The sequence below is a fragment of the Centruroides sculpturatus genome, unplaced genomic scaffold, assembly GCF_000671375.1.
Source record: "Centruroides sculpturatus isolate CEXI.00-Female unplaced genomic scaffold, Cexi_2.0 scaffold529, whole genome shotgun sequence".
Lineage (NCBI taxonomy): Eukaryota > Metazoa > Arthropoda > Arachnida > Scorpiones > Buthidae > Centruroides > Centruroides sculpturatus.
This window is the reverse complement of record NW_019384820.1, coordinates 123,167-195,255: the sequence shown is the minus strand read 5'-3', so window position 1 is coordinate 195,255 and position 72,089 is coordinate 123,167. Positions and strand designations below refer to the sequence as shown.

At 31.3% G+C, this 72,089-nt stretch overlaps 2 protein-coding genes across 5 annotated transcripts; one reads left to right on the top strand and one right to left on the bottom strand.

The window, feature by feature from the left end:
- The first annotated feature begins 2,169 nt into the window (after positions 1-2,169).
- Positions 2,170-7,717, top strand: LOC111629917. 4 transcript variants are annotated; one of them, XM_023373867.1, is made up of 5 exons: positions 2,170-2,569; positions 2,667-4,295; positions 4,801-4,859; positions 4,935-5,268; positions 5,341-7,717. In XM_023373867.1, exons 2-5 carry the CDS (start codon positions 4,280-4,282, stop codon positions 7,572-7,574), a joined length of 2,643 nt encoding a protein of 880 aa, XP_023229635.1. In that variant the 5' UTR covers positions 2,170-2,569; positions 2,667-4,279; the 3' UTR covers positions 7,575-7,717. The 4 variants fall into 4 exon arrangements, with proteins under 4 accessions (XP_023229635.1, XP_023229634.1, XP_023229633.1 ...); XM_023373866.1 differs by having other exon boundaries at positions 2,170-4,295; XM_023373865.1 differs by lacking the exons at positions 2,170-2,569; positions 2,667-4,295 and having other exon boundaries at positions 4,327-4,859; positions 5,344-7,717.
- A 9,014-nt stretch (positions 7,718-16,731) lies between these two features.
- On the bottom strand, positions 16,732-71,566 carry LOC111629923 (histone demethylase UTY-like). The gene is made up of 23 exons (XM_023373875.1): positions 71,512-71,566; positions 65,838-65,872; positions 65,371-65,464; positions 63,859-64,084; positions 60,367-60,539; positions 60,217-60,298; positions 51,006-51,099; positions 50,252-50,338; positions 48,288-48,404; positions 48,119-48,220; positions 46,225-46,302; positions 41,025-41,477; positions 38,926-39,621; positions 32,900-32,999; positions 30,052-30,122; positions 27,479-27,642; positions 24,042-24,180; positions 21,937-22,151; positions 21,555-21,699; positions 20,080-20,264; positions 19,848-19,974; positions 18,003-18,170; positions 16,732-17,920 (listed from the first exon to the last, which is right to left on the bottom strand). The coding sequence occupies exons 4-23, from the start codon at positions 64,077-64,079 to the stop codon at positions 17,888-17,890; spliced, it is 3,450 nt and encodes a 1,149-aa protein (XP_023229643.1). The 5' UTR covers positions 64,080-64,084; positions 65,371-65,464; positions 65,838-65,872; positions 71,512-71,566; the 3' UTR covers positions 16,732-17,887.
- Between the last annotated feature and the right edge of the window lie 523 nt (positions 71,567-72,089).

The following is a 72,089-nucleotide window of genomic DNA, read 5'->3' as shown; positions in this document are numbered from 1 at the left end:
AATGCGCGAGGGGGCTGCACTCGGTTCCGGGATCAACCGAACGCTGACTCAACCCGCAGGGATGCAACTCTCTACCCCCCTCTAGCCTCTAACAGGAATCCCTTCGCATTTCGCATTAGTCCTCCGCTCGTCCTTCCAACTTCTTTCCCGGGTGGCCATTGGCTCGCGCCGGCAGTGACATCTAATAGCCATTGCCGTCCTCGACGTCACGGCGGATCTGGTCTTTTTCTCTTGCGTCACGGCGTCGATCCGAGAAACTCGGCTTTCGCCTATTCGAGTGGCGACCGCTCTTAGCTTCTGGGCTCCCGGGGGGAGAAGAGGCACGCGGCTATTGTTCTTCGGCTTTCTTTCCAATTTTAAAAATTCTTTTAATGACGCCGCCGCGAAAAACGGCCCGTCGACGAAACGCGCGCCATATTTTATAACCGTTTGCAGGGAAAAAACTGCGTGTTNGACGATTTAACAGTTAACCTATTAGTTTGTTTGGTCTTAATGTTAATTTGCGAAAATATTTTCTCGACACTGGCTGAGGAATGTGGAAGAACTGTGAGCTGCGTCAAAAATTGAGATGATAGGGCATATTTACAGTTACCAAAACCATCCTGTATATTGCGTAACAAGAACCAATATTCTGGTATACTATTATATTGTATGACCAAATCTTTTGCTAAACGAAATGATCGCCATTCGTCATCTAACTGGTTAAGTTCGTTTTCCGCAATTAATGTTGGGAAACGGAAGCCGACATATCCCTCACCACTCGGCCGCCCCCATTGTGGGCCTGGCCGAACCCATAATTGCCACAGATAATTTATATACAGTATTAGACTCAATAAGTTCATTTCTTAAAATTTACAACACTAACATTGTGTTGTAGGTAAGTTACACTTATTAAATACTGTATATAATTATTCACATTTAAGAATTAATAGAATAAATGCAACATGTTTAGCTGCCGTCATTTTAATTCTCCTAAAACTTTTGTTCTAAAATTTACACCACTTCATATACAAACTTACAATGTACTGTACTGTATATTTTCAAAATATACAACATATATATATCATGCCCATATTTAAGAATAAAAAATATTACTACTTTCTCCATTTTTAAACCACAGTGTTGCAAACATTATTGCATAAAGCGATATATTTTAATTTAAAAATACACGTAAGCCATCCTGATTTTTAATTAAGTAGCTGGAGTTAAGATGATGTTGCTTGTGTCATGATAGCAAATCATTGCGGGGTATGATTTCATAGCTTGATCAGGTGCTTAAGTGTATCTGAGTGTTTTTAACTCCACGTGATTCAGGATTCAGCAAATAAAGTACAGTACAGTACCATGCTTTTCGTTTTTGTTTCTAAAATCTAATTTTTTTATTATTTAAGTCATTTTATTTTAAGTCATATTTTAAAAACTCATATTTTACGAAAATTAGAAAAAAAAACAACCACGAAACCAAGAGAAGGTCGAAAAATCCAGATCTGAGGACCTATTTTGAGCTCTTCCGATAACTCAACGAGAGCGATACACGGGACATTCGATAAGTCCCCTTAACGTAATTAAGATGTCTCAGACATCTTTTATTTTATTTTATTTTACGAAAATTAGAAAAAAACAACCTCGAAACCAAGAGAAGGTCGAAAAATCCAGATCTGGGGACCTATTCTGAGTAGTATCGTTAAGCTAACGAATACGATAAAAACCAGTTTCTATCGGAACCACGTGATTTGCGTTTAATCAACTGTGAAAATGCTATTCCGAGCCATACGTTTCGTTTTCGGTCCCGATAGCCACGTGCGATAACTAAGCTTTTGTTATCGATCATCCTCGAGCTGAATTAGGAACGTAACGAAAGTGTAAACAACACGGCGGTCTTTTGGTGTAAGAATGATTTTACTTCACGAGCAAATGGAGAGAGTTAATAAACTATGTTGTTGTATTGCTTAAAAATAATTACCTTAACTATTTATGAATATTGTATGAATAATGTAATTGCTTTCTTGTTANTTCTTATTTGTTTGCTCCAAATTATAAGCTTCGTCTCGACAAATTATTTCGCTTTTCCGCGAATTTCATGGTGGTCCAAACCAAAAAATTTGTTTTTCGTTCGTCGTAAAGACGAACAAAAACAAATATTTAAATATTCGACTTTTTAAAGTACTTTGTTCGACAATTAAAACATTTTTAAAATTCCGATAATAGAAAAATTCGCTATAAAAAATATTTTTTACGCAAATATTCGATATAATTTTTTTCGAATAACAATTATAATTAGCCAAACGAACTCTAGCGACAAGTTCATTCGATTATTAATTTTCGTAATTAGCATAAAAATAGTCCAAAAATCTGGCAGTTCGAGTTATCTTCTGGCAAGAACGCGACCTTTAATCCTTGGTAATCAAAGTTTAAACGGAAATAATATAGAATAAAATTCAATTTCGGCATTATTATTGTAATTCCGAAATGTAAATTATTCATTAAACGACGCATAAATCCAGCACGAGACGAAGAACGCGGAACTGAACATCGAACGAAAGATGGTGACTCGGTCGAAAAACGAAAAGTGAAAGGATAACGAATATGCAAAGTTTGCGGAAAAAGCAGGAAGAGGCTGAAATCCGGACAGCGAATGTTACTTAATTGAAGATAATTCTTTTCAGGAAGACGAGTGGATCTGGCCGAAAACAATCCGGAAACGCAAGAAAATGTCGAAATCCGGGTTCGATGCACTAACCGCATCCGAACGCTTTCGAATGGAAATATCGAAGGAGGACGAACGATCGAGTCGAAGCCGATAAACGTCTTTTAGACATTTTCGGCACGGGGAAAGACGAGAAATTCCCCAGGCGCGCCGACTGTCCCCGGACGTCCATTAATAATCGGCGTGTCATCCGTCTGATAGTCGAACGTGTGAATGCGCGAGGGGGCTGCACTCGGTTCCGGGATCAACCGAACGCTGACTCAACCCGCAGGGATGCAACTCTCTACCCCCCTCTAGCCTCTAACAGGAATCCCTTCGCATTTCGCATTAGTCCTCCGCTCGTCCTTCCAACTTCTTTCCCGGGTGGCCATTGGCTCGCGCCGGCAGTGACATCTAATAGCCATTGCCGTCCTCGACGTCACGGCGGATCTGGTCTTTTTCTCTTGCGTCACGGCGTCGATCCGAGAAACTCGGCTTTCGCCTATTCGAGTGGCGACCGCTCTTAGCTTCTGGGCTCCCGGGGGGAGAAGAGGCACGCGGCTATTGTTCTTCGGCTTTCTTTCCAATTTTAAAAATTCTTTTAATGACGCCGCCGCGAAAAACGGCCCGTCGACGAAACGCGCGCCATATTTTATAACCGTTTGCAGGGAAAAAACTGCGTGTTCAGCGGAAAAGATTTTGTTTATCTTTGCAAAATTTAACAGGTTTCGATTAGTGGTAGAAGGATAGAAATCGCGTTTTGGCGACGCGTACGCGTTCTGCCGAAAAGCGTGCCGGAAGGCGTAGAATCGTCCTCGATCTGGGAACTTACGTAATGGTTACGGAGGCGAAAGAAAATGCACGATTCTGGGCTCGAGGACTTTTCGAGAAACGGTAAAATAATTTGGATGTCCACGCGCGGTGTGTTTTGTGATCGTGCAGCAGAAGAAAAAGAACAAAGGCGTCGCGGGGTCTGATAGTTTCGTGCCCCGATGGTGCCCTCCCACACAACCTTACCCGACCGGAGAAAGAGGGGGAAGAAAGGTCGCGACCCCAGATCCACACGCTCCCGGAAATGTTGTCACGAGTGAACGTGATACCGTGAGGAGAAAACTTTCACTTACCCGGATATTCTTGTCACATGACGTCACTCCGGGCGACATTTCGCGTGGTAAACACGTTAGGTCGTCGTCGGCAGCAAATTTCTCGCTACCAGAAATTCGATCGACGCTCGATTCCAGTTCGATTTTAAAATCGAACGTTAGAATTTTTTTTTCTTTTTTTTGAAAATTCGCATAATTATTTCTCGGTGGTTAGAAAATGCGCTTCTTTTATTATAGCTGGTGCCTTTGGCGTATCCGGTCTTCTTCCATATACGATTAAGAGAGAAAAGATAAAGAGAGTCGATTCCCATTTTTGGAATTCGACCATCTTCAAAAAATTTCTTTTGATTGGTGCGCCGAGTAGAAGCTAGCTTATGGCGCCAATCTGCGCAGTCCGAAAAGAAGCTCATCTGTACCACGTGACCCAGGTGTGGGACGTGGTTGCGCCGCTGCAGAATAGAAGCGGCATTCTATTCGCAACATTCTCGACATGGGTTCTATTGTCGGTAAGTCGACTTTTCTTCTCCCGGCAAAATTCGAAAAATTGCCTACGCGCCAAACTCGCGCTTTTTTTTCCATTTTTAAATTCGAACGCGTTAAATTTGGGATGGCCTTTGAAAAAAAGGTGTCGGGAAATGCCCTTCGGCCATAAATCTTGGCGAAAATTTCTTTCCTTTCTTCTGTTTTCGGGCGGCATCCGTTCGGAGAACGCACGTGACGTCTAACGAAGGTGAGAAGACATTTGGCTTTCGTCCAAGGCAACTAACCCGGAACGAGACGATGTCATCACATCGTTTGTCTGAAAGGAGAGACAATCCACTTTCTACAGATTTTACCCACGTTCTCTATTTTTCGTAACGAAATTATCCCGTTTCGATTTCGACACGAGCCAAACTTTCCCGTTTATTTAACAAAAGCGGCATGATTTACGAAAGTAACTCCGAAAGAAGCTGTCTGGCTCGGCAGTCATGTATAAAGGAGAAGTATCTAAATTACTTTTATGTCTTTCAGTTTTGGCCACGATAACCATCGTTAAAGGAAATGTCGTGTCCCGCGATTTGACTTCCGAGGTAAGTCCTTCGTCCATTTTTTCCGCGGCCACGTCGCGTGCGACAACCGACATTTTTTTTTCCTTTTTTTTTCAGAATTTCGACGTGTATTCTCCCGCCGCCACTTTGAATTTGGCCATAACCTCGCCCCCCTTCTTGGCTTTCGACTGCGGAAAACGCCCGGACGGATCTTATCCCGATTATCGTTCGGGATGCAAGTATTTTTACGTGTGTAAAAACGGGAGGGTCTCTCGTTTCTGGTGCAACGACGGGGAAATCTACGATCCGGCTCTCTCCTACTGCGTTTCTGATCGAGTGGGAAAATGTAGCAATTCTACGGAGAGGAAAGAGAAGTCGAGGACCAGATGCCGTTTCCACGGAGTTTATCCCGATTACGAAAACGGTTGCCGATCTTTCTTCTTCTGTAAAGGTAGGTGGCGTTCGATCACTTGGATATTAAAGCGTGCGAAATTAAAGATTCTACCACGATTTCATTCCGCAGAAGGAGTCGAAACCCGTCTGAATTGTCCTCCCGAAACCAAGTTCGATTGGAGAAGAGGCGTTTGTGTCGACGGCCGACGAGTGTCCTGCGCGACTCTGAATTGTCAAGGTAAGACCGACGGAACGTACGAAGACGCGGAAGGAGGATGCCGAAGATATTACACTTGCGAAGGAGGAATTAAAAGTGAATTTCTCTGTCCTCCGGGACAGATCTACGACCGGAGATTTTCTTCTTGCTCGAGTATCGTCGAAGGTGCCAGATGCGCCGATCTGTCTTTCCATTGCGCCGGATTACCCGACGGATATTATCCGGATTACGGAGACGAGTGTCGCACCTTTTACCTGTGCATCGGAGGACGTTCCAAATCTTTTCACTGTCCTCCTGGATTGGCTTTCGACCGGGAGATGTTATCCTGCGACTTTTCCTACAGAGTCGTTTGCCGGCGGACGGATATTTGCAGGGAGCGCGAAGACGGAATCGCGCCCGATTTCGACCGGGACTGCAGGGAATTCGCCGTGTGCGAAAACGGAACGGCCGTCCGTTCGGGTGTCTGTCCTCAGGGGAAAGTTCTCGATCCCGGTGCTTTAGTATGTCGGCCGCGTTCCATGTCGTCGTGCCGACCGGTCGGAGACGCGCAGTGTCGAAATAAGGGAGACGGAGTGTACGGAGACGTCGATTCCGGATGTGGCGCTTATTATCTGTGCCTGAGAGGTAGAGTTTCTGTGACTTCCTTCTGTCCGGAGGGAACCGCGTTTCATCGCTCTGTAGGTAAATGCCTCTCTTCGTCTCTGGTGGCTTGCGGCGATTCTCGTCCTTCTGTCTCCCTCCCGAACGCGTGCGAAGGAAGGGTAGGACTCTTTCCGGATTTCCAGTCGGAATGCCGCAACTATCACGTCTGCGCGTTCGGCATGGCAGATACCTTGGCGTGCGGCGCGGGTCTGGTTTTCGACAATCGATCCGGGAAGTGCGTTCCCGTGGGCTCGGCCGATTGCACTCCTCCCACCGTCCTGGCCACCTTCGAATGCCCTCTGGAAGAAGAAGATCGCTATCCGGAATCCGGGGACGGATGCGCCCTCTACCACGAATGTTGGCGGGGAAAGGGCGCCACCTATCGGTGCCCTTCCGGACATATTGACCGGTCGACCAAGCGACGCTGCCACGTTTCGGACCGGGTGTGCCCCGGCGACCTCCCCAAGCGCCGATCTGCCACCGTCTCGCGCGTCATCCAGTGGCAGTTCGAATGCGGCGGCCGAGAAAACGGCGTCTTCGTCTCGGACCAGTGCGGGGTCTTCCACGTGTGCGCCGAAGGCAAAGTCTTCTCCTACGTCTGTCCCCCGGGCAGAATTTTCGACGTCGGATCGTCTCGGTGTCGACCGGGAACGTGCGGTCGATCGGACTCGGCTCCTTGGTTCGCCGAGGCGGGAAGCTTCGATTGCCAGGGGAGGAAAGACGGGATGTACCCTGATCCCTCCACTTACTGTCGCAGGTATTTCGTCTGCGAGGGGGGAAAGGCCTCGGCCGCCTACTGTCGCGAGGGAGAAGTCTTTGACGAGAGGATCGTCACTTGCGTCGACGCTTCCGACGCCAACTGCAGTGCCGTCGATTCTGCCAATCGGATCGAACCGTCCGAAAAGATTGCGGTTCGAGCGCAGAAGCCCGAAACTCCGTCCTCGTCTTTCCGCTGCCCAGCGGGAGCCACGGGATTTTTCCCGGATTACCAGAGCGGATGTCGCAAGTTCCACATCTGCTTCCGGCGCCTGAGGAAGAGCTACACCTGCCCCAGCGTTCTGCTCTTCAACCCCGCCACCAAAAGCTGCGATCTTCCGGAAAACGTCAGATGCGGCCCGGGAGAGCGCGTCCCCGACGTCCCCGACTGCGGCGGGAGAACGGGAGACTGCCGCGGATACACGGCCTGCGCCGGCGACGGTCCCGCGGCTTCCGACTGTCCCCCCGGTGGTTGCCGGAAGCGCGTCCCCTGCCGGAAAGAGACGGCGCGCGCCGGCAACGTACACGCGCACGGCATGCCCGACAGATACGCCTTCACCTGCGCCGACAAACCCGACGGTTTCTATCCGGACTACGCGCGGGACTGTCACGTCTTCTACCGATGCGTCAGAGGGAAGAAGTTCTCTCATTATTGTAAACAGGGCCTCCTGTTCGACCCGGCCACCGGCATCTGCCAGTTCGAACAGACTGTGGACTGCTCGCCGCCCCCTTCGGTGGAAGTCACCTAAAAGGGCCTCGACCTCCCGTTTCTTTATTTATTATTGGTCAGCCGCGGGCCGAGGAGCGGAGGACGGTCGAAGGACGCGCAATATTCCCGCGTCCGGGTGTTGCGCCGTTCCCGGATGCGGACGCGGCCGCGGAATACAAAATCGCCACCGCCGCCGCCGCTGTCCCGATTCCGCGCGCGTCGTCTCGGAAACCGAGAGAACGGGGAAAAAACGTCTTCGATCCCGAAAGAGAGGGAAATTTCCCCATATTAAAATTGCGCGATTTTTTGAATCTGTCTTCGAAATCGATTGAAATGGAGGCTTTTACGGATGCAATTTCCGTTGATTTCCAACGACTGAGGTCGCTGCTGCGCTTATATGGGTCTCTTGTGAGAATTGCATCAATGAATGTTTTCAACAGTTTATTTGAGACGCGAGTTCTGGTTGGACGATATTTCCACTCGCATCTGTAGACCCGTTTTAATTACAATAAAAACGTATTTCTGTAAATAAAGGTATGATGTTTCTCTTCTTTTGACGATAAAGGGAAACGAATGGAATGTTCCGGAGCTACGAAAGATTGATTCCGTTCGACTTTATCTTTACATCCGACATCCTCGTACCTCCGGCATTTACCGTTCTACTTTAAAATCGCCTAATAACTAGTATTATTTATGCTGGCATTTTACTTTCCATTTAAAACCGGTCCTGAATTAAATGTTTTTTTAATGCTCAGAAATTTAACGTAGATTTTCCAAAATGTTTAACCGAAACTGGAAATTACGAAAGTTACGTAACTGCGTTTGCATACGCCAACTCGGAGATGATATAATTTGAATATTTCCTCAACAGTTAATAGCTTTAAATGCGTGATAAATTAATTATAAATCTATCCGCTAAATTACCATACGAAAAAGGGTATTTTTAATGATAATTTCGTGGTAATTGATGGCATTTCGTAACGAATTTATGGACTTCTTTGAAGAAAAGTCTGGTTTAAAATGAAGAACGTAATTTATTTTGTTGCCGTCGCCATAATATACGTAAATTATTTCAGAAAACAACTGCGATGTTTATTTAACGGCGCGCAGATTTATACACGAAAAACTTTAACAATGTAATAACAATTGAATTCATTTTGATAATAAATGAAGACGTGTTTTGATTGCCTTAATACTGTTTTCGTCAATAGCGAATTTCTACGAAATTTTCAACTTTAACATTAGAAAATAAATATATCGTGTAATAAACTAAATTATTATTGTTATTTATTTATTTTAAATTAAATATATTTCAAACGACAACAATATAATAATTTGCATTAAAAGTCTCTTAATGTGTTTAGGCCTAAATAGAATACGTATGTTCAAATTCAAATCCTTGATGTCATTTTTTGGATTTTCAATAATTCTAACATCATTTAGTTTCTAGATTATTACTTCATATTAATTTATATTGATAAATAGGATCAATTTTATTTTATTAATATTTTTCAGAATTTTTTCTTGGAGTTTGTGAATAAATTATTCCGAGTTAAAATTTAATATTATCTCATATATTATTTATTCCTAAACTAGATTATTACAAAATATTTAAAGGCAAAACCTGTTCCAGCATCGATTTTTAAATCATTTAGATCAATTTCTAATACTGTATTATAATTTTTTTATATTGTAATGTCTGAATTACCCAAAGGTCAACAGTTTTTATGTACAAACTGGACACGAAAGGATTTTTTTATTATTATTTAGAATCAGATTTTCCTGAAATAGATCTCGACAAAAGAAATTTCGTCTGATATTGAGTTTGCCATAAAGTTCGGTCTACAACCTATAGATGCAGATTGCACGAAATGCGATGGTCGTCGTCGCAAAATAATTTACAGAATGGATCGAGAATCCATTTCATTTCGATGTCACAAATGTAAGGCAAGCAGTTCGGCGTTTGAAGGATAATTTTAAAGATAAATTCGGTAAAAAATCATAGGGAACTATTTTTTCATTCGTATGGCATCTAATTTGCATAGAGAAACGTAAGGGAGAAGAATTGAGTAAGATTACACAAGTGAATACTACGCATGTCGCAGAATCACGTTCAAGTTCGAAGAAAAGGAAAAGAAATAAATGAAAATTTGTCAATCGTGAGTACAAATAATTTTTTACTTCTTTACAATATGGTTTTGTTAGCATTTACAATTTTACACTGTTAGCATTACTGTTTGTGGACCTAGCGTTCATAAACACGATGGCGGCCGGAAGTGCCGTCATGACGGTGTATTGTACCTAGGTGAACATTTACCTAAACGTTTAATCCACAACTAACGTTTTCGGGCAGTTTTTAATGGCCTTCACCAGACTGTTCTGAGTCGAACACTTTAAACATAACGGAACCAATAGAACATAAAAGTCGTATCAACATTTCATTCCTGGAGAATAGCGATGATTGGTTGTAAATTGTGAACAAATATTATACAATTATAGAGTGGTGCCTCGTACTTTGAGTTTAATTCGTTTCAGGGAGCCGTCCGAAGTATTTTTCCCCATTAGAAATTTCTCTCCGCTAAGCCTATCAGGTGTTTAACATGCAGTCCGGCAAGTCGGCCATATATACCTTCAACAAAGGCAGATTTTGATCCACGAGCACACTGATCGTGTGCAGTTGGAGTTCAGTCCTTTTCTCACGCCCCCGCGCTCCTCGGGGCCTACGGCTACTACTACGCGCCTCTTTCGCGGTTTGTCCAACAAACCTAACCTATCCCCCCGGAGATAATAACTTTCTTATTTTAGGTCTCTGGTCCAAAAGTAGGGTACCGTTGAACTCGTCTCGGTCCCCTGAGTTCAAATATCTAAACATAAATATCTAACCTAACCGAAGCACGGCCATTGGGGTTACCTAGGTATACTTTGACCCAATCAATAAATTACGTAATGTTTAATTAATAAAACGAGCAATTATTTTGCGTTTTATAAAACTAATGTTATAAATTAATGTTTAATAAAACGAGCTGCAATTTTTAATCGTATTCTTAATTTATTTAATTTAAAATACTGTACATGTTCTTCGCCTGAAATTAGTAGTGTCTTGTCCTTTTACATCGTACTTTTCCTCTTTGCAATGGAGTCGTGCCGGTTATTAATCTAACTCCACTCAGGAGAAATTTTGAATTGAATTACCGTGACTTCCAGTGTGAGTTAGAAGTTAGTATACAGTTAATAGGGGCCTCCTGTCCCTAAGCTTTCCATATTTGGTCTCGACTTTCATGTATCTAATTTCATCTTCGAGATTAAAAAAGGACGAACAGTGGGAATTTACAGGTTTACAATTTTTCCGAATTGCAGCCCAATAAAAACTGCATTTATTATACCTTAGTGTGGAGTGATGTCCCGTATGTTAAGGTCACTATGCAGCCTGCTCGATTTTCTCACAAATCCTCTCCGAGATATCACCAAGCAATTGCTTTTAATTTATCAATACTAGGAGATTTTCCATCTCCTCAATAATATGAGTTCTTCTGGAAATCAAGGTCGTCACACCTTTAGCCGCATTTGCTGCTTTTATTGCTTTCTTGTTCTTAAGAATGGTTCATACCGTCGAATTTGGTATCTTAAACTTTGCCGCCAGAATGCATTTACCACTTTCATGCTTTGCGATGAGTTCCTGTTTCACTTCAATCGTGATACTACAAGCTTCCTGTTAGGTTCATTGTTATCAAACTCTTCTTGAATGTCATAGTTAATAGGTAGAGTTACATAAGCCTATATATCCAAATACACCAAAAATAAGGTGAAAAAAAGTACTGAAAACCCAGGAGTGTAATGCGAGAGATGCCTTCACAACGAAAACGATAGACGATTTGGGCGCATAACAGAGGGCGTTTACGTAACGAGCACATTCTTTCGCCATGCGAATTCTGGAACGTTTGAAGTAAGAGGTACCACTGTATTTGAAAAACTTCATCCGTATAGATTCACAATATTACGGATTATGTATGAATTAGTTAACCAAAATCTTACAAAAAAATAGACTACACGAATGCTACTTGATGTCCAATTTCAAAAGGATTCCGCGTCATAACCAGGGATGCCACTGGCGATATATGAAAAAACTTGGGTCTGGATGGAAAAAAACCCAGATTATTTACCCAGAAAAATTCGTGATTTAAAATGTAATTATAGATACTTTATAATACAAATTTAAAAAACCATTTATTATCTAATTTACACAGTAGTTAATGTTATTTCACAGTTACTCTGTTTCTTCTTCTTCCATTAACAGTTCTGCACAATCTTTATGCTGTTCTTCTCGCTTCTTATGCATTTGGTGGCAAATTTCTTGTACTGCATCTCTAATTAGTTTAGGTTCCGGTTCATACAGCGAACGGTTAAGATTTTCCCTATTGATTGCTTGTTTAGCAAGCAACCTGTTCTTTGACGATTCAACTGTTAACCTGTTACTTTGTTTGGTCTTAATGTTGTTAATTTGCGAAAATATTCTCTCGACACTGGCTGAGGAATGTGGAAGAACTGTGAGCTGCGTCATAAATTGAGATAGTAGAGCATATTTACAGTTACCAAAACCATGCTGTATATTGCGCAACAAGAACCAATATTCTGGTATACTATTATATTGTATGACCAAATCTTTTGCTAAACGAAATGATCGCCATTCGTCATCTAACTGGTTAAATTCGTTTTCCGCAATTAATGTTGGGAAACGGAAGCCGACATATCCCTCACTACCCGGTCGCCGCCATTGTGGGCCTGGCCGAACCCATAATTGCCACAGATAATTTATATACAGTATTAGACTCAATAAGTCCATTTCTTAAAATTTAGAACACTAACATTGTGTTGTAGGTAAGTTACACTTATTAAATACTGTATATAATTATTCACATTTAAGAATTAATAGAATAAATGCAATATGTTTAGCTGCCATCATTTTAATTCTCCTAAAACTTTTGTTTTAAAACTTACGCCACTTCATATACAAACTTACGATGTACTGTATATTTTGAAAATATACAACATATATATATATATCATGCCCATATTTAAGAATAAAAAATATTACTACTTTATACATTTTCAAACCACAATGTTACAAACATTATTGGATAAAGCGATACATTTTAATTTCAAAATACACGTAAGCCATCCGGATTTTTTATTAAATAGCTGGAATTAAGATGTTACCGCTTGTGTCATGATAGCAAATCATTGCGGGGCATGATTTCATAGCTTGAGCAGGTGCTTAAGTATATCTGAGTGTTTTTAACTCCACGTGATTCAGGATTCAGCAAATAAAGTACCATGCTTTTCGTTTTTGTTTCTAAAATCTAAATTTTTTTTATTATTTAAGTCATTTTTTATTTATTGAAATAAAGTAAAAGATGTCTCAGACATCTTTTATTTTATTTTATTTTACGAAAATTAGAAAAAAACAACCTCGAAACCAAGAGAAGGTCGAAAAATCCAGATCTGGGGACCTATTCTGAGTAGTATCGTTAAGCTAACGAATACGATAAAAACCAGTTTCTATCGGAACCACGTGATTTGCGTTTAATCAACTGTGAAAATGCTATTCCGAGCCATACGTTTCGTTTTCGGTCCCGATAGCCACGTGCGATAACTAAGCTTTTGTTATCGATCATCCTCGAGCTGAATTAGGAACGTAACGAAAGTGTAAACAACACGGCGGTCTTTTGGTGTAAGAATGATTTTACTTCACGAGCAAATGGAGAGAGTTAATAAACTATGTTGTTGTATTGCTTAAAAATAATTACCTTAACTATTTATGAATATTGTATGAATAATGTAATTGCTTTCTTGTTAAAATTTAAAGTAAGTACAGTAGAACCTCGATTATCCGCCCCCGATCAACCCACCCCTCGGTTAACCGACTGTCGTAGTCGGCAAATTTCAAATGTCCGCTAGTGATGTGGCGCTACAATATTTGGCTATGTCTTGGCTACTTTAATATTATTTTTACGTGTTTTAGCTGGCAACACTCATTCGACCATGAAAGGGAGCCAGTATTTAAACGAAGCTTAATTTTCTAATTTTTAACGATACAATAGCGACGATTATTATTTTAAAAAATTTTTGTTAGGCTTAACATCGATGAAAATTCAACGCAAAATAGGTTAATAGCGATATACTAATATACTAATTACATGGGATATAATAATATACTACACTAATAATGGATTTTTTCATACTTTTCGGTTATCCGACTTTTCAATTATCCGACCAACCCCAGTCCCCAATTGGGTCGGATAATCGAGACTCTACTGTAATGGATTTTTTCATACTTTTCGGTTATCCGACTTTTCAATTATCCGACCAACCCCAGTCCCCAATTAGGGCGGATAATCGAGGTTCTACTGTAGCTATAGCGTGAACATTATTTCAGAAATAGGTTTCATTCGCAAATGTATAAATTAAAATGATAGAATATAAATATACAAATATATGACTAAGCTCTCAGTTACTTTTCGCCATCTTTCTGGGTCTTTTTGTGAGCCGACTCCATCGGAATTCAGACGGTCGGCTATTTCTTTCTACAATGTTTGGCGATCTTTTACGGTAAAGAAAGCATCTAATTTAGGGTTGTCTTCCATAAAATTAACGAGCATCTCGAACTGGTGACTTTTAGTTCGCTGGCTTCGTTGCCCTTTCTTAGACATTTTAAAACAAAACTATTTCACTAGTGCTGGTACGCGACAATTCTAAAATCACGTGCTTCACTTAGAAAATAGCGGGTTGCTTCACTTGACAAAAGTACGATGTTAACTAAACTGTGATTGGTTAAAGTGTAACAGCTATCGATAACGTGGAACCCAGACGCATCTCGACCGACTACCCGTAGCGAAATCAGCTATTCTGTGTTCCACTTAACGTGGAGCACAGAATAGCGATTTGTCTAAGGTTCGTTAACTGCCTTTTGCTAAGGGACTTATCGAATCGCTCTCGTCGAGTTATCGGAAGAGCTCAGAATAGGTCCCTTGGGTTTTAAAACCAAGGAGTGGTAACCCACGCAACGAACAAATCTGCGCCAAATTACATCAAACTTCAACAGTGCTGTTGAACTCATCAGTTAACGCACACTGCATTCCTTGGGATTTGATAATAGTGATATCAGAGTGGGTTGGCAACTAAGACCCAGGCATCATTGGACGGCTGGATAGCTGAGCGGCCAAGGTAGCAGCTCTGAAGGACCCGGGATCGAATCCGGACGGGCGAAGAAATCCCCAGGAATTTTTCGGGGCGGTCCGTCCAGATAGTATGTCAGGCCCCGTCCCTCACTACCCGGCCGCTCTATTGTGGATCTGGCCGAACTCATAACGGGGTTGCTAAAATGAGGCCCTCTTAGTGCCCATAGGGCATAGGCGGAGTTAAAAAAACACCCAGGCATCATGCAATGGGCCTCACCTGGACCAAAGAACATCGAAATTGGACAGTGGACGACTGGCGCAGTGTTATATGGTCAGATAAATGTCGTTTCCGGCTCTTTCGAGCTGAGTCATGTTCGTGCGGCAAGCATACGAAGCCATGAATCCATCAAGGTGTTGCGTAAGCAAGTGGCGGTTCTGTCCTGGTTTGGTATGTTCTATTGGCATACAGGGACTAATGGTAAGACTACAGCGACATATACAGTACTAATCTTGTGGCAGACGTTTTGCACTCTTTATGCTTGCTATATTTTCCCGACGGTAATTGTGTACCAGTAGGATAATGCTATTCCCACAAGGCATAGGTAACGCAACAGTGGTTCGATAAAGGTCAGATTTTCAGCAACTTCCTTGGCCACCTCAGTTGCAACTTGAACCCCAGGTGCATTTATGGAACACTGCAAACCTTATTCAAATGCCTTGCAGAACTATCCAGTAAATGTTACAGAATTATGAGCAATTAAACGTGTTTGAAATACCTGTGCAAAAACTCAAGACATGTGCAGTGACCGCTGTTATTCGGACTCAGAAAAGCTATACATCATTAGATATTTCTAATTTTTTGGCACTTCAGTCTATTTTCAATATTACAAATTCTTCTTTTTGCAATGTATAAGATCTCAAATACTGTACATTATCTGTACGGTGTACTAATTATCTATAGTTCTGAATGTTTCTTCTAATTTAACTTCTTTGTATCAGTTATTTTTTCATTAAAGATTTAATTTTGTAATTTAATTGAAGAAAAAAATTATGTAATGTATTTTTTTTGTGCAAGTTACCAGACTGCATTTTTCTTTTATTTAATTAGTTATATATAAGGTATTTAATATTAAAATTTATTATGTAAATAGATGATATAATATAGACATAAGTTATTTTTGAATATTGTGTAAGTTATTTGATTGCATGAAAACATCTAAAGATAATAACTAACAACATTGTCACAGATGGATATGAATTATCTTCTGAATTGTTTTATCAAAGAGAATATGTAAGTTAATTCTATAAGAGTAATTGTTCCAACCTGTTTAAACCATGGAATTTATAATCCATTCATTTTGCCAATGTATCTCATTTAAATTAAATTTAAATGTAAATTATCATATGATATTATACAATTAAAATTACTAACTTTAAACTTTAATTTAATTGTATTACATAAGAAATTTAAAATTTTATAATGAGTAATTATTTTTATCTTTGTATTATTAATATGCAGCATTTTACTAAAACACACATAGCCTTTCAAGTATTTTTTTTTTATACTTTTGAAGTTAGCTATAGTTCAATTGAAATATTTTATGTAAAAAGTAATATCAAATAGAGACACGAGTCTTTGGCCTTTATCATAATAGTTAAAAACTATTCTGAACATGTAACAGATATTTATTTCAAATATAGCAGGTTACAATTTAATCTTTGTCAGTTAAATAAATAAAATTTGAAAAATACATTTTGGGAATCTTGATTCTGATAAAGTATTTTTATAAATGTGAAGGTCGGGAAAAAATTTAAGACAAAAAATTATTGTTTGGCAAAAGGCAATTTATTCCTTTTTTCTTTTTTATTAAAAATGAACATCATAGTGTTGAAAATACTGTAGTAAGTTTAAAGCTAAACATGATTAACAGGCTGATTGTTCTGGTAAAAATTCAAATAAAAAATTATTCAATAATTTTTCTTTATTAAAACAACAATTTATCTGATTATAAATTATTTAAGAAAATTATTAATAAATATCTGAACTTATTAGCTAGAGCTAAGATATTTATTTCATTCTATAGAATTTTAAATACAAACTTAAGGCATAAATACCATGAAATATTAAGGAAAATATTCAAACTTGTACATTTTCGTTTTTAATTATATCTAAAGATGAGATCAATTGGATAGATAGGGATGAAAAGTAATAACAGATTTTTTCATATTTTATAGATTACAAAAAAAAACTATACACACAAAACAATATAACTGTGCAGCAACAATAATATCTCAATCTTTTATAAAATAATATTAGTGAAGACTGAATTGAGATAGTGTCATTTAAAACACATTTAACACAATTCTGCACTGTTAAAGAAAAATAATTAAAAAGAAAAACAAAACTAATAAAATCTATACAATCATTTAAGTCAATCACTTCAATGAAATAATATTTTCTTATACAAAAGGCATATAAAGATGCTTTACTGAATATATCAATTTTTAAATTGTGGATTATCACAATATCTGTCTGCAGATAATGGCAGTGATAAGAACAATCTGGCAACACTTTAAATATTCATTGGCAAACAGTACTTACTTCTCACAGAAAATGAGCACCTAAATAGAGAATCTCATATTTCTATAAACCTATGTGGGTGTTGAAAAATTAACAGCTCATACATAATTCTCTTTTTTTTTTTTGGTATATATTTTTTTGCATAGTTGATAGATTTCTTCAATCTTGTACTGCAGTTAGAAACAATAGTTTCTGTATCATCACTAGAATGAACCAGAGTGATTTAATTAATTACAATGTTGCAATTTAACTGATGACAGGACATAATCTATGATATTTACAAATGAAGGTACTATTAATACGGTGCTTGTGGTTCCCTGCATTGCACAACATCCTCTCAGTCCTTAGCTGATTCAAGGTTGTTGCCAATTTCAAGACTGACCAGCAAATGTACATTCAAAATAAACTGCTAGTCATACATAATATGTTTACACACATATTTATATATTCACATATGTAGCAATTCTGTTCAAAAAAAAGATGAAAAAGAATATGTATGAAACATCTTAAATATTTTACTTGTACTGGGATGTGCATATTGTTGCTATTTTAGTTTTTTTGCACGAATGTAAATATAATCTAAAGTTATTATTCATGTCATGATGAATTATTAGGAGTAGAATGGGGTAACTGTAAAAAAATATAAAAAAAACAATTATTAATGAATGATAAATATAAGCAATAATAAATGTAAATCAAAATATAAACTTACAGGATGTAATACATAATTATCATACACTTCAGTAAGATCAGCCATTGTATATTCTTCTAATACCACAAAACCTTCTAATGTAGGACTTGCTTTCCTTGTACAATCAAGGCAATGAACAACATGTTTTTTATCTACTTCCCTCACAAATAAAATGTTAAACACTTCAACCTGAAAAATATCAATTATAAAATATATTATTTCTCTCTGTTGTATTTATATTATATTTTGACAATATAAATCTTTTCTTTGAAATTTTCTGACAAGATTTTATGACATTTCCTTACAAAATACTAGTATTAAATTCCTGCTTAATTAATTAAAATATTAAAAACAATTTTTCTTTTTATATTACATTCTAATCACAAATATTTTATTGTATGAAAAGAATGAAATGACAGTAGTGGGATCTACAATATCTGCAGAAGGACATTAATGGAATGGTTGTAGATGTATTCCACAATATAAATAACAGATTTGAGATTTGCAGAGATACTGATGGGACACACATGAAAACTATTAAATATTAATTAAAGTTTTGAATATATTTTGAATGGTTGATTTAATACCTGTATTTTTATTTTCCATACAGTTATATATAACAAAGGGAAAGTATGACAATCAGTTGTAAAAATCTAGGGAGTATCATTTTTTTTTTTAATTTTTGGACTTAGGGGAAAACATTGAGAAATGTAAAACAATTTCAGATGGGGGTTATGTATGGGTGTGTGTTCTTTGAAGCTTAAATTAACTCATGTGCTTTTTGTCAAAAATTTCTGAAATTTTGCAGGGAGTTTGTGTATTAGGGGATTGATACTATTACATTTTGGTGATTAAAGGTCGACAGGGGGGAGATAAAGGAAGTCATGTGTCCTATCTTGAGTAGGGTCTGATTTACTGAAGATTTTACTCATTGTTAGCATTTACAATTTTTTATTAAACCCATTCCTACACTCAAAATTAAGCTTTTTGCCATTTTATAATTATTATTATTTTAAAATATAAAAAGTTTTCAATATCACAATAGATGGTGCCATGCATGCAGTTTTAAATGTTGCCAGGAAAGTTAAGGCCGTGATACAGAAAAACCTGTTTCTCAAGCAGTGAGAGAGCTGTCATCAGGGGCTTTTTGTTTCCCATTGCTCGCTGTAACCAAAGATCACATGTAGGTTTATCAAATGAGTAGAGTTCTTTTTACAACACAAAAACAAAATTGGAGGATAGTCACTCATTGACAGTTGATAGGACACAACGTTTAATTTCATTAATTCAATCGTAAGAACCAATTTACAATATAACCACTATCAAAGAATATCATAAGATACTCAATTTTTGCACTATTAGCAAAAATTTATGATTTCCAGGTAGAAATGTTTATTGTATGATTCCAGCAACTTGTCTCTGCATGTGTTCGAATGTCAACAGGTTGCTGTTATTTCGAGACATGTCTCCGAGGCGAGAAATCACGTAGTGTGTCATGACCTTTAATCAACTTGTTGCTGGATTTTTTGCATATGTACTAAAATATGTCCAGTGCTGCCCAGGCAGATAATAATGAACATAAATATAAAATGAAAACCTAATAAAAGTTAAGTTATTTTAGCCTACCATTTTGTTTATTGTGAAGTGTCAAAAGATATCCAGGTATCATGGTAGCCTATACTTTTCAGATGCTTTGGAAATGTATAGAGAACAGAAATTCTATTTTATATATATAGATAATCATGTCTAATCATTCATTAAGATATTTATTGAAATTTACTTATTTCACCAAAATACATAATAGCTTTTAAGAAATCCATGTCATTATACAACAAAAATTGCAAAATAAGCTTAAAAAATATTTACCTCACAATTAACACAATAATGAGCAGCTTCATTTCTTCCTCTTCCATGCCATCTGATTTCTTTTCCTAAAGCCTTCACAAAATCAATTGTTAGTTGACATTGACGTAATGTGCGCAAAAGGCAATATCTATAAATTTAAAAAGTTAGATAATTATAAATGTTCTTATTTTGGCTACTTTTAAAGTAATAAAACTACAAACAAACTTTAAAATGTTTTTAAATTATTTCTTACTTTATCTGTTCAAACAATTTTTGATCAGATACTTTGATATTGCGAGCAAAATTCCACGTTAAATGAACCATTGGCACAATTGATTTAAAACTTTGAAGTTTATTCCATTCATATCTTTCAACTGCTAACTGATATTGTTTGGCAATTAAAGGTCCAACATTCCATGCAATATTATTACACCAACCCTATAAAGATAATATTTTTATTGAAAAAATTTTCTTTTCATACATAAATCATACTATATTTTCTTCTCATGCAATTATATTGGAAGAAAATAATAAAATAATAGAAATTACATTTATTTAAAGCATAAAATTAAAATATTTTCACTTATTTCATAATTTTTTTGATTTGTCATTGTTTTGAATTTGAAAAGTTTGTTCTATGTCAAATATAGTAATTAATTAAAAATCTAGTATTGCAATTTTGAGATCCGCAATTTTTACGCAGTTGTCAGAAAAAAATTGTAAACAACTCCAATAGAAAAAAACACTCCTGGTGAGAATTAGATTGGAGGTCATCGTTTGTTTTCACAATTACATGGAAAGTTGACACTTGGGTGATCGGAATGCACCGTTGGTGTCAACAGAAGTCAATCACGTGGCTCCTTTCCTACGAAGACAGTATAAAAGCTCGAGCCCCCAGAAGCTCAGGTCAATCCAAAAGGAAGTTATACTTGTTAATGTGTGCATCTTGTCTCCATACACTGGATGCAATGAACAAAAGAAGACACTGACATACGGCAGACCACAACTTCAAACTTCCATACTTATCGCCATACTACAGTTCCTGCGCTGACTATGATTCCTATGACCCATTCAATGCACACATATCATTTATTTCCTCAAAGAGGTATTTGTATTTTAGAGCTTTGTGAACTCTCTCTCTCGAAATAGCTGTTAGAGCTGTTAAGAGCAACCCTTGTATAGTTAATTCATATTTAACCGCATTATAATTTAATTATTGCCTCATGTAACCTAGCTTAGTTATCCAATAAATGCTTTGTTATTTTTGTTAAGCCTGTCTATCATTGTTCTAAGGACGCCTATTGGCTTACCGATGCACTCCCCACTCACATTTTTCCCTCCTAAACCATCCGACAATCCGAATCCAGGTTTCACCAACCTGTTGCAGTGTAAATGGTCATTAGGGATCATCCCAGTGGCCCCCTGCTAGTCTCACACAATCTTCTGAAGCTGAGTCAACTAACAAAATTGACTGCTGTGTAAAACTCCATCTGATGATAAATTTTACATATGATCTTGGTAATAAGTAGTCTATTTAAATATACTGCCATCATATTTCCCATTGATAATTTTAATCTCATCTGTTAACATAGATTGGTAAAAAATAAATAAATTTTTTACCAAACTTCTAGATAAATACAGAACAACAAATCACTGTTGAGTTATAATGTAATAAATGGCATTGGGATAGACAAAATGAAAACAGTTAAAATCTGCTTTTATACTTACCACTGCTTGTACCCAATGTACAGTGCCTGCATTTACCCATACAAGGTCACCCGGCCTTTGAAGGAAACGATAGGCAGGTACATTTTCAGCCATTAAATCATCAAGAAGAGGCCACCAGGAACCATGTAAGAAACTGATATTATTCCTGAAAAAAAAAGAGTATAATAAATAGTTGCAACAGAATTTTTAATACAAAATTAAATAATAGTAATTTAAATTTTTTAAAATAGAATGCAAAGAAAATCATACAAAGATTAAATTTTTACTTAAAAATGTATATACTTTTTAACACTGATTTTTATTTATTTATTTATCTCATTCATTTAACTTCATTATGATAAGTAAAATTCACATAAAATTCAAATACTTCTTGAAATCTTACTTTTCACAAAGATTATAAATAACTCCCCAATAGCCTTCAGGAACAGCAAACCATTCACAATCACCAGGTCCAATATTTATATTGACTGAACAAAAATTATTATTTTCTTGATGTCCAGGTGTCCTGCTTCCAGGAACTTTCATATACAACTGAACAGTATTCATTCCTAATATCACATGACCAACATGGCTGAGCATGTTTGCAGCTGAAACAACCTATGTAGAAATATGTATTTGTTAACTTTCATAATAGTAATGTATGGTGTGGCACAAGAATGTGACTGTTTTCAAAATATTGCTGTATATATAGGCAGAAAGTGTTTTGTGCTTTGTAACTGCCAATGTGCAGTTAACATTCCATCTCTGTGAACAACATAGAAAATTGGTCAGTGGTAAATGCATATTCACGGTAAAAGCATTTATTGAATACAAATTGATAATCTAAGTCCAGATGATTTTCATAATTTTAATGTAGCAAGACATGGACAAATTCCTTCCCATAACACTATTCTAGAGTGGGTGGAAAGGTTAATTAACACTGGCAGTGTTAAAGATCAATTTACAGTTTTGTACAAATAGTCTGTACACCAGAGAATATTGAGAGCATTCATCAAGCAATGCAGCAGAACCCCATTTACTTTGCTAGATATTATTTGGCTGCAATATTCATACCAGGCAGAAGTCTTCAGTGTATTCTGTACTCTGACTTCAAGTTTCCTCTCTACAAAATTCCTTTGCACTTTTATCGAAGTTCAGTGACACTTTGAATGCTGATCCAGATATTTAGAACAAATTGATTGTCAGATGATGTGCACTTCCATCTTTGCAGAACTTCTTCAATTGGAATGATAAGCATTCAGATGCATGAATAATCAATACACAATGGAAAGTCTTAGTGTGCTGTGGTGTCTGCCTTCTTTAAAAAAGTATGAGCCAATTATAGTCCACACTTTTTAACACATTCAGGGCATCAGTAGATAAACATTTAGGCAGCTGCTGGGCGTTATGAGTCACCCATGATTCGTACTATTAAATTAATATATTTTATTGCACCTAATAAAATAATATTGACATATCAAGTATGATGTTGGTAGAATTATGTTATCAAAACATATGCGCCACCCCACTGAAAAACAAGCAATTATGTCTGTAGCCCTAACTAGACATATCCATATGAGTCATATGTGCCTCGTAACACCGTGAACATGTTAAGAAAGATGGATGGATGGAAGGCTGGATTCAGAATTTTTGGAAAGAAATATGTCACAGCTAGGTGATACCTAGAAATACTAACATGGTGGAAATGACCCTTGAGCACAATGATGACATTTAGTTCCAATAAGATGGTGCTACAACACACACTGCTAATGAATCAATGAACATTTTGTAAATTATATTTCACAGACATATCTTTTCCCAATTTAGAGTTGTTGCCTGGCCACCAAAGTTCCCTGATCTTTTGGTCATCAACTACTTCCTACAGTGATACTTGAGGTCCTGAGTGTATGATGACAAACCATGCACTCTCATGGCGTTGAAGCAAAGCATCGTTAACAATTTTCAGTTCAGACTGCAAGAATGTATTCATTGTCATGGAGGTCACTTGACAAATACTTTTTTAAAAATAACTGATAATCAATAAATTGCACAATACTACTGTTTTCCCTGTTCATGTTTTTTGTTGTAAAACAACCCATGCCGCACAAGTTCTGCAAAAACTGTCACATTTTTGTGCTGCACTCTGTATCAAAAAATTCTATTTTATAAATAGTTTAAGACAAAAATATGAAAAATATTAAAACATCTTTAATACAGCATAAAAGAAAATGGAAAACATTAAAATTTTATTTATTCCATTAAAGACAAATTAAATTTATTAGACTTAGACTATTGTTATATAGTAGGCAAAATGTCTATTCATTAGAGATTTTGATTCATATCTACTTAAATCCATATTCAAATATTTTATTAAATAAGAATATTTATAAAAGTACTATTTATATAATAAATCTTGTTTGAGAATGAAAATGTTTTATTTATACATAATACAAGTATGTACTGTACTTGCTAAATGCTGTACCTCCAATCAAATCTATTACTGTTTACTGTGCAGGAACCTCTATCTAGAAACTTATCTTGAATATTTTTCTCATTTCCATGAGATTCGAGATAGACAGGTTCAACTATTTCTTTGTTCTGTTTGGCTTCACAACTTTGTTTTTGACAGATGCTATGCATGTTGACACTACAAAACAAACAAAAGCAAGTAGAGTATTGTGAAAAACTGTTGAAGTGCTATTGTGAAGAGAGAGATCAATTTCTTTTGAATATTGTTATAGGAGATGAGTCTATGCATCTATTATGTTGACCCCAAAGACAAAACAACACAGCATAAAATACAAATATCCTCTAACTGTTTTTGGAACTCACAAAGTTTACCTGATATAATTTTTGAAGTTGGGAATACTGTTAATTCAACATGGTATACTAAAAAAACAAGGAACCTATAGTAAAGGGATGTATTGGGTTAGGAAGTAAACTTTGTTGCTGCATAATAATGCAAGACTGCATACTGCTCATGTAACACTTCATGCTCTTGGGAAGCTGAAGTTTGAGTTGGATCTGCCCTATAGCTCAGACTTGACACTGATTGATTTTAATTTTTTCCCTATCCTCAAAAGGAATCTCAAGGGAACTTATTTCACCCCAACTAATGAATTATAGCAAGCTATAACATCATAGATTAGCCAAAAAAATCATTGAATTTTTTATTGACGACATATGTAAACTTGTTTTGCATTAGAAAATAAATGTATTGAAGGACAAAACAAAAAGCAAAAAATCAAATATGTCAATTTGTAGAAAAATGTAATACAGTATAGTCTCGAAAACTCGGCCTAATGTGGACCGAAGGGTGGCCGAGTTTGTGAAAATGCCGGGTTATCGGGAATGGGGTTAAAAAAAATAAGTATGAGTATTTCCTCGGAAAATACTGTACTGTACTTGTATGTATTGTTTACTTGAGAATACAACAGAAAATAAACTGCCCAAATACCCTTAAACAAAGGAAAAGTACGTCCTTTATGAAGGCATAGAGCCTTTACTACATCAAATGAAAATTAATGAATACACTGTGTACAGTAATTTACCTGATAAGACAGACCTCAGAAATATACTTTATGAGGCATAAAGCTGTCTATAATGAAAATTAATTAACTAAGGATTTTTTTGCCCTGCCAGGGTGTGGCCGAGTTATCCNAAATGCTGTATATAGCCTATATGAAATAATTCAAGAATTTTTCTAGAACGTTTAGAAATGTATACATTCCAAGAAATACAACCTACATCTGTGGTAATTCTAAAATTTCCAATCTAGAAACATACGTATCTTTAGAATATTTAGAAATGTGTAAATTCCTAGAAATACGTTAATATAAACTCTAGAATTAGTTTCTGGAAACATTTATATCTCTAGAATTAGTTTCTGGAAACATTTATATCTCTAGAATGTTCAGAAATTCCTAGGGATATATTAGTGGAAACTCTAGAATTTATTTTCTAGATAGATACATACATATGTAAAATATTCAGCTGTGTTTACATTTCTTGAAATACATTAATGACAACTCTATTTTTAATTTCTGGAAAAATATGTTTCTAGAATGTTTAGAAACACACACACGTACACACATGTAAGTTTTATAAGTTATATATATATATATATATATATATATATATAAATAATAATTGTTGCTTTTATTCAGTTGAAGTGGAAATTTTTATTCACTTAACTTACTAAAATACTGACAAAAACTAAAAATTATTTATTTTTTTACCATTGAATAAAATATTTGAATGCAATTACTTTTATAATTTGATATCTATAATAGTTAACATTTATATTTTATTTGTCAGAAATAAAAATTTAGTAGATGGTGTTTAGATATGATACATTATGACATGTTAAATATTTTATTAATGCATTATATTACAACAAATAATATTTAAATTCATTAAAAATACTTAATAATTATTAATATAACTAGTCAAAATAATAAATAATACAAATTTATTTATCTGTAACAAGAAAATATAATTTGTATCAAAATTGTTTCAAATAGAAGCAAGATCAGTTCAAAAACTATGTAAGAATGAGGAAACTATTTAATTGTACATTCCTTGGAACCAAACATAAAATTGCTATTGAGAACTTTTCACACAGGAAAATCCTCTTAACAGAAAAAGAGGATTTTTATTTTCTATTTTTTACAAAGGATATACATTTTGAGCCATATGCCCCTCTTCAGTCTTATTATGTATAATGATAAAACTAAAAATATAACTAATGGTGACTAACTGGAATAACTGATTTTTAAAAATGTAGGGTAAAATAAGTAAAACTGTAAAATAAAAATAAATTTTTTTGTTAAAATATAAAAGAACTTGACCAATAAAAGGAGTAAAAACAAAAACTTTAAAACCAATAAAAACTGGTTAAAAGACAGTGTGTAATAGGTTCTCAATAGCAATTTTATGCTTGGTTCCAAGGAAACTACAACCAATTGAGAGAACAGCAAACAATCAAGTAGAAAGAATTTAAGATAAGAAGATGCTAATTTCAGTATATTAATTACTACTTAATAAAAATTTTTCTGAAGAAATATAGCAGCTATTATAGTGCACTGTTCATCTAAATAAAAATTATAAATTTATAGCGAGGTTACAGCTGAAGATTTCATCTCTAAAATGTGAATGTCGAACACCACTATCTTGTAAGCGGTGGTTGATGTTCACGTTTTAGAGATGAAAACTTCGGCCACAGCCTCGCTTATAATACAAAACACAATGCAATATAATTTTTGCACATTTGTAAATAATCATTAAAAATTTCACATAAAATGGAAAAAATCCTCTTAATATAAAATACAAGAATTTAACTATCAATGTGAACATGTGGGTAAAAGTTAAACTGATTTCATCTAAACCAATACATCTTAAGAATTAACCCTACTTAATTTATATTGTATGAATTAAAAAAGTTTAATTTTGGTATCTAAAACATTAAGTAACTAAATTAATTTAGTTACTATTTCCTATTTAAGCAAGTTTTTCCTATTATTTCAATTAAAAAAAACTATTATATAAACAACTGTTTATAGAACCTTTTCATTTTACTTAACATCTAAATTTTTTTATTTTTCATAGATATCAAATCTGTTTTTCAGTCTACATGCTACACCTATGCACGATATTAACAAATACCATGTACATGGTTCAGAAACATGTTCCTTTTATTCAAAATAATTTGATCTATGAATCAGATAGTATACTCTATTTTAAGTAAACATGAAATATTAAAAGTGAAAATAAATTTAATAAATTATTAACAATACAATACAAATTAATATTAAATCTGTATGCTTTGGAACAGGATATGAATATGTAAATTTCTAACTATCATTATATATCTTAAATATTTTATAAATTATTAAACATTAATTTCATATAAATGCTAAAGTGTTTTCTTTTAGGAAAATTTTGAATAGTTACAGCTAACTAGAAATATTCTTACTCTCAATGATTCCTGAAATGAAGATGCTTGGTACTGTGCATATCGGGCGATCGTTGTATGAGAACGATGACTTTCACACCTCCAAACTTGTCTCTTCCTTTCAGCATCCCAATTTTCATCAGATGGTTGTAAAAGCTACAAGATAATATAAAATTTATTTATTGCTATAAGAAAACTAAAGTCAATCAGTTTTTATGTTTTTGTCTGATTTCTTATTGCATTCATCTTAGTTTTCATACATCTAATGGTTAAAATGATTAAAATATTCTTAAAGCTACTTCAATTAATTTTTGGCAAATTTTAATATGTTTAAAATAAAAACAAACAATATTTTCAGATTAGAAATAATATCAAAGTTTAATGTTGATCTGCCATTTATAATCATGATAAAAAGGTTTTTACTTTTGTAAATACAAAATGTAAAATAAAAATTTTAAATAATTATAACTAAAATGAAACAAATGAAAATATATATGTATAGTATTTATTTAGTTGTTAATAATATGTGTATTATTTTAATCATATTCATTTAATTACTTTTATATACTTTTAGTCATGCATTGCCCTGACATTGCTGAAATTTGTGTCACATACAAGTTTGCTTTTCATATATGTGGAAATGATAAATCCAGTGCATGGGTCAGAATAAAGGATAAACTATTAATTCATATAATTTTTAAAAAAAGAAAAAAACCGTTTAATCATGCCCACAAAAAAATGAAGCATACAAAATTTGAGAGCATGATAATAAATATAAAATAAAACAAAACAAAACAAAGATAATTTTGCACAATAAAGAAATAGTTTAATGTTTCCAACAGTCAATTTAATAGATATTTATCTCTTAAAACTGTATAAATTCTTTTATCCATATAGTTTGTAGACCTTGCATATTTGAATAGCACAATTTTTCATGTATATGAAAAAAAGGATTCTACTTGATTTTTAAAAAGTATCCAAATCTTTAACTTCACTTTCAATCCTTGTTAATTTTTATTTGATTTCTCATTTATTGTATTTTTATTGTAGAAGTTAAAAATCCATTGATACATCATCTGATGCTAAATTACTTTATCTTTTAAACCATTTGGGATTTAAACTTTTTGCAACTTGAAACAAAATCAATACCAACTATTCATCTTTTTATCATTTATCACTAGTTTATCAAATTTTGAGTTTTGATTTTGAGTGAATAGAAGAAAAATTATTTAAGTATTAAACTGATCAGACTTTCTGACAAATTTTCATATTTATTTTTCATTAAATAAAATTCACACTTTATGATGATAACATTCTAATTTTTACTAACTGTAAACTTGAGAATTGCCTTTTACACAAAACTTACAAATCACACCTAATAAAATAAAATATTGGGTTGTTAAATCCAATACAAATATGCTAAAACTTTCTATTCAGAGTGTTTAAGCAAATTATTATGACTTTTCCCAAAATATGCTAAAAATAAAATTTTGCATTTAATCAACTATGCAATAGCCCTCATTTACAATTACCTCCTTAACAGGAGGTAATTGTAACATGTCACATATTTATTGGTTATATCTGTATAAAAAGTTTTGGTTTTGACTCAAGAAAGGTTGTGTACAGTATGGTAATTTACTTCAAGCTTAATTTTTTTTATTTATTAATTTAAATTATTTTAACAACCTTAGCATCTTCTGATTTTAATTTATTAAGTCAGTGTATATGATGAATAATCTAACATACCAGAGTAATTATTTCATTTTCTGTCATACTATCAAACTGACACGAGAACATGTGTTATTCTATATTAACACCTCAAAGTCCAATAATTATATTAAGGTTAAATGATTACTGGATTAAACTGAGCTACTTGACTGCTTTTATTAATAATTAAATACTGAGTAATTTGGCACAGAGATAGCTGCTAGATACCATCTCTTATTAAATTTAGAAAATTTTGAAAGAAAATATGGGTGTTTTGTTTAAGACTCTTACTTGATCTAATTGCCAATAGTAGAAATTAAAATTTATAACTTTATTACACTCCAAAAGTTCATAAATTAAGCTATCTATCTACATCCCATCATACAAAGAATTTTTGAGTTGGAACTGTAGACTTCGCAACATTATATTTGACAAATTTATTTGAAAAAATACTGTTTTTGGTGTTTGTACTATAGTGACAATTTTCCAAAACTCAATACATAATATGTCATATATGTGTATCATCTGTTCATATTTGTTCTTTGTTTCAGCCAAACAAGATGTTAAAAAGAAAACTCACGTGAGCATTCAATGATATCTTATATTAATAATATTACATTATCAAAGTAAATATCATAATACTTTTAATAAAATCTCACACAACTGATCAGACTTGTGCACAAAATTTTTAAATTGTTAGAGTTTTCTTAAGCTATATTATGAGAAAATAATTAATTTTCATGATATAAATATATAGAATAATGCAATACAGTAAAAATAATGAAGAACTCAATGGATACAAAATAAATTGTTATAAATTATATCAAGCAATCTCGTAATGTAATAAAAATGTCATACCTGGGTCCTTACTTCTATTGTATGATCTGGATTGGCTTCCACCAAAGTTTTCGTAGAAAATAAGCCTAAATCTGAAAAAATTATGACAGAATTGTTGTTGTTAGTTTTTTACAGCAGTAAATATAAACTAATTAATATAGTGAATAACTTTTTGATGTATATATTATGTAGTTATTAATTATCAAATAATAAATCATACATCAAAATTATGAAAGACATTATTAACAGAATTATTAAGAAAACACAACAGCTAATTTTCATGCAAATTCATCTTTAAAAAAAAAACTCAAAATTTTTTAAAATTTAATATAAATTCTTTCCATACTAATAATGATTTTATTGTTTTTCCTATGTTATAAAATGCAATGTAGATACATATTTTTTGCAGATTTAGTTTATAATTATTATAGGCTGTTATTTCCTGTGCACTACATATTTGTTTGGTAAATAATAAATTTACACAACACAACGTTATTCTATTCAATATATCGTAAACAAAAAGTAGACTTATTTCTATCATTTAGAATAATGTTGTGTTGTGTAAATTCAAGTGATAGAAATAAGCCTACTTTTCATTTACTGTATATGGAATAGAATAACGTTGTGTCGTGTAAATTCATTCCATATACCAAAAACAAAAAGTAGGCTTATTTCTATCACTTATAAGTGATGTGTCAAATGTGTTCACAGGCCAGACTTGCAGTTTGGGTACCACTATTTCAGAACATTTAATCATCATTTTTGAATTCAATACTGTATGAATCAAAATAGTAAGAATTTAATTTAAATGATTAGTCATTTAAGAAAGTGTATTTACACTGTCTTTAATAACTAATCATTTAAATATAACAGATATATTTAAATCTGTTACAAAGCACTTTCTAAAAACTAATGTGGGACGCTGGAGGTATGACGAGGTCGTACCTCTTTTTGTTGGCAACAGGTTGGTTAAACCTGCCCACTTGTCCAAGGATGGCTGATTTACGTTCTATTATCCTGAAAGGTCAGGATTCTTTTTCTTTCAGATCAAGTGGAAGAGTTGAGAGGGGTCGTCGGTAAGGCGTCAGCTATGAATGTGCAATAGACACCATTTAACAAGGAAAACAAAAATTTATTATTTAACAATTGGACGATTACAATATCTACCGGGAATGTCTATTGAGATTTTCTAACTTCCGAGTACAAGGAGGAGCCAAAAGAGAGTTTACACGCTCGAGTTCATACCTCTTGATTATTCTCATGAGGTCCGAAGCTGGAGGCACAGAGTTAAGAGAATTGTGACTTAACATCGCAAGTCGCACTTAGTAAAAATTCTGACAATAGCTCCTCAGTAGAGTCTGGCTTCTACTTGTCTGGCATTGGTGAGAGACTCCCCTGAGGGGGGAAAAGCGGCTTTTATAGCTTTGTGGTGGGAAAATATGTCATGGGATGCCTTGTTGTGGGAGGTAAAGGTTATTGGAGCCAGTGTGGAGGTTAAAGGTGTTCCAGGGATCAAAATAAAGTGACAAAATCGGATGTTAATTGTAAACTTTAAGTCTTGCAGTATGATAATGAGTGCCTGGTGGGTGAATGTTTATATTTAAAAAGGAGGGTTATAAAATTTTCCCAGCGATGATGTTTCTTTTTCTTTTCGAATCTTTAGGCACTAGGAAGGGAAATAATTAGGGAAACATCGCTAAAAATTCCAGATCTCACACTAATAATTGATTATTATTTTTTTCAATAAATATAAAGATGAAGAAAATCTCTAAAATGAATAAAAATTCCTAAATTCCATGTTAATATAAATAATGTTTATGGTTTTTATTATTGTAATTTTTATTGTGCATTGGATTAGTATTTTTGTATGGTGGATGTATATTTAAGCATTAAAATAAAGCTGAAGTTTTGTTTTTTGTAAAAAAGCAAATTGTTATACATAAGATCCTACAATTAGTAGTAAATTGAATCTGATCTTGTATTTATGTTACCAGTGAAATCTGAAGAGATCTTGCTAAGATCAGAAATCCTAGAGTCGCCAAGGTAAGTTTGCCGACATTTCTTGAAAACAAATTAGGCAACGTATAGGTTTTCTGCATGTTCTGTACATTTTGTCCCTACTTTGTTAGCAATCAGTAGTAGGGTCCAGAATGTCCTGTGATATTTCTAGTGTCTCCTTTTGATTTATCAAAGCTTGGTACTGGCACAGTTAGATTTACTCATATCAATCTTTGGAAATTTCTTATCAGAAAGTGTTTATAATTTTTTTTTCTGGTTTTCTAATTATAAAATATCATAAGACTGTAGAAGTCAACATTATTCAACTAGAGAACCAAAGCTGGGACAAAAAGTAGACAATTTGGAAATAAAAATCAGACATTGTCTAGACAATCTTAAAGTTGTCTAATTTGTTTTTCATTAATGTCCAACAATATTGTTTGAAATAAACTTCAAACCTTTCCGGTAACATAGATACATAAACATATGAAAATGATTTTTATAAAATATACATAAATATTCGTTTAACCATTAATATTAAATACTTGCTCTAATTTTTCTGCTTTATTTCAGAATTAAAAAAAATTGTGAAAATTTTTTCCTACACAGTTCATCTCTACAAGAGCCAATCATACAGTTAAAATATTAAAAAATTCAATTTAAAATTAATTTCTTAACCAGGGAATGAAGCTTGAAAATTTTAACATAATTATAGTACATTTGGTAATTCAAATAATAGAATTGCAGGTAAGATTAATAATAAAATTATTATCAACAATCTGAAAATATATACATATTATAAATTTTATAAATGATATATAAAAATATATAAGCTAATTTAAAAGATTATTTGAATAAATATAATAAATACCTAATTTGAGCACTGCAGCAAGGCCACGTATCACAGCAATTGGATGAGCTAAACAAAACTCTTGAAGTTGGGGAGAAAATGCATCTTTCTTATTTTCAAGCTTTATAAATAAACCATTATGTAATTAGTAAAAATAAAATTTAATATGAAATAAATTATATATATAAAATCATTTAACAATAATTGATACTGATAGTAAATTTAATAATTATGTATTGAACTTACTAATAAAACAGCCAGTTTAAAAAATAGTAATATAATTCTTATGGAATTTAGTAAGAAAAATCACACATTCTTCAGTTATTAAAGAACTTTGAATTGGTTTTATGGTTGGCTAGAGATTTAATAGCAAACTTCTGCCTAAAATCATTATTATACTTGGAAAATCTCAAAAATCTTAATATTATATTATTGGATAAAATTAATTTATTGTAATTATTATTATTATTATTATTATTATTATTATCATCTCATTAATATTATATTGGTGCCAAGTTTTGTTGAATTCTATTCTCATGGTTTTCTACTTGATAATTGCATCTAAATAAAATATAATGTGCAATTTTTTTCATTTTAATTACTTTATCTAGTATCCTAATGCATTTTTAGAAAGTTGGAAGAAAAGAATTAGTCTGGAGCAGGACTCAAACCTGCAACTCCCACAACCCGTGGGAACTGCAGGTTTCAGTCCTGCTCCAGGCCAATTCTTTTCTTTCAGAACTTTCTAAATTAAATATTAATTTATTTATAATTACTAATATATTTTTTAATCAGAAATTTCTTACACAGACAGCTGTAAGAAACAAAAAATTAACAAACACCATCATCATTATTTAAACAGAGTTATTATTTTTGTCAATACTTACTAAAAATTGAAGTTAAGAGTTTCATGAAGCTTCCCTAGTCTCCTCAATAACAAACATATATTTTAAATTTAAAAAGTTCTTTTAGGCTATGAGAAAGAAGCAGGAACAAGGAATAGGGAACAGTAATAGATAAAAACTATGACATAATATGTTAAATAGTACAATATTGTTCATAAATATATAAAATAAAGACCTTATAAAAACAAAATATTTTTTATTTCAATTTTCATAAACTTTCTTGTTACTGGGTGGCTCAAACTATTAAAGAAAAATCACAGAATTAAGTTTCTTCATAAAAAACAAAATAATTAAATTTGAATTTAGTTTTTTTTTTGTTTTTTAACTGTAAAAATTTAATTTACTTATGAAAAGTTTACACATACTCTTTTTTTTCATGTAAAAAATCAGCAACTATTCTAATAGTACAAAGATAGGCTGATAAGCAATGCATGTGCAGCATGACCTTGTAGTCAGAACAGTAGTAAATTTTATTCCTTTAATTACATTACAATAACAAGTTTTAATGTGATGCCATGTTATAATGAGCAATTATTTATTGTGACATCACAATACTGAGCTGCAATTTTTAATCATATTTTAAATTTATTTCATTTAAAATATATGCTCTCCACCTCAAATTAGTAGTGTCTCACACCCCTGTACATCATACTTTTCCTTTAACAATAGAGTTGCACCGGTTATCTATCTAACACCTTTTGGAAAAATTTTTTGAATTGAAACAATGACTTCCGAAACATTGGAAGTTCGTATATAGTATATCTAGTCTCATTTTCATATCTAAGTTCTTGAGATTAAGGAAAGACAAATGGACAGGCAACAGTGAGAATTTACAGATCTACATTTTTTTCAAATTGCAGCCCAATGATAACTTAATGAGATTAAAACAATGTGTTATAATTAAATTTTTAAATGCTGTAAATGTAATGCCAAACTAAAATTCATTGCAATTTAAAGGCTGTGTATGGTGAACACACTGTCGATAGAACTACAGTAAATTGTTGGGCCATTAAATTTCATAAATGTGGACTTGGTAATGCTTTTATTGCAATCATCATCATCATGATGGAAGACAAGTTTCAGTGACAATCATCAAAAAAAGTTAAATTGATTAAAAAAAAATGACTGTGTCACACAAAAGCAAATAGCAAGTAGACTAGAATACAGTTGAATCAGTCTATCTCAAACATGTTTATCTTGAAATTTATTTTTTCCTCTGCATTTTCAGACTAAATTCAATATATTTTCCATGTTTATCTCAAATAATTTTTTCCCAAAACTGCTATACCTCAAATTATGGAGTGAAGTGTCAATTAGTATTAAAAATACAAGTTTGAAGCTCAGCAACTACAATTTGGTATCAAATTGTCTCTTGCAATACAATACATAGTTGTGATTAACATTGGTTTGATTTCTTTGTTTATGGCAAACTCTTAGCCAGTCAGAGAAAAACAATGTGATACACGGGTGATCTGTCAAATGGAGATGCCTCCTGGGATTCTATAACTTTCTATGAGAAACTGGCCCCTACTTAGATGTTACAAACATGAAGAAAACCCAGAAAACTCCATATGGCTATCTAGCTGGTGAGGCATGAGCTCATGACCAACTACTAGTGTTCAGTGGTTTTATTCACTCAATCACTGGTGGGTTAAGGCTACAAGTTAGGCTTGCATCTTATTGGTTGAAGAAAGTCAGGCATTAGAAATTATTGACAAACTATTTCTGTTAAGATATGTCAAAAATGTTTTATTTATACATAATACAAGTATGTACTGTACTTGCTATTGTATTAACAGAATATCATACCTCCAATCAAATCTATTACTGTTTACTGTGCAGGAACCTCTATCTAGAAACTTATCTTGAATATTTTTCTCATTTCCATGAGATTCGAGATAGACAGGTTCAACTATTTCTTTGTTCTGTTTGGCTTCACAACTTTGTTTTTGACAGATGCTATGCATGTTGACACTACAAAACAAACAAAAGCAAGTAGAGTATTGTGAAAAACTGTTGAAGTGCTATTGTGAAGAGAGAGATCAATTTCTTTTGAATATTGTTATAGGAGATGAGTCTATGCATCTATTATGTTGACCCCAAAGACAAAACAACACAGCATAAAATACAAATATCCTCTAACTGTTTTTGGAACTCACAAAGTTTACCTGATATAATTTTTGAAGTTGGGAATACTGTTAATTCAACATGGTATACTAAAAAAACAAGGAACCTATAGTAAAGGGATGTATTGGGTTAGGAAGTAAACTTTGTTGCTGCATAATAATGCAAGACTGCATACTGCTCATGTAACACTTCATGCTCTTGGGAAGCTGAAGTTTGAGTTGGATCTGCCCTATAGCTCAGACTTGACACTGATTGATTTTAATTTTTTCCCTATCCTCAAAAGGAATCTCAAGGGAACTTATTTCACCCCAACTAATGAATTATAGCAAGCTATAACATCATAGATTAGCCAAAAAAATCATTGAATTTTTTATTGACGACATATGTAAACTTGTTTTGCATTAGAAAATAAATGTATTGAAGGACAAAACAAAAAGCAAAAAATCAAATATGTCAATTTGTAGAAAAATGTAATACAGTAGAGTCTCGAAAACTCGGCCTAATGTGGACCGAAGGGTGGCCGAGTTTGTGAAAATGCCGGGTTATCGGGAATGGGGTTAAAAAAAATAAGTATGAGTATTTCCTCGGAAAATACTGTACTGTACTTGTATGTATTGTTTACTTGAGAATACAACAGAAAATAAACTGCCCAAATACCCTTAAACAAAGGAAAAGTACGTCCTTTATGAAGGCATAGAGCCTTTACTACATCAAATGAAAATTAATGAATACACTGTGTACAGTAATTTACCTGATAAGACAGACCTCAGAAATATACTTTATGAGGCATAAAGCTATAATGAAAATTAATTAACTAAGGATTTTTTTGCCCTGCCAGGGTGTGGTCGAGTTATCGAGTGCCGAGTTTTCGAGAGACTACTGTATTTTCATTTCAGTTTTTGTTTATTCATATAAATAGTTTCTTTTTCTGAATATTTCACTGTATGCATTATTGATCAGCTTATCCTAATATAAGGTAATTACTGATATCTTACTAATTGTTCAAATTGTTATTATGAAGTTCAAAGTTATATACAATACATCTCTGAGTAATACAATACAAATACAGTAGAGCGTCGTTTATCTGAATCAATTGGGGACTGGGGTGGTTCGGATAACTTATTTTTTGGATAACGAATCATGTACGAAAAAATATATTAATTTATCCCATGTTGAAATTTTTCTCCGTTGCGTGTCGCTTCGCGTTGAATTTTCGTCGATGTTAAGCCTAACGAAGACTATTGTATCGTTAAAAATTATTTTTTTTATTTTATACAAACAAAATAAATATATTGAAAAATATAAAAACAATAAAAAATTATACTTCAGATGTTAATTTAGTATCAAAAACGTAAAATATTTGAGTAACCCAAGAAATAGCCGAAGATTGCAGCGCCACAGCACTAGCGAAAATTTAAATTTGCCAACTGGAATGCTTTCAGATAACAGACGTTTCGGATAACCAGCTTTCGGATAAACGATACTCTACTGTATGTAACACAAATAAATAAAGCTTGCTCTATGTGTAAAACTAACCTAATATATAAATGCTCATGCATGGTTAAACAAAAAGAAATTCACTATCAACTCAAAAAGTCAAAAGACAAATCAAATCATAGTGAATATTTACAAATTGCTTCTATTATTATTATTAATTATTTTTTTTAACTACACTATGCAAGTAACATTCAGCCTAATTTTTATGAAAATAATTTTTCTCACACAGTACATGTAAATTTTCATCACAAATTTCATCTTTAATTTAATCTGTATAAAACGAAAATCTATTATGCTCCTGATTACTTTTGCACTCCTCATAAACTTTGACATTCTTTTATACTTGTAATTTGCACAAAATATTATATAGACACTCCAGAAAAGTAATCCTTGTGTAAATCATGACTGTCCTGTATACATAATATGTGCAGTGAATAACATATATATAATGAATAGTTTAAACAACTATACATTATATTTATTGCTCTGTATTTTAACAATAAAATTAACTTTGTTATGATTCAAATTTCTACTCAACAATTAATTATTCTACTTAACTTGCTATATATCAAAATTTAAGTTTTAATATATATTAAATTTCATTAAAGAAACAACTTATGTTTAAAGTGCATGAACACATTTAATTTTATCTAACAGAGTTTAACAAAAACATTTTTGAATCTATAAAAATGATCAGGATTAGCATTTCATTGCTTTAATTAATGCATTGAAAAATAAAATAAATAACATAAAATTTAAATGTTTGTAATATATCAAATTATCAAAAAATGAATAAAACTGAAAATAAAATTTAGCTAGTCAAAGAAATGTACATGTTTAATACATACACTTTTAATGAAATATCAATCTATTTGAATAAATATAAAAAAAATTCAAATAAAAAATTTGTGAAATAAAGTGCAATTGAATCTGATTAATCTAAACTTTTTGAATAATTTAAAACAATTATTATTCTTATTGAAATTTATATTTAAATTAATGATAAAAATAAAGTTAATTTGAATTTTTCTTAATACAAATTTAAAATAAATATTAAATCATATTTTGCAAGTGAAAACTGGAAAGAGAAAGTATCATGTGGTCAATTTATTTACAGAATGCATGCATTTTCAGGATTTCTTGAAAATAATGTTTGTACACTCCTTGAACACAGAAGAAACTTGTCACGTGTTTCACAGTTTTAGTGACATTTACATCTAGACAACAGAAATGTTTAGCTTTTTTTTTCAATATTTAAGTTTGGAACATACATGACGTTATCTTTAGCTTAAAAAAGTTGAAGTGATTAAAATAGTAGAGAGAAAAAAAAGAGAAAACTTTTAAACACTATAAACTAGTTTTTCATTATTTCATATTTTTGGTGATATAATTTTCAAAAAACCATTAAGCAAATATTTTATAATTTGAACTGTTTTGGGTTGATTGTTTAAATTAAAAAGATTCAACTGTATAAATTTCTGATAATAATTTATAATAAAATTGTATTGTTTCACTTACAAAAACACTTGGTGTTGGAGGTAGTAATTTATCTTTTGGCAGTGGTGGATAAGGAGGATCTGGTGGAGTTGGAGGAGGACATAATTCAGTCATAATACTTGTATTAGAAACACCATTCTTTTCAAAACCTTTACATGCTGCCAGCAGCTGGGAAGAACTCATATTAATAGAGAGTGACACAGGAGCTGTTATACTTGATGTAGAAGGATTTTCTGTACTATTTTGTTTCAGAGCCTGCTGAACACTTGGGATAGAAACAGTGTTTACTTTCAGTTCATTTCTAATAGATTTAGAACTATTTTCAATTAAATGTTTACTTGAAGAATTTGACCAAGTTTCTTGTTTTTCATTTATTTGATTACTTTTTGTAATATCTTCTACTTCTGTTGATTCTCTTTGATGTTCAACAATTTTACATGTATCTAAATCCCCACTAATTGGACTCATAACAGTAGAATGGACATTGTCTAACGAATCTTGGACAATATCCTGAGATTCAGATAATTTTGATTTTTCTAAATTATCTGTTTTACTAGATGTTATTTCTCCTGTGAATTGAGCCAATAAACCTTCTGCTAATGCTATTTCTTTTTGTGAAAGAACGGTTTGAAAATCTTGTTCACCTAACGGTGACATAAGAGTAGTACTTGTAACTTCCTGAGAACTCGGTGATTGGCATGTCGAAGGAGGACGAACCTATCAAATAAATTTTAATATTTCTTCATTAAGAAATTGTTTTGTTAAAATAAAAAGTGTAATAAATTGTACTAAATGTAATAAAATAATTGCTTAATTATTGTATAAATATTATAAAAAACTATTATTTTAAATTTATTAATTATTCCAATTACAAATTGAGAATAATCAAATAATTAACAAATTTTTTAAAAATGGTGTAAATCATAGTCTTATTTACACTTGTATTTGTAAATAATGAACAACCAAATATATGTTGTTCATTATTTCTAACTATGTGAAATAACAACATATCCGTCTGAATTAGAACTCTGAATTTTCAATAAATGTATATACTTATTGTGAATAATGTGAATGGCTGCAATATGCTTTGATAATGAGAGATTCCATGAAGTCTTCATACATCCTAAAGAAAAACTAAATCAAATAATCTCAAAAGCATCACAGTAAAATTAGATTCTATTATAAAGTTAACTAATCTAGGAGAAAATCTTGTTTAGAAGTCATTTGCACTGTGTGTAAAAGTACACAAAGACTCATTTTCATGCATAAAAATAATTCTCATTTTGTATTGGGTAATGGTAGCAGTAACCTCATCAGTACACAAAGCAGATAAATGTCATACTGTTGGTTCTATTTCAGGAAAAAATTAACTTCCACAAAAATTTTGTCTTAATATGGATTAGCATTTCTTCCTAAGATTTCAAGGTAAAAAAGTTGTGTTACAAAGATAGTTATAGTTTTTTTAACATTTATAATAATCTGTCATCTTTTCTCTTTGATATAAATAATATCAACCAGACTCCTCAACATCAAATCAATTTTGGTAACAAATAATGATTCTACTTCTAACTAATCTTACAAAGTTTATATTGATAAAACATGTTCAGGTTGTTTTCATATTCTGCAGTCACAAAGTACTCTACATCTCTGCTCTGACTCAGTAATTCCAGTCATATGGTCATACTGCTTACAACAGTGCAATCATCTCAAATGTACAATCTCAATATTTTATTAATCACTTCAAACTTCTTTCTCATGAACTTCATCCATGCCAGATATTGAGGCCATTCTAACACTATAATAGCTGTGATAATTGTTTTATAGCAAACAGAATCTCCATACTTATTGTAGAACTGAGGATACAACTTCATCCATATGCTGTCTATATATTTAAGTGATATTTCCTTCCATAAAGTCTTGATGTCCTCATGAAAGATAAATTATTGAATTGCATAACTTTAAGATCATATAAAACCAGAATTTACTGTAGTTATACAGTCCTATCTTATTTAAATTTATGGAAAAAATTGCATTACAAATGGAATAATCATATTACTAAAACAACATTCATAGCATAAAAAATTTAAAAGTTCAAATTAAATGGAATATAATGTACTCACATTTCCAGACATAGTGCCATGTAAAGCATTTTGTTGTCTTTGTTTAAGCAAATTGGCCTGCTGAAGATCATGAACACCACCTGAAACCTGATTACTGGCAGTGTAAGGTGAGGTATTATGAACAGATTGATCAGGTGTTGTCGTCAGTGGCCTTCTATTTATAAATGGTGTAGTACTTTCTATTAAAGGAGTACCAGTTGTTGCTTGATTTGCAGATGAAACATGATTATTAACTTCAGTAGAAGTATGACTAAGTTGTGACTGAACAGGCACTGTTTTGGAATGATTCAATGTGTCAGAATGAACCACTGTTCTAGAATTTACAGGTATTCCAGCATGACCAGAAATTACTGTACGTGAATCAGCAGGAGAAAAATTTGTTGATACACTAGATGAAACAGGCAGAGATTGCTGATGGGAAGGCCTTATGATGTTTGGCTGTGTAGTAGTCTGCTATAAAATAAAATAAAATGTAAAACTTTATTTATTTGCTCTTGACAACAACAAAAACTTATTATTTACATTAGAAATTTTGTATTGTATAAACCAATATCATATACTGTAGTGACTGAAGAGTCAACATTAAATATTGTAATTTGGGTAAAAATGGAACTTAAATTGTCAAAATAAATACATGATAATGATTTAAATAATTATCTTAAACTCTGTTATAATACTGAGCTCACATCAAATTTTCCAATATTCTAATACAGCTTGATAAGCCTTGTATATCTCCACCAATTGGGAGCTTAGAATAATTATTTAATTCATTAGAAACAAGAACCTTACAACTGTATAATAATGATGCTCTGAAATTTTAATTTTGGAAAAAATTCTTGATACATGATAATACAGGGTCTTTCTTACAATAATTTTGATATTTTAAGCATATTATTACCATAGGTAGGTTAAACAAAAACACTGATACTATCTAAAGACAGACTAAACTGATGGTTTTAATCAAGCTACTCTTTTTATATTAATTAAAAACAGATTTGCTATTTGCCTCTAACAGAATCATCATCTAATAATTTTAGTTAATAAAAAAAATATGTAGCTTGTCCATTTGCTAATTTCTGTGTAATTTAAAAATAGCCTAACAAAAATCTACCAATTCAGTTATTGTCAAACTATTATTTCTCAATAAAATAAAGTTTCTCATTCTTCAGTATTTTAAACTCATAATAATATAACTATGACACGAATTTTCAATTTAACATTTATATTGAAAAATATTCTGTAATAAAAAACAAAGGAATCACAAAATTCTTTTACATACATACATATTGTGAGTTGTAAATTCACATTTATCAAGCCCCTGTTGTATATTAATTTTTAATCACCCAAATTTTTAAATGTTATTAAATGACATTGGAAGACTCAAGACACTTATGTAATTAAAAGATGACAAATTATTTGTAGTAGACATATCTTTCAAAACATCTCTATACACCTAAACATCTTTTTGTATTGTGGATACATTCCAAAGAATATGTAAAATACTAAAAAAATTTCTGTAAAAAAGTACAATACATACATTTTGTAGAAAAATGCTTGATAAGGATCCACAACTTCAATAAAACAAAAAATAAGCAATTTATAAAAGAAATAGGAGCTATTTTTATTCTATCATCATTTATCATTAGCATTATTTGTACAGTCTGTTACAAAAGTATAGGAACAACACAAATTTTGTGTTTTTCAAAACTTATTTTGAAATTATTACTGGAAATATTATTAATTATTTTTTATCATTATATTAATTATTTTATCACGTTTCTTACATTTCATAAAGCATCATATATTCATTTTTTGATGTGTTACAAAAGTATACATAAAAAACTTACACACAAACTGGAATGGTATACTAATCAACACACTAACATGCTAATTCCAGCATATAATCTTTAATGTTCCAAACATTTTCTGCCGTCTTTCAGAGGCCCTCTTAAGGAAAAAAAGCATAAATACAAAAAATAGTTCTATCGTTTGAAAAGCCTTAGCTTTCAAATATAGCTGTGTTCCAATTTTTTAAATGTTCAAACGATGTTCAAAACAAAGATTGTTACATTTTAAAAATAAATCATAAATAAATTAACGATCTTTGTTTTGAACATCATTTGAATGTTTAAAAAATTGGAACACAGCTATGTTCAAAAGCTAAGGCTTTTCAAACGATAGAACTGTTTTTGTATTTATGCATTCTTTCTAGTGTTGCAACAAATAGTATATTCGGGCTCACGCCGAATACTGAATATTCGGCCAAATTATTTGGCTTGATTAATGCACGTACGAAAATTGGTGCGCAAACTGCATTATGGCAAGGACCCTGCTCTCTATTGGCCCGCTGTCACTACGCTTTGCCAATCACGTTAATTCTTGATAGTTGTAGCGGACAGACAAGAGCGTCATGGCAGTATGTGATAAATGATAATATCAAATGTGGATAACAATGAAATGACCTACACGTGTAAATAACTGAAAAAAAACAGAGAAAGACCGCAAAGTGAAAATAAATATGAAATTGAGTTGACGACATAAATCAAACAAGTTGAGGCAACTTATTGGCACGAAATTCATGGCCGTCAATGCCAAACAATTGTTGTCACAGACTTCGGAAAGCTAAATGCTTAAAATGAAAGTCACTTAGCATGCACAGGCGAAAGCCTGGGACCGTTCGGGCTACCAAGCTGTTTCGAATGTGTGAAATCATAACTGTGACATATACCAATGTCCTATCTGTCTCTTTTCTCCGTTATCACCAGGCTATGAGTCACGTAATAGTAAAATGGGAGATCTATGACGGAAAAGTGACGAATCGAAAGTATCATGAGTGTATCATCGAAGTGTATTATGAGTGCATAATCGAAAGTATCATATTATGATGTATGCATAGGCATATGTGGACTAGAGCAATAGAGGAAAGAGAAAGGGAAGAGCAAAGACAAGCGCTTAAAAAGAAGGATAGGCAGAGCCAGACCCTCAGATGTGTGAGGATTCTCGAATGAATAGGTGTGTACATATGCTGATCCTTGTAATTATAAATTGTGAATACATGTGACTAATATTTTCTTTTTTATTTTGTGCATGTTATAAGTTATAAACGAATATAAACAAACAACACTAACCCGATAACATTAAATCTAAATACCAAAATGATTAATTTACTGTGTTTTTTGTTATTTCTTACTCCCATTTTTAGGTATTTGGTATTCGGCTGAATAGTGATTAAATAGGCCGAATACCGAATAGTAACCGAATATTTGTTACATCACTAATTCTTTCCTGAAGAGGGCCTCTGGAAGACAGCTGAAAACGTTTGGAACATTAAAGATTATATGCTGGAATTAGCATTTAGGTGTTAGTGTGTTGGTTACAAAAGTACAGGTACACTTTCTAAAATTACATAAAAATAATTTTAAAATATATTTTAAACATTTTTAGTGTCTGATTTCACCTCCTTTGGCTACAATTACTTGAAAAATTTTGTTAGGCATGGAGTTTATAATTTTTTTAATTGTTCATCCTTAATTTCATCCCATGCATGCATTATTGCAATTTTCAACTGATTTACAGATTCATATTGTTTCCCTTTTTTTTATAAACAACGGCTGCTAAAATCCCCCATAAATTTTCAATGGGATTTAAATCTGGACTATGTGAAGGCCAGTCAATTACATCAATATTTTCTTTTTTAAACCAATTTTTTGTTGACATTGAGGCACAAATGGAAGCATTATCTTGTTGCAACTTCCATTTATGACCACCAATTAATGCACTAAATGTAATCATATTATTATACAATAATTCTTGATCTTTTCTGAGTTCATATTTTTGTCAACAAATACTAAATCAGTTTTACCTCCCCATCCAAAACCACAACAAATCATTCCAGACCCATCTTTTTGTTGCTGGTTTATTTTAACTCCTTTTTCTCTTTTAAAATCATGCCAATAATATGAAAACCCATCAGGGCCATCTAAATTAAACTTCTTCTCATCACTAAACATTATTTCTTGCCATTTTTCAGCCCATCCCATCTTTCTTTAGTCCAGTTAACTAAACATTATTTCTTGCCATTTTTCAGTCCATCCCATCTTGTCTTTAGCCCAGTTAACACATTGATTTATGTTTGGGAGTTAAAGGTGGTTTCAACTTCATTTTTAAATATTTTACGTTGTCATTGTTTTTTAAAGTTATCCAAACAGTCGCATGAGATACATCTACTGGTAATTCAGCAGCAGCTTGCCTTGTTGACATGTTTTTATTACTTATAAGCTTCAAAACATATCTCTCATTCCTGAATGTTAAACATTTAGGCCATCCTGACTTCTTTTTTTGCCCATAATTTTCACCTTCTTGCAAAACATTTCAAATAGCATTCATAGATCTATTTACAGCTGCAGCAATTTGCCTCAGAGACTTGCCTGAACCACTCAAATAATAAATTTCATGTATTTCTTGCTCCTGAAGTACAGTTCCACAAGGCATTGTTGAAAATGTTTATAACATTCAATAAAACATTCAAAAAAGCCACTATGACAATTAAAAATGATGACATCTCACTCTAGTGGTGATAATTTTAATTATTATTATTATGAAATTTTTAAGAGACTTCTAAGTGGTGTACCTATACNTACCTACACTTTTGTAACATATCAAAAAATGACTATTTGTGAAAAAGACATTTATGCTGCTTTATGAATTGTAAAAAATCTGATAAAATAATTAAAATAATGATATAAAATAATTAATAATATTTCCAATAATAATTTCAAAATAAATTTTGAAAAAAAAACACAAAATTTATGGTGTTCCTATACTTTTGTAACAGATTGTATATAAGTATAGTAAACACAAGATAGCACAGGAAACAAAATCAACATATAGTAATGCACTGTGTTTAAAAATATAAATGAACTCTTGATCTAAACATATGTAATTTTAAATCCAGTCTTTCAATAAAAAGAGTAGCTTCTTTAACAATAACACAATTTTAACAAAAAGTTAAATTTAAAAAATTTTCAGATAAACTGTTTTCTTTTCCATGTAAAGTAAAAAGAAGATTAGTTCTCTTTTGTCAACCATATTACTCCAAGACTACATAAAAAGAGGGATAGGTATATAAGGTGGCAAATTTCTCATATTTTAAGAATATTTCACCTTAATAAAAAAAATTTTAATTTTAAATTATACTTACTTGTTTTTGTTTCTGCATCAACTGATATTGTTGCTGGAGATGCTGCATTAATGTTCTTTGTTGTGGAGTTAGTGTACCCTATGCAAAATTTCAAATGTTATAATCATCTTTAATAATCAGAAGATTTTTAGAATTTGTACTGTATTTTTGCAGAATGACTGGCATTCTGATATATCTGGGGTGACCAGGAAATCAGATATTTCCATATGGTAAAAACCAGCATGTCAATTTAAGTGAGGGCACAAAAAAAAAAAAAAAAAAAAAAAAGAGTTGCCTGATAAAAATCAGCCAGTTTTTATTGTAAAACTGTCAGCATTACAAAACAAAGAAATTAAACATGTAATCATAGTTTTTGATGTAATGTTTAATTTCTTCATTTTGTCTTCTTTCTAACATAAAATACTCATAAAATTCCAAAAATGCTTTTGTTATGTATTTTGTTGTTATTTGATTCAAAAACACAAAAATATACATATTAAATTTAAGAAACTGCTGTAAATTATCTCAGCTTACACCCATTAACATGGGCTGTGTGTGAAATTTGAGAGGAACATGTTATTTTTAAGGTCAGGGTAGACTAATGTCAATAAGTTGTTAATTATTTTATTGTCTTAAAATCAGGAAGAGAATATTTTCTTTAACATTTAATTAACAACTATTTTTATTTGATCTGACTAATTTTATATTTTAGTCACAGTTTAACCTGGATGCTGGTAACCCTGGGTTTGTGGCAAGCTGGTCTCCCCAGTTTTTATGCCACATGATGATCATTCTGTGAAAATATGGTACATCTGGTTGTTATTTTGTCTTATCTGAACTTTTTTCTTAATTCTCTTACTTGGTTTGTACTCAAAGAAGCTTCACATTCAAATGTACAATAAAGTAAGAGAATCAAACATATTTTAAAAAAACCAATTCTACAACAGACCATTTCTTATTTTAAATAAAATAAAATATTTAATTGATATATTTGGTTTAAAGTATTAAATATTAACCAATTAAGGTAAATTATTATTATTATATTCAAGTATAGTATCTACCAATAAAGAACATAGCTTTTATGTAGGAGAGTAATCAGGTCATGTTGAAAAAGGAAATTATTGCTTTGTCTATCTTTGTTATGATAACTTTACATCTAAATGAGGTTTAGCAGAAATCATTTAGTAGAATTAACTTAGGAAAGTGCTCAACAGATCTTTCTAAATACAAATAATACTTATGTTCAAGCAAGTGAGTTTATAAGACATACAATTTTTATATGGAGCAATTATTGTCATTTTTCCAGGTCAAGAATATTCTATACACATCAAAGAACTTTTAATCACAGATCCATGAAAAATAACAAGAAATTATACATAGTTAAAAGGAAATTTTTGGTAAGGATTAAGAAAAAATTAGGAAGAAATCCATAATTAGTTTTTAGCTGAAAAAGCTTCAAATAAAAAGGCATCATTTTCAGATTTATTAGTTCTCTTCTTATTTTTATTTTAAAAAAATTAATTTTATGCACAATAAATATGATCAAAATATCAAAAAACAGTTTTTGATTTGATTTTTTTTTATAGCATTTCTTTATTTTTGAGTGAAGTACAAATAGTACAAATATACTAAGTGATCAAACAAAAAGTTTACTTGTGAGAGGTAAACTTGGAAACACTGTCAAAAAGTCAATTATTATTCCTTGGTAACAAGTAAATAAATATACATAACACAGTAACATAATCAACAGTAAATAAATATAAAAATTTAAGTGTTTTTCATAACATGTAGCAGGACAGTAACAAATATGGTGTCACAAAGTGAACTAATTGCAAGTAAACTTTTCATTTGATCACTTGGTAGTTACAAAATAAAGAAATACCTCAAAGCTATGTTATATATATTTAATGTTTACCTGATTCTGTTGTAAATTAAGAAGTTGCAATTGTTGTTGATTAAAATAATATGGATTATTTTGCTGTGCAGAAACATTTCCTTCTGAATGAGTACCTGATTGCTATTGAATTAAAATTGTTATGAACAAATTTAAAAAAAAAACTTTATTTATAAATAAAACCACTTACAATAGTTTGTCCAGTTCCTGAATTTAATTTTATTCTTTTAACAATATGACTTTGTTGCTCCTGTTGATTTTGACAACTTGTTCCATAAGGCTGAGTTACTTGGGCATTTGACTGACCCTTTACATACATATCATAAAAAAAACATTAACAATTTTGAATTAAAAANAAACAAATTATTTAATTTACTTTTGGAAATCATGATTATATACAGATAAATGTAGTTGGTAATATAAAAATTAGTTAATTTTGTAATTTTTATATGCTACTTGCCTTTGAAAAATAGAGCACCATTTTGTCTCAAAAAATTTTTAGAGTGGCATCTGGATAACCCTAGCACAATCATGCTAGTCTTCTTCTTCTTTTGTCCCTAGCTGGCATTTGGTTGCGGGTGTCTGCGCAACCAGTATGCTGCTGTGGGTGCCGCAGGAAGTCGAGCTTTCTCCACAATGCCCAAACAACACAACATTTACACTTGGTGAAAAAAATCTGTTACATCAATTTGTTGTTGACAATTCACTGCTTCTTCCTCAATGATGTTATATGGTCAACTGTCTTGAAAACATCTTGTTTAACAATGAAACCACATCATTTATAAATGTTAACAAAATCCTTTAATGACACTTTTTTATCACTCATTACAGTAATGAAGATTGACTTGGTCTTCTTTGATATAGTCTACAAATTCTGATTTATTCAAAGCATCAACAAATTGTTGAACAAAACCTGCTTTTGTAAAGCAATTTGCAATGATGCTTTGTGGAACTTTAAGCTTAGTTGATCATTTGCATTGCACCTAGCAAGTTCACTCCAAACTCCCATGATACACATTCAATAACATGCAACATTTTCATACAATAAGCTTTCTATATCATAATTTAAAGTTTTGAAGAATCCCAACTGATGGTTGCAATCCAGAAGTTGTTTTTGATGGTAAAATTGAACTGTTATAAGCTTTCAGAGTGGGAATCATCAAATGTGCACTACAATTCTCAATAAAAGAATTTTTCTGTTTTAGGCAATTATATAGAAGTCTAACTTTTTCAGCTTATTAGAAAAAGCTCTGATGTCTTCCATACATTCTTATTGTTTAGTTAATGTCTTGGAATTACAGAAACATTAAGGCTTTAAAGATTTTCAATTAGATGATAAAAAAAAAACAGCCACTATTACTGTCATATTTACTTCTACAGGAAGTTAAATGTTCTTTGAAGGTAAAAACCTCCATAACATGAATCACCTTTGTATACCATTTTGTCTGGCAAACATTTTAAAAAAAAATCTCATTAATTAAGGTGCTTTCAACACAGAATAAAAGAACTGAGTTCTCATGATAAATTAGAACTGTTCTTTTTTTTAATTTGTATTTTAATCTGTTTGTAATCTGATAGAGACCTCTGAATGGGGTTGAAAACATTTGTTTTCATTAAACTAGTGCTGGAAAGCGTGTAAGGTGCAGTGTGATTACACTAAAAAATACTTTTCTCCTCCATGAAGCAATTAAAATTACTACTAATTCTACTGCTTTAATACACCTTTCAATTAATGTTTGAATTAAAAAAAGTATCATTTTTCAAATATTTAGAAAATTTGTTTATTCGTGCTAGGAGAAAGTATTTTAAAACATAATTTGATGTTACAAAAGCATTTTTAAATGCACTAAAATCATTTTGCAAACATCTTTAACCACTATCCATCTTTTTGAAAATGCAAAAGAAAGCACATACAAAAAAATAAATAAATAGATAAATAAATAAAATAAAGTTTCTATATCTTAAATTTTGATTTAGCAAAATGTGATCTCAAAACTACTTCAACTTAGAGAAACAGAGAATTCAGCAAGTCTACATAAATTATGCCAGAATAAAAATAAAATTGAATTAAAGAGAATTTTGAATTATCAAGAGTCTATTGTAGTATGAAAGTTATTAAATGAATTAAATATAACAAAACATGCAATAATTTACCATAAAATGACCAGGTGAAACATTATATATTTGTTGATTTACATATGGCTGTCTTTGACCGGTGATACCAGGAGGAATATTTCTTGTCTGTAAATAATAAATTTTAATAACTTATTTGTTTCTTTAATAGTAAATCATACAACTAATTATTTTTTTAAGTTAAAAATATTTAAAGTTAACACTATAAATGTATCACAAATTTCATCTTTAACATTTATACAGATATATTTAAAATCATTTATAATAGAAAAAAGTTTGTTCATACAAGCAGCAAAGGAAAGTGGATCTAAATTTCATAGTACCGAATTAATTTTTTCCAACTTTGATTAAAATATTGTCAAGCATTGTTTCAGAAAAATTCTAATATGAAGAATTCATAAATGTCAAAGACATTGTTATAGACATTAAATTTTAAAATTTAATGTTTATAAATTTCTTAGGAAATCATAAATTTTAAACAACAACTGTGAAAATTTGCTGTAAAGAGTCAAAATTGAGCAAATATTCATTTTGAAGTTTTGAAAGTTTTATATTCCTGCATAAAATTTGCATAACAGTTTGGAAAAGAAAAATATAAAAATAATAAAATAAAATGTAATTGATTTTTTGAAGTTTTGAAATTTAACTGAATTCCAGTGAGAGAGACCAATAATACTTAAAATATAAAAACGGTTAATATTTTTAGTCATTCAATTAAAACATTCATTTTTTAAAAATTTAAATATAACAAACAGATAATAAAAATTATTCATACCATAGAATTATGAGAAACATTATTCTGTCGTGAAGCCATCTCTTGTGAAATAGGAATATGCCATGCTTCCTCCACACAAGGTAACTGTCTTGGTCTAGTAAAATTTTTAAAATTATTATTAATTTCACTATTAACTTATATAGAACTATCAGTTTGTTAAGTTTATCAGTACAAATAAGTTGAATTCTTGCAAAACTTAGAAGAGTTTAATCTCTGTAATAATTAATAATTCAAATTCATGTTGTTATGAATTGTTTAAACCTCTAGAAAGCATACTAACAATGAATTTATATATAAAATCAAAAGATTGAATTAAAAACAGTTTTGAATAATTTTACTTTTCCAACTGTTATAACAGAAGAAAAGTATAGTGATCTGTCAAGAAACAACCCCCTAAAATTTTTACATTTTCGGACTCAATGAAAATTGAAATGTCAAGAAATGCAAAAAGAGTTGGGAGATTTCTGCATGTATGGATATTAGTGTGTGCATGTGCATATGCATGTGGCATTTTTTCATCCCCTTTAAAGCTTAATAACTCCTGTGATTTTTGTCAAAAATTTTTGAAACTGTAGGGAGTTTTGTGAATTAGAGGATTGTTGTTATTAAATTTTGATGGTTCTTCTTTCTTCTTTTGTCCCTAGCTGGCATTTGGTTGCGGGTGTCTGCGCAACCAGTATGCTGCTGTGGGTGCCGCAGGAAGTTGAGCTTTCTCCACAATGCCCCTCCAATGCCCTCGATCCATGGCCGCCGCTTTTGCCTGGTTCAGATCAAGCAGTTGGTTCTTGAAGTCCTCCTCAACGTGTTTGGGTTACATCAATTTGTTGTTGACAATTCACTGCTTCTTCCTCAATGATGTTATATGGTCAACTGTCTTGAAAACATCTTGTTTAACAATGAAACCACATCATTTATAAATGTTAACAAAATCCTTTAATGACACTTTTTTATCACTCATTACAGTAATGAAGATTGACTTGGTCTTCTTTGATATAGTCTACAAATTCTGATTTATTCAAAGCATCAACAAATTGTTGAACAAAACCTGCTTTTGTAAAGCAATTTGCAATGATGCTTTGTGGAACTTTAAGCTTAGTTGATCATTTGCATTGCACCTAGCAAGTTCACTCCAAACTCCCATGATACACATTCAATAACATGCAACATTTTCATACAATAAGCTTTCTATATCATAATTTAAAGNTTGATGGTTTCTCTTTCTTCTTTTGTCCCTAGCTGGCATTTGGTTGCGGGTGTCTGCGCAACCAGTATGCTGCTGTGGGTGCCGCAGGAAGTTGAGCTTTCTCCACAATGCCCCTCCAATGCCCTCGATCCATGGCCACCGCTTTTGCCTGGTTCAGATCAAGCAGTTGGTTCTTGAAGTCCTCCTCAACGTGTTTGGTCCATGTTTTCTTAGGTGCAGAGTGTTGGATTTTCCACAGAGTAGGTCGCTGGTTTTTTTGATGGTTAAAGATCAAAGGGATGAAGAATTCTAGTGAGGGGGTTGTGCCATATCTTAAATGTGGTCAGACTTAAAAAAGAGTTTTACTTATTATTAACATTTACAATTTTATAAAAAATTTGTCTCTACCATCAAAATTAAACTTTTTGCTATTTTATAATAATTAATAATACCAAAAGTATTTTTAATAAAACTCATAACAGATGAATAAAACCCACAATTTTAACTCTTGCCAGAAAAAGTACACAACTTGTTGCTGGATTTTTTTTTTATTTTAAAAGAGAGGGAACTAAGTCTTATTGGGTCTGAAATCAATCTTTACTGTATTAGTCAGAAATAAAAATCTATTATACTACCATTAGAAATTCAACAATGCTTTTCTGCAAGAATTAATGTCTAATGATATCTATTTTAAAAGCATGAAATCATGTTTCAACAGACATTTTAACCACAAAAACTACAAAATCTGTATTCTAACAATATAACTTGGTCCTTGTTGAATAATTCGATTTAACTTCCATAACAAAGAACAAAATGATCATTTATCCTTTGATTATACTTAGATAAATTATCAGTGTATTTTTTAATGATAAAAAGTTCTCTGCTGATATCAATGAAAAATTAGATCTATCCAGTAATAAAACTTGCTTTCATTCATTTTACATCTATTCTCATTATCATATGCAACTTCTACTAAAGCCCCCCTTTTTTTCTTGTGCTATTTCTAAAAGGCTCTTTAATCTTTTGTATATTGGCGGTATAGTCTAAAAACATTAGAATTATGGACCTTGTAAAGTAGCAGTAAAAAAAAAAAACTATTGATAAACATATTACTATTTAGATAGTTCTAATTCTACATTAAAAATTACAATCATGTTTGACAAATTCTGTGAATCATTTTTGGTAAAATAAAATTTATAGAAATTTTTTCAGAAGCAAGAGTTCACATTTAAAAAGTTAATAATAAGTTGATTCTATTAAGGGAAAATAATAATAATCTCTTTTAGAATTACAGAACACATTGCAAAATATGCTACACAAATAGAATTAAACACAAATGAGCATTTATTTTCATTAAGTAGAATTTACACTGGCATATTAACTGCTTTGAAGTAGCTCTAAATAGCATTGTTCATTTGCTTAACTTTTAGTAATTTTGTTAAGTAAAGCTAATTTTTAATTTTATGCATACAAACTGAAGTTTAATTCACACAACCAATAAGTTAATAATGGTATTTTCTCAAATCAATCAATAACCAATTAAAAGTAGAACATACAATTAGTAATAAATTCAAAATTGCTTACATTGTTTCTATTTGAAATGAGAGATTGTTAAAGATTCTTATAAGATAATCTTAAATAATCTTGTAAGAATCTTTAACAATTATTACAAATATTTCATTTAACAGGTATACAAAATATAATTAATATATAATAATATTTATAAATAGTATAAAAATTACACAAAATAACTAATAATTGTCCTATCAATACATTAAATAATAAAGAGGAAAAAAAGAAACAATTCTGTGCATTTCATAAAATTTTATTTCTGTTGTTTTTCAAAATTTTTGAAATAATTTAAAACAATTAATTTTCACAGTTCTTGTATTCTATTCAGCAGTATGAACAAAATTTCTTTTTGGTTTATTATTTCATTTTAAATAAGAATTTAAAATTGTAAAAGTAATCAAAATCAGAATTGTGTGTGTTTTCCAAATTCATTTTACAAAGAGAAGGTCAGATGTTTGAGTCTCTGATTTAAAGAAAATTTGGTAAGCATATAGCCTTAAATACAAACAGCTTCTTGTCTAAATAACAGGACCCATTTCTCAAACATTTCTGAAAAACAGGGCTCTGAAAATTGAGTGTTTAGCTTATAATCTGAAAGTTCCACATCTCCAAGGAATGGTGAGAACAGAGTGGATAAGATGCTGTGCAGTGAAGTTACAGGATATGCATTTGATCCTTTGCAATTTTTGTTTTTTATTTATTTTTTAATGTGTAGTGTAACATAATTATTTTACTGTACCATACCATTAGCATTATTATTACTGTTGTTATTCCTCATGTTAAAGCTTATAAAACAAGAGATTAAGAAATTTTGATATCATTTTCCCATTAGTGAAGTCTTTGTAGACTTAACTCTTTTATGTCATTAAATAAAATTTTTATTTCTTCATATTTTCAGAACTGGCAGTATTGTTATATTTGAAGTGTAACAAACATGACTGCATAAGAAAATTGTCTACAACATTAACAATTAAACTAATGCAAAGGATCAAACCCATATTGTTTAACTCCACTATGTAGCATCTTATCCATTCAACTATTGCCATTCTGAGGAGTTATGGAACTTCCAGACTTATAAGCTAAACACTCAATTTTCAGAGGCCCATTTTTCAGAAACGCTTGAGAAGTGGGTCCTATTATTTCAACAATGTGATATTATGTTTAGGTCTACATGTTTACCAAGTTTTGTTTGTATCAGAGACCCAAATGTCCGACCCTTCTGATCATTTGTATGTATGTATGTATATATATACACATACAAGGAGAGGGTCAGACATTTGGGTCACACAGATGTTATATATATATATATATGCATGTTCAAATAACAAACTAATAAATCATAAAATATGAAATTTTATCATATAATGTATGGCTCCAACCTTGACTGTCTTTAACAGTCCAATCTCATTATTTGCTTCATTTTAATCCATGATTATATACACAGTTAGATGGATAACATGTAGCATGAGAATATCATGAAAATATAGCTAAACCAGTCAAAAATGCTTGTGAAAAATCACTATTACCAACGATTGTGAGTTAAAATGCACACTATACATTTTCCGTAAAGATCATATTACAGATTGTAAAAGAATACAGTGGGTGATCGGTTAACGAACAGATCGGATAACGAACACTTTCGCGAAAGATTTTTATGTTTGGACAACGAACACATGATCGGATAACGAACACCCCACAGAACAAACACAAGAAGAAGCGACGTAAATTAATGAATACCGATTGGTCTTCCCTTGTCTTTGGGCAACAATTCGAAACTTTTCGGAGTGTGGGATGCAACTTCTACTAAAGCCCCCCTTTTTTTCTTGTGCTATTTCTAAAAGGCTCTTTAATCTTTTGTATATTGGCGGTATAGTCTAAAAACATTAGAATTATGGACCTTGTAAAGTAGCAGTAAAAAAAAAAACTATTGATAAACATATTACTATTTAGATAGTTCTAATTCTACATTAAAAATTACAATCATGTTTGACAAATTCTGTGAATCATTTTTGGTAAAATAAAATTTATAGAAATTTTTTCAGAAGCAAGAGTTCACATTTAAAAAGTTAATAATAAGTTGATTCTATTAAGGGAAAATAATAATAATCTCTTTTAGAATTACAGAACACATTGCAAAATATGCTACACAAATAGAATTAAACACAAATGAGCATTTATTTTCATTAAGTAGAATTTACACTGGCATATTAACTGCTTTGAAGTAGCTCTAAATAGCATTGTTCATTTGCTTAACTTTTAGTAATTTTGTTAAGTAAAGCTAATTTTTAATTTTATGCATACAAACTGAAGTTTAATTCACACAACCAATAAGTTAATAATGGTATTTTCTCAAATCAATCAATAACCAATTAAAAGTAGAACATACAATTAGTAATAAATTCAAAATTGCTTACATTGTTTCTATTTGAAATGAGAGATTGTTAAAGATTCTTATAAGATAATCTTAAATAATCTTGTAAGAATCTTTAACAATTATTACAAATATTTCATTTAACAGGTATACAAAATATAATTAATATATAATAATATTTATAAATAGTATAAAAATTACACAAAATAACTAATAATTGTCCTATCAATACATTAAATAATAAAGAGGAAAAAAAGAAACAATTCTGTGCATTTCATAAAATTTTATTTCTGTTGTTTTTCAAAATTTTTGAAATAATTTAAAACAATTAATTTTCACAGTTCTTGTATTCTATTCAGCAGTATGAACAAAATTTCTTTTTGGTTTATTATTTCATTTTAAATAAGAATTTAAAATTGTAAAAGTAATCAAAATCAGAATTGTGTGTGTTTTCCAAATTCATTTTACAAAGAGAAGGCCAGATGTTTGAGTCTCTGATTTAAAGAAAATTTGGTAAGCATATAGCCTTAAACACAAACAGCTTCTTGTCTAAATAACAGGACCCATTTCTCAAACATTTCTGAAAAACAGGGCTCTGAAAATTGAGTGTTTAGCTTATAATCTGAAAGTTCCACATCTCCAAGGAATGGTGAGAACAGAGTGGATAAGATGCTGTGCAGTGAAGTTACAGGATATGCATTTGATCCTTTGCAATTTTTGTTTTTTATTTATTTTTTAATGTGTAGTGTAACATAATTATTTTACTGTACCATACCATTAGCATTATTATTACTGTTGTTATTCCTCATGTTAAAGCTTATAAAACAAGAGATTAAGAAATTTTGATATCATTTTCCCATTAGTGAAGTCTTTGTAGACTTAACTCTTTTATGTCATTAAATAAAATTTTTATTTCTTCATATTTTCAGAACTGGCAGTATTGTTATATTTGAAGTGTAACAAACATGACTGCATAAGAAAATTGTCTACAACATTAACAATTAAACTAATGCAAAGGATCAAACCCATATTGTTTAACTCCACTATGTAGCATCTTATCCATTCAACTATTGCCATTCTGAGGAGTTATGGAACTTCCAGACTTATAAGCTAAACACTCAATTTTCAGAGGCCCATTTTTCAGAAACGCTTGAGAAGTGGGTCCTATTATTTCAACAATGTGATATTATGTTTAGGTCTACATGTTTACCAAGTTTTGTTTGTATCAGAGACCCAAATGTCCGACCCTTCTGATCATTTGTATGTATGTATGTATATATATACACATACAAGGAGAGGGTCAGACATTTGGGTCACACAGATGTTATATATATATATATATGCATGTTCAAATAACAAACTAATAAATCATAAAATATGAAATTTTATCATATAATGTATGGCTCCAACCTTGACTGTCTTTAACAGTCCAATCTCATTATTTGCTTCATTTTAATCCATGATTATATACACAGTTAGATGGATAACATGTAGCATGAGAATATCATGAAAATATAGCTAAACCAGTCAAAAATGCTTGTGAAAAATCACTATTACCAACGATTGTGAGTTAAAATGCACACTATACATTTTCCGTAAAGATCATATTACAGATTGTAAAAGAATACAGTGGGTGATCGNGTAAAGTGAAAATAAGATCTTTGCTGAAACAACAGCAACGTTTCTGTACGCTTAAATTAACATAATGTTCTTTATTTAATTTTCGATATCTAAAATCAAGTTAATACAATCAAACAATCGACAAATTAGTTGATAGACTCAATCATCAACCAATTAAAAAACATACAAAAAATCAAATGATTTAAAATATTAATACAATTAGGGAAATTATTATATAGATAACCACCTATGGAATTTCGGGACTGAGTATCTATCTGAACTGAGGGGACCGAGACGACTTCAACGATACCCTACTTTTGGACCGGAGACGAAAAATAATAAAGTTATCATACTTTTTCTGGTGATCGCATGATATAATTGTGCAGTTAATGTTACCTATGGTGAGTAAAATGGCGGCTCGTCTCTGATTCCAGCAAAGAGAAGAAAGGAAACAGTGGGGACGCACGTTCTGTCCTAACCTAACCTATTCTAATAAATTACCATAATTATTACCAACCAAATTATTAGAATAGGTTAGGTTAGGTTTGAACGTGCGTCCCCACTGTTTCCTTTCTTCTCTTTGCTGGAATCAGAGACGAGCCGCCATTTTACTCACCATAGGTAACATTATCCAATTGTGCTTACTTATTAGTGCAGTCTAAAGATTGGTGACACTTTGAATTTCATAGCAATTGGTTTTTGCGACAAGCACACCTATTTGTGGTACATTTATTTGTGGCAAAGATCTTATTTTCACTTTACCAAGTGCCTAGTGGGTAATGTGCGGATTACCTAGCTACTCTGCACATTATCTAGGTAATTTGAGAAATGGAACAGTTTTCACAACTTTAACGGATCACCCTAGTTAATCTGCAGATTAGCTAGGTAATGTACACATTAACGACTTTCGAGCTTTAGCAGTAACATATATACTATTCAATATTAGCATTATATACTGTTTATAGTTATACTTAATCTATATCATAAATTTTTAACAAAATAATTCATAGCAAAACAAAAGAAATTATTGTAATTTAAAATACCGTATATTCCAGCGTATAAGACAACCCCTGACTTTTACAGTTAAAATATAGAGTTTGGGATATATTTGCCCTATTAGACGAACCCCGACTTTTGAGAAGATTTTCCTGGATTAAAAAGTCGTCTTATATGCCAGAATATATGGTAATATTTATTAACAATAATATTTATTACAAAAGCCCCTTTGTATGCCATTTTGTTTCATTAGCATTCAGCATTAAACTCTGATTCTTCAGTTAATAAAACATTTAACTGTTGGAGATTTTGGATTTTCCTGGTAATACTACAGATTCTCTTTCACTGGAGCATTTACTTTCCTAGCAAGTAGATGGCTTCCATTCATTTCATATTGAGTAAGTTAGACTAATACATTACTTAAGTAAAATATTATAGTTCATCTATGATATATACTATAGCAACGGTTCCCAACCTTATTTCATTAGTGTACCCCCGTGGCATTTCCAACTTCCCAAAGGGTGCGCATGCGCAAATCTTGCACTGCCTGTTTGTACAGAGAGCCGCCATTTTGAATTTTATTTTGACTCTGTTCTTGGTCCCTGAGTACCTACAAGTCTGGTTTTTTTTTATGCACTCATGATTTGGGCACCTAATACTCTGTGCCAAATTGCAACTTCTGACATGTACTCCTTCATACCTCTAAGATGGTAACACAACAGGCAGTATGATTTTTAAAATCATACTGCCCGTTGTGTTACCTTGTCAATAAAAAATTAATAAAAATACTGAATAAATAATGAAAAAATTACTGCTTGTAGAGAAAATCTGAAGAAACTAGCTATGCCCTTTTCCTTGCTAACAATATTATAAACAAAAGAATACTTTTTATAAACAAACAAATACTCTTTCAAACAACACATGGGGATATTGTTGAGATGATGATGATAATAACTGTAACATACCCCACCATCAAAAGTCTGTGTAGCATAATCACTAATCATACATAATGGTATCCCCACTACTATTGACAGACTGCGCAACATTTATTGACCTGTTGCATTGTACAATCGGCAGCATAAGTTTTTATTTCTATTTTGGCATCTTGAAATGTATAATAAAGTTTGTGATTGTTGCAAGGAACATTTTTTACCTAATAATTTTTTAATACTATTAATTTTTTATACATAATATATCACAAATATAATCAAACACCAAAACACTTGCTGAGCCTACTATTAATTTAATATTGTAGAACAACAGTTTCCTGAGGATGGCCTATTAAAAACAGACTGAAAGCGGTTGAATATTAAATTAATAGTAGGCTCAGCATAGCATATTATTTTTTCTGCCATAATAACTAACTTTTTCTGTACCCCTAAACTTATTGCATACCCAGGGTTGGGAATCGCTGTACTATAGTATAAATCATAGTTTCTTTTTCTATCTAGAAACTATACAGAGCTTACCTTTCAATTCCACTTGGTGGTACATTTCCTAATTGGCTCTGTAAAAATTTCACTCTTGCAGTTAAGTTTGGATTTACTGGTCCTATGATCATATAAAGATATCTCAAAAAATATACATATATTTTGTAAATAAGAAGTAATGATTATTACCTTTGCCTCTAGTTGCATTTACATAGCATTTGAGTGCATCCTGAGGTTGATTACAATTTTCATATAAAATACCAAGATTATTCCAGGCAGGAGTGTGAGTTTTATCTAATTGTAAAGCACATATATAAGCTTGTAATGCATCCATTGGTTGATTTTGTTGCTGGTATAATACACTGAAAGTACAAAGATATACAAGAATAAAGTTTAGAAAATTATTATATTTGATTACAATAAGTTTAAATTTGTTTAACAATGTTTGAAGTATCAATGTTCTAATATTTAATGAGAATAGAAATCAATCAATATATAAAACAATGTTTAGTCACAAAAATTTTAAAACTACATATTGTCATATTGATCATTCTGTACATAGCAGTAATAAATCTTTACAAAAATAATTATAACATATAAAAATTACTTATTACAGAAATTACTGTGAATTTATGTATAAATTCACAGTAATTTCTGTAATAAGTAATTTTTATATGTTATAATTATTTTTGTAAAGATTTATTACTGCTATGTACAGAATGATCAATACGACAGAATTTGAAGGTTATTTGTTTATTAAGTTATTTTCATTAGAAGCATTTGTGAACTCAACTGGCTATAAGATCAACAGGAATAGCAAGCACTGATGTCACTTGCAAAGACTTACGACATATACTGAACAGAAAATTGAAAATGACTACACTAATGGGAATCCACTATGTCATGTAAAATATATGTTAGAGTAGATTCTCATCAATTCAATAACTGTCAATTATATACTTTACACTATGCAGATCTGTGATATAATGAATTCTAATAAAAAATATAATGGATAACAAATTTCTAATAGAATGTACGAGGACAATTTTTTTTCAACCTCTGATGGTCCATAAAACAAAGACAAGTGTAAATAACAAAATGAATTTATTACCAAAAGTTAGGTAGAAACATGATTACTTTTTGACATAATCACCATGAAGATTGAGGCATTTGTCATATCTGTGGACGAGCTTTTCCATCCCCTTGCCATAGAATGTTGCCACCAGTGAATTGAGATGGCCATAACAACATTGTTTTGAAGATCGAACCTCTGTTCTGCTAGCCACATTTTCAGTTCAAGAGGTGGAAGTCTTCACACATTAAAAAGTTCCAAGCTGGGCGGAAGTCTTTACCACCTTTAAACAGCCAGCATATAGCTCTGATTTAGTGATGAGCGGCTTCCACCTCTTTCCTGAACAGGAAAAGTGGCTAGGAGGGCAGAGGTTTGAGACTAATGACAATCTTCAAAACAACATTAGGGCTCATCTCAAGTCATTGGCAACAACATTCTATGACAATGGGATGGAAAAGCTTGTCCACAGATATGACAAATGCCTCAATCTTCATGGTGATTATGTCAAAAAGTAACCATGTTTGTACCTAACTTTTGGTAATAAATTCATCTTGTTATTTACACTTGTCTTTGTTTTATGGACCATCGGAGATTGGAAAAAAACAGCCTACATATAATTGATATGTAGATAAATGAATAAATCATAAGTATTAAAAAATTCTACTAGAAAAATAAAAGTACAAAATTTAAAGCTATATTATATTGGATATCATCATCACCATGATTTATTTGCACAATACATATGCAAATAGAGAATATGATGAGAATTCTCAGAGTTAAAAACAAAACAGAATAAATATAAACTATAATCAATGGTAGAATTGTAAAAAGATAATCTATACTCAAGACATTGCTATCTATTTTGATCATTTGTATCAATTTAGTACTAATTCAATCAAACACCTTAGGAAACAAATCTATAAAATTTAATATTATGCTATTCTGTTGAGAAAAACTTCAATATGTCTCTGAAAACAGTGAATTAATTTAATCCTATAAACATAGTATAATTATCTGATTTTGAGAAGTTTATATAAAGCCAGATGATTACCAAATTAAATTGGGCTACATTACTACTACTAAACCAACAGTTGGCTGAGTGTCATAGTGTGTTATAGGCAGTGGATGGCAGAGTCATCCCCAGACAGTGCCACGAGTAACTAGTATGATTGTATCAAATTTAAATGTCTAGAAACAAAGGATTGAACAAAGTCCAGGTAGCATAATTGGCAATGTATCTGCACAGGTTCAAGTCCCACTTGGGCTGATTTTCTTCCAGAATTTTCTAAATTATTTAATATATGTTAATCTAATTATAATTAATTAATTTAATAAGCGATGGTGCCTAACATCTATCTCTAGTGACAAATTACTTGGTATTTAATAATTATTAGAAGCAATAATGTGGCCTGATTTAATCCAGTAACTGTTTATCTTTAATCTAATCCTATAAAGACAGAATACCTAATTCACTATTATAAAGTAAAATTATATAAATTTTGATTCTATTTAAAAAGCATTCTGTTGTAAATTTTTAAACAAGCTACCAATAAAGTTACACCAATATGTCATCTAAATTATTTTTCTTTTGATATGCTCATTATTAGTTGCTTTTATAAATTCCTTAAAATAATTACAGTTAAAGATTTCATTTGGTAACAGATGGCATTTTAATAAATTTATTTAGATGTAGAGAATAGACATGCAAGAAAGGAACCATCACATTTAATCCTTTTTACTACATTATGTTATCCATAATTCTTATTTTTAAGATGTCTATTTACTTATAATTTCACAAAACAGATAATCTATACTCAAGACATTTTTCTGTATAATGCAAAAGCATTATACAGAAACATACCCAAAGCATTTTTTTCTGTATAATGCAAAATATAGTAAATAACGAGTAGAACAGTAACAACCAGACTAAATATGTCATATCAACATTATTTGTTAGTAAAAATAGCTACAGTCGACCCCCGTATAAGATCATTGATTATTCCGTTTTATATGAATTCCATGTTGTACGAGTCACTTAGATTTTACAAATACGTGTACTGGGCTGTGAACGGCTCACGTATTTGTAAAATTTAAGTGACTTGTACAACATGGAATTCATATAAAACGGAATAATCAATGATCTTATACGGGGGTCGACTGTATTTAAGTCTTTTAGTCATAACAGTTATACACAGCACAACAATGCATATCAGAGTTGAACACAACTAAAATTAAAAGATTTTATTGGATATTAATTAACAAAAAGCAATTTCAATTTAATATATTGTTCTATAGTGGTGCTCAACAACTGATGTTTGCATTATTCTGTGTTTTAACAGATTTCAAGTTGAGATTAACTAACTTACAAAATATTTTCTTTTTTACAAAATTGTAAAAATTCTAATTATTATTTATAAATAGAATTGGACATTTAAAATGAAGGAAAAATCTTAAATCTATGTTGTATTTAGACCAAGAAAGCTTTAATTAAATAGTAGACAAAAATATTCTCAATAAATTTTATATGGTTTTGCTAAGATTATTGTAATTAAAAACAAAATTCATTCTAAGCTGTTTTGAAAAGCAAATTATAATGCAAATATTCTCACCCTATAGAACACCATGTATCTGCATTTGCTTCTGTTTTATCAACAGAATTTCTATAAGATCCAAAGGCATCATGAACTTTTCCAATGCATGCATAGCATCGACCAAGAAAATATAATGATTGGCCATTAGTAGGGTCTGCATCAATGGACTTCTGCAGACAATGAAGGGCATAAGTCTGCCGCTGTGGTTTATCACCCAAGGCCTCTACGGTATGATGCATCCACCCTAGATTAACAGAAACAAAAAATAATATTTACATTTATAATTAATAAACATAATAAGTGTAATTATATATATGAAAAAATTTATAATAGGAAATTTAATACTTAACACATAGATTAATCAAATATATAAAAGTTAAGATTTGTTAAATATTTCTGATTAAAAAGTACAGGTAACCCCCGTATAACATGGGAGTTATGTTCCAAAAGATTGCAGTGTTATGCGAATCCATGTTATACGAAACAAAGAACTAATACGAAAAGGGGGGTTAGATATAAAAGTTAAGATTTGTTAAATATTTCTGATTAAAAAGTACAGGTAACCCCCGTATAACATGGGAGTTATGTTCCAAAAGATTGCAGTGTTATGCGAATCCATGTTATACGAAACAAAGAACTAATACGAAAAGGGGGGTTAGATTCCAAAAATTAAAAAAACATGCTATTATATTTTCATAATTAAGATGAATATCTTTTTTAAAATTTTCTTAAGTGATACATATTAATATAAATTAAACAATATTTTCTTCGTCATCACTAAGCACTATTAACTGAGGGCGTTTTCTTTTTGGCAAGATATCCATACCCTCTCAGCATTTTTCTGCATTATCTTCAGATCCATGCTCTACCTTTTGCAAAAAAATATGCTATTTTAGATTGCTTGCTTTTAGTTAAAAGATCTTTATAAATTTCCTTATATGGTGCTAAGCACTTATGAAGAATAAAGCAAGTATGGAATAAGGGAAAAACATCTGGCAACACCAAAATCAGAAGTGTCGCGATCTGGAAACACTGAAACAAGTTTTGAAAAGGACCACATGTATCGACAGAAGGCAGATAAAGAAAATTTACATATTTAAGTACTAATAGTTCACGAAAATAATAATTTTCGTGATCTGTTAGTACTTAAGTATGTGAAAATTTATTACATTTCATGTTATACGAGGGTTTTACCCAATTCTCGAACCGTGTTAGAGTGAATCCGTGCTATACAAGTGCCGTGTTATATGTGGGTTACCTGTACTAAAAATTTTCAGCAATTTTTAATTCAAAGATGATAACAACTACTCATAATTTCATTATCATCGTCAAGGAAAGTATACTTTTTACAATATTATAGACAAATATTTATCTAAGTCCATTCATATCAATCCCTTCAACTTTGTATTAATGGAGTCTGACTGTATATATTAACATAATTATTGACAACGTCATATTAAAAAATTGACTTTGCATTATTTTATAAAAGTTTTCTTTTCAATCATCAAGAACAGAAAAACTATTTCATACCTAACTGCTTCAGAGTTTCTGCTCGAACACACTTTGATAAGTCTTTTTGTTCCAATAATTGTTCATAAGCTTCTTTTGCAGCTTTAAATTTTCCCTTATAGTTAAAAATTATATCATAATACATTAGCATGATTAATATACAAAAACACTTAAATACATAAAATTCATAACAAATTACAATTATAAAATCATTATCTTTTAACTAATAAAATAGTGTATGGTTCAGTTTATTAAAACAGTTCTGAAACAATTTCTGATTTGATAGCATATTACATCTTCATAAACAAAATTAAACTAAAATACACTTGCTTTCTTGAAACTTTAATTTTCTTTAGAAATTTGAAATTAACTTTTTATTAACATCAGACTATAATTTTATTAAACCAAAAAACCATTCACAAAACTTAATATGAAATACTTATAGTTTATCACACGATTAAGTAATAATTAAATGTTAAGATGCTTACCTGAACCTCGTACAGATGAGCTATGTGAAACTTTACTGAAAAGATTAATATAAATAATTAACAGACTTCAATTATTAATATGATAAATTAATGCTTATATTAAAAAACACTTTGAAATAAGTTACTTCAAGATAATTTTACTAATGCAAATTTTAAGACACAAAGCTAACAAGAGGAACCCAGGAGATTGTCAACACAATTTTGACAAAATTTTGTAGATGTATAGTATTTACTTGAACTCTACCAAAGCTACAGGACCCACCATTCAGGCTTTCTTGAGAAAATCATGATTAAAATTTTTCTAGAACTTAGTAGTTCTAAAAAAAAGCCTTTATCGTGATTTTCTCAAGAATGCATTTGCATGTTAATGGCATGGCATGATAAGTAGGGTGCTAAGTAAAGATCATTACTTATACATTTATAATTTAATCTTATTGTTATTAAATTTGTTATATACAATTCTTATGCTATTTTTAATTATTAAAATTAAAATTTATTAAATGACCCTTTCAAAATCTTTGTGTTTCCAGTAAGATACAATGTCTACTTGAGGGAACAAATGTTTTTGAATCTCCACCGAGTTCTGCTTCAGTTTTGATAGTGTTCCATCTTTGGAATGCCTGGAATTTGAATATTTAAATAACATATACAGTAGAACCTCGATTATCCGGATTGTTCAAAATAAACAAAAATTTTACGAATTTGCCGATTTGCACTTGGCAAATTACGACACTGTTTATGTACATGATGGAATGCATAACTTTTTTGTTTCAACAACGTCCCACCTAGCACAGTGGTCGTAAACTCAAATATATTTTACGTAGTAATAAAAATATAACTTGACATATGTATTTATAAATAAATTATATTCAAATTACATCATTTCTATGACCAAGGGTGGTGTAAGGCATGGGCAACGTGGGCCACCGCCTATGCCTCGCAGTCTGAAGGGCCTTGCGCCTCGAAGGTTTATGCATTACTTAAAAGCCGCGAACGCGATGAAAAAATTTTACTCGTCATAAACAATAAATAGTTTGTCAAATTTTTATTCATAAAAATGCAGTTTCAACTGCTTTTTATTTTATAAAATCCGTCTTCTTGCGCCACCAGAGGGCCTTTTAAACAATAGGTAGTCTGTTAGCGCTGGTCAGTAGTCGTCCAAATTCAATACAAACATTTGTTTCTTGAAAATTTGATCACAATTTAAATACAGTATTTATTTTTAATATTACCGATATGTCATTGAAAAGAAAATGTGTTGTATTATCATTAAAAGACAAATTAATATATTCGTTTCGATTATCCGAATTTTTCCTTACCCGGACTACCTTCATCCCCAATTAGTCCGGATAATCGACGTTCTACTGTACTTCAAAAGTTTGAAATTCTGACATGCAATATTTAGGGGCACAGTCCTCAAACTAATGCTTTAGACAGATAAAATTTATTATTCTTTATAAAATATCAGGAAATTCAAAAATTATTTTTCAACAATTTAAAGTTTTTGCCACAAAAAATATACTTATAATTACTGTTTCACAAGAATATGACAACATTTTAAGTGGTAATTATCAAAAAACAGTTAAAACATAATGGTTCAGTGCATCACACACAATTAATCATTGCTACTTCATTCACACAATTTTTACATTTTGTTTTAATAACAGCAGGTCAAAAATAAACTTCATTAACATTTTTGAAAATATTTCTTTTGCATATTATTTGAGACACAAACCATGCATATTTTATCAATGCCACAAAAAACTGTTGGACTCGACTGGTTGTGAATTAGAGTGTGTATTTTAATAACATCTTTACAATTGGCTATTTCTTTATCAGTTTCAAGGAGATAGCCACAGCACACTAGTGCTCATCGATGTCATAGGAATATCCATATCTCACAAACCAAATACAGTACTGTATAAGTACAGTGACCATACGTCCTTCATTTAAGAGGACAGTCCTTTATTTCACTGTTCTGTCCTTTAACTTTATTTATTTTCTAAAATAGGCATTTTGTCCTTTATTTTGTAAAGTTGACGCAAAGTTAAAAAGTTATTTTTTAATAATATATTGAACAAGTTAGTTTTGTATACGCCATCACGACCAGTGTTGCATTGCTACATAGCGCGCAGTAGTGCAGTGTGTCGCCAACCAAACAGCCCACTGACAGTACCAGGGGGTGGACACTCTTATGGGGATTTTTGTGATAGTTTTTTAACTCTCTAGTTGATGGATGATACACTTGTTAATTAAAGCTGAAGTTAGTTGAAAGAAAAAATGAGGGGTTTCTTCCTATTGTTATTAGAAAAGTGGTTTTAGCATTAGAAAAATCAGAAAATATACAAACCAAAAAATTCAATGATGCTGTGTACACATTTTATCAAACATGCATAGATTATCTAAATAATTGGTACATGTTTTTTATTGAAATAGATGTGTTTGAATGGGTCACATTATACGAAATCCCTTTGTGGGCGAAAGTAGAGGAAAGCTATATCTTTATTTCGAATCATTGGTCCGTAAATATACTCGACGTTGAATTATTTGATGAAGTTTCATGTGTAAAAAAATATGTCACAAACGAAAAGATCGACGAATGATGACAGAATAACCAGCCCTGCCATCAAAGGTGGATTGAGATTTTTGAACATTTTACAGCAAAAGAAATTGTTTTCAAAAACATTTGAAAAATCGTAGAATTTTCTTTGTCTCCCTGGATCTAATGCCCCCATTGAACAAATATTTTCATTGCTGAATAATATGTGGACAAATGAAAAAACTGATTTAAAAGTAAGCACATTAGAAGCATGTATTTCCATCAATTACAACTTTCAAATGAACTGTATGGAATTTTATGACTTTAAAGCGTGAAACGGCGCTATAAAAAAAATTAATTCTACTGAAAAGTATCAAAATTAATGTTATTTAAATTTTTACAATGTGTGTATGTGTAATAATTTAGATTGTTTAAAATTTTAATGTATGCATTGTTGTATGCTACTATTTTCGTAATAAATGTTATAAACTTATGAATTTTATAAGGTATTTTTTGATTTTCTTCGACATGTCCTTTATTTTTCCCCCAAAATATGGTCACTGTATGTATAAGCAAAAACATCTGTAAAAATTTGTCTGGCATGCTTAATAGTTTTATCTATACTGTCCATCATTGGAATCGCTGGCAAAAGAAAAGAGAGAATCCTAGCTGTCAACTTTGTTCAGCTTCCCTTTCTACATCAAAGGGAGCCATCCGATGAACTCCAGCAACACCCTGACCTCTGGTAAAATTGAACCGTCTAGGCTGAAAGCATAATCTTCTTCATTTAGTTTTTCTTTCTTGATTAGATTAGGCCTATCTACCTACTAATATATTATATATACTGTATATAATATATTAGTAGGCATTATACTATTAGTAGGTAATATATTTGCCACAAAGAGTAGGGATGGTGTTGAGTTGCTTATTATAACATCTTTACATATGAAATTAAATATAAATATATTGACATGTATAATATAAAAACCTACATAACATCAGACAATGTAAAATGTGATTATAATATTATATGTATTTTCTAAATATAAAGTGATGATAATAAAAAATAAATTTTCAATGACTTTAAAAATTGTACATAACAAAGTTAATAACAATAAGATTAAATTATAAAAGTACAAATAAAGAAAAAATTATCGCACACAAGATCCAAACCTGTATAGTAACACTCTTCATATAATGCCTTAACTAATCATGCCACACCATTAACACATGAATGGAACTTTTGCATAGGTATTAATAGTTTTAGAAAAACTAATTGAAATTTTCTTGAGAATGCCTGAATATTGGGTCCTGTGACTTTAGCAGAGTTTAATTACAAGTAAATACTACACATCCATAAAATTTTGTCAAAATTGATGATGACAACCTCCTGGGTTCTCCTTGTAAGTGTAAATCAAATCATTTCATTAATAATAATTATATTTAAACATAAATGTGATTCTATTTAAAATGATTAAGTACAAATGATGTCACATGAAAGTTTGGGACTAAGAACATTATTGACAATTACCAGAGAAAAAAATTAGACAACTTCATGTTATTGTAGTATTTTACAGTTAAGAGGAAAATTACTTTTTATATAATAAAATGTCTTATTATATACTTTGAAATAGGGTTCATCAATTCAAAAATTTTTCTAATTTCTGATTTTAATTTTAAGTTTTATTTGTAAAACTGATATGTTAAATATAGAAAATAATAAATTATTAAAAAAAATTATTAATTAAAAATAGCTAAATGCATTAGTAAAAATTTATTATAATTATATAAATTTTAAAAATAATTTTGCTTCATTTTTCATGTACACAATCTTTCAAAATGGGTATCTCTGTCTACATGATATCCAGATACAAAAAAATGATTTATTACTACTTGATGTTTAGCACTAATTAACACAGACTTTGTCTAAAACGAAAGTTATGTCAATTTAGACTGTGATTTGTAATTTGTTAGATTGACAATTTATCCATAGTAAAAAAGCACTAAAATAGATAGCTGGAGAGATAAAGTGTCAATTTATATAGTACTATTAAGTTAACCAAAATAAATTTACATTATTATCTATGAAAACTTAGCCAAGACTTCAGAAAACTATTGGCATAACCAAAGTTTCAACATATTGCAACTCAATTGTATATACATAGTGCAGTATGTAAGTTTTAAGGAATAATTTTTTCACCAGAACAATAGTGTAAAAATGTATTCAGCAACTATTGTAGTATTACTAGTGTATATTCAGAAATTGTGAATTATAACATCTAGTGTAAACTGTGTTTCTGTTGCTGCAAATCATGGATTCAAAAAGTGAATAGAGAATTGTAATTAAATTTTATTTTAAAACATGTCTTTCTGCTACAAAAATCTTAAAACTGGCACAAAAGGCAAATGATAATGAGGCTCTGAACTGGTTTATCTTTAGGTGGTATTTACAATTTCATGACAAAGAAATTGGCAGAAAATGACCATTGTGGCCATTTCAAATCAACTAAAAAAAAAAAAAAAACTGAGACTTTGAACATTCCTACAACTATTTTTCTTCACATTCTGAAAGAAAATTTAGAAAATGTGTGCGCTCATTTTATCCATACTCAACAGGCACTTTATTTCATAGCAAGTTCTGAGTATTTACTAATTTTTATAGTGTATGTATTTTTTATGTTGTGTTTTTGGAACAGCTACGTCTATGATGTATGTGATTTTGTTTTGTTTGTTGATGAATGTGATGTCTGGTCTGTTGTAATGGATTGTTTTTTTTATGTCATTGTTGCTTGGTTACAATATATTTTGTGTTATTTTATTACTGCATAAGATGTGTATTTGTAATATGGTTCTTGGGTGTGTAGAAGTTTGTGTGAAAGCTTTTGAGTATTACATCTGCTATTTGGATATGTCAATATTAGTAGTCAGTTTGTGTTAAAAGCTTGCAACTTGTGATGCATTATATAGTTTTGTGCATAATATGGCATTTCTTACAACCATTACTGGCAAGTGTTTGTCTTTAAAAATGTGCTTTTATAGTTTATTGTATTTATGACCAGATTATTATTATTATTTGCACCAATATTAATCAATCTATTGTTAAGTTTATAATATTTATATATAAAAAATACTCACTTTCAGCTTTAGAAAACGTACATGGACTTGAATCTATTTGCGCCAACTGAAAATGCTGTATGAAAAAACTTTAAATCAATCATTCAATTTGTTTTTTTTTTCTTAAATACAAAATTTTAAAACTATTCTATTATCAAAAAACAAGATATATAAATATATTTTAATTTCTATTAATCTATGCAAGATCAGATATGAAAAGAATGTGCAGAAAAAAAATTTGAGGTACTGTCCCTGAAAGTTAGCAGTATTGATTTTTCACTGTTTTTTTATTTTTGTGTTTGTGTATCAAATATGCATATAGTTATGTTGTATAATTGAAAATAATCCTCACAATTATTTTTAATATTAATAAATTAACACTAAGTTTTCTTTGAATGTTTTTGTTATATATCCTTTTATTGTGATATATAATTTTTTTTCATAAATATTGAAAGAAGTGAGATAAAAACATTCCACATGCACAGAAAGACAGAAAAAAAAAAACAGTACACGAATCTTCAAATATCTTTTAAGATTCACACACTGCTTATTTGAATCTGCAAAAATCAAATTATTTAATCTGAAAAAATACTCATATT

Bases quoted from the DNA above. Each gene is read 5' to 3' on its own strand.
- LOC111629917 (XM_023373864.1), top strand. From the start codon at position 4,758: ATGTATAAAGGAGAAGTATCTAAATTACTTTTATGTCTTTCAGTTTTG. The intron at 4,860-4,934 runs GTAAGTCCTTCG...TTTTTTTTTCAG, and splicing joins CCCGCGATTTGACTTCCGAG to AATTTCGACGTGTATTCTCC. The intron at 5,269-5,340 runs GTAGGTGGCGTT...TTCATTCCGCAG, and splicing joins ATCTTTCTTCTTCTGTAAAG to AAGGAGTCGAAACCCGTCTG.
- LOC111629923 (XM_023373875.1), bottom strand. From the start codon at position 64,079: ATGCATCATACCGTAGAGGCCTTGGGTGATAAACCACAGCGGCAGACT. The intron at 60,299-60,366 runs GTAATAATCATT...ATATGATCATAG, and splicing joins AAATGCAACTAGAGGCAAAG to GACCAGTAAATCCAAACTTA. The intron at 22,152-24,041 runs GTAAACAGTAAT...ATTTCTACATAG, and splicing joins TAGATAGAGGTTCCTGCACA to GTTGTTTCAGCTGCAAACAT.